General features: G+C 41.1%; 3 protein-coding genes, 1 long non-coding RNA gene and 1 pseudogene across 6 annotated transcripts; 2 read left to right on the forward strand and 3 right to left on the reverse strand.

Moving 5' to 3' along the window:
• Positions 1-7,613: 7,613 nt before the first annotated feature.
• On the reverse strand, positions 7,614-10,182 carry LOC122008837. 2 transcript variants are annotated; one of them, XR_006119406.1, is made up of 4 exons: positions 9,741-10,182; positions 9,421-9,558; positions 9,239-9,319; positions 7,614-7,935 (listed from the first exon to the last, which is right to left on the reverse strand). It is a non-coding gene; the product is annotated as an uncharacterized LOC122008837 (long non-coding RNA). The 2 variants fall into 2 exon arrangements; XR_006119407.1 differs by having other exon boundaries at positions 9,662-10,182.
• A 14,206-nt stretch (positions 10,183-24,388) lies between these two features.
• LOC122010767 lies at positions 24,389-33,384 on the reverse strand (annotated as a pseudogene).
• A 7,001-nt stretch (positions 33,385-40,385) lies between these two features.
• LOC122008838 (protein SMG7-like) lies at positions 40,386-48,191 on the reverse strand. The gene is made up of 8 exons (XM_042564700.1): positions 48,072-48,191; positions 47,493-47,591; positions 46,292-46,891; positions 46,064-46,186; positions 45,227-45,456; positions 43,256-45,148; positions 42,987-43,138; positions 40,386-40,987 (listed from the first exon to the last, which is right to left on the reverse strand). Exons 2-6 carry the CDS (start codon positions 47,562-47,564, stop codon positions 43,273-43,275), a joined length of 2,901 nt encoding a protein of 966 aa, XP_042420634.1. The 5' UTR covers positions 47,565-47,591; positions 48,072-48,191; the 3' UTR covers positions 40,386-40,987; positions 42,987-43,138; positions 43,256-43,272.
• Positions 48,192-48,302: 111 nt separating this feature from the next.
• Positions 48,303-51,939, forward strand: LOC122008839 (carboxylesterase SOBER1-like). 2 transcript variants are annotated; one of them, XM_042564701.1, is made up of 6 exons: positions 48,303-48,612; positions 48,983-49,035; positions 49,871-49,994; positions 50,089-50,210; positions 51,313-51,420; positions 51,552-51,939. In XM_042564701.1, exons 1-6 carry the CDS (start codon positions 48,345-48,347, stop codon positions 51,642-51,644), a joined length of 768 nt encoding a protein of 255 aa, XP_042420635.1. In that variant the 5' UTR covers positions 48,303-48,344; the 3' UTR covers positions 51,645-51,939. The 2 variants fall into 2 exon arrangements, with proteins under 2 accessions (XP_042420635.1, XP_042420636.1); XM_042564702.1 differs by having other exon boundaries at positions 48,304-48,612; positions 51,558-51,939.
• Positions 51,940-53,423: 1,484 nt separating this feature from the next.
• On the forward strand, positions 53,424-54,282 carry LOC122011475. The gene has a single exon (XM_042567869.1). The coding sequence runs from the start codon at positions 53,543-53,545 to the stop codon at positions 54,098-54,100; it is 558 nt and encodes a 185-aa protein (XP_042423803.1). The 5' UTR covers positions 53,424-53,542; the 3' UTR covers positions 54,101-54,282.
• The last annotated feature ends 17,807 nt before the right edge of the window (positions 54,283-72,089 follow it).

The following is a 72,089-nucleotide window of genomic DNA, read 5'->3' on the forward strand; positions in this document are numbered from 1 at the left end:
ATGAGACCAGATCGATCATCCCAAACTTAACATTATCCACCTTAATTAATCATTTTTTTAATACATATCCATTAGTTACTCTCGGGACTAAGGTGCTTCTAGCGGAATAGCGGCAAGTTATCACTCAAATATTTATAATATTTATAAGCAATTCAATGTCCAGGGTCTTAATTACTTAGTTACTTATAAGTCACGCGAAATGTACATACCAGATCTTGAAATTACTTATAAGTCTTATTATTTCTATATGAAAAGTAAAAAAATATTAACATAATTTGATTTTAAATTTCACCAAATTAATTCAATGTCCAGGGTTTTAATTAAAATGTAAGATATATCCATTAGTCGAGTTACTTTGGCTCAATAATTTAGAGGTTTGATATAAGACGGACTTGAAGAAAAAAATCAATAAAATAAAATAAGCAATACTATTAAATATATATATATATATATATATATATATATATATATATATATATATATATATATATATATATATATATATATATATATATATATATATATATATATATATATAATTATATAATATAGTAATACTATGGATAGACTTATCTCATATAATTAAAAAATATTTAATATTATTGTAATATCAATTATCCATTCTTTTCTTCCATAATATAAATCATTCTATTTAAACAAATAATAATTCTGAAATAGGATAATTCTTAAACAAATAGACTGAGTTTGGACCTTATATATAGATAATATTTACTTATATTATAGTCTAATTATAATCTCCCAAGTTTGAGCCCTTTTTTTTGTTGAATTATGTTGGAATATTATCTATCTATTCTCCTACTATTCTAATTGATTGAAGAACAATAGCATTAGAGATCCAAGGTGCCAAAAAATTCTCGTAATGTGATATTTAAGACGAGGAACATGGAGCTAGTGAAGATTTAGAAGCGAAACCTTGAGGGACCTTTGAGTACATGTGAAGTTTTGAAATGTGATACTTCGGACAACATCATTGATTTTTCTCGAGCGAACTCGGTCGGATTGTCGCCCTTTTCTACATCGTGTGTTGGTTGAATACCCTCTAACAGTCCCACTAGCTCCGGGCCTCTCCATCCCCCTCACCTATAGTGACTCCTAGACACAGAAGGATCCATGTCAAACGCTGACGACAACCTCCAACAATTCATGATATATAGGCGCAACACCAAACATAGCAAAGCAGCCTATGCCAAAGGTAACACCTTGACCTAGCTAATGGTCCAGCCAAGCCAGAGGTACGACCCAACTCCTATGGTCTGCGAGTTAGCTCACGATGTTTCCCTCATGGGGTTGTCTACATGGCTTACGCAACAGCCTGCGGGTCCCACAAGATAATTGTCACAGGGATAAATTTTCACCTTAGAAAATTCCTTGCGTCGTAATCAAGTCCCACACTCAACCTACCAACGAATGCACTACCGAGGTACAAGAAATCCTAAGGCAAAGGCACTTCAAAAGCCACAAGAAAGCCACAGCAAGTGACACTCATAAGTACAAGAAAACACCCAACCTTTATTATTCTCACTAATAAAGAAATACAAGTGGAACAATACAGAATCACTTAAAAATCGTTCTTGATCTACCCATACAAATCCCTCACGATTTGCTCATAATTCTTCACGCTCCGCCTTCACAAATTCCCCACGAATTTGCTCACAATGTGCACTCCTTACACTCATGCACTCCTCTCTTGCCAATGCCCCACCTTGCCTATTTATCATGTATAGGTAGTGGTTACATGGTGGTTACACCAACTACTTTTGCCACATGTACAAAACCATTTTGTCCACATGTCTTGGTTGCATTGGCATCATGCCAAGTGGCAGTCTGCACTGCTTTGTCCCATCATTATGCTGCATTGGTCTTATGCCAAGTGTCAACATGCATCGCTTGTGCTTTGCCCCCATGGCTTCACTGCATTGGTCCACACCAAATATCAATCTGCACACCTTGTGCTTGACCACAGTCTAGCTTCTTTGGCACCACTAACAAGTTCATCTGCCTACCTAATCCATGGCTTTGCTTCTTTGGCCCTGCGCCAAAGTTTGTATGCACACCAAGTGCTCGCCCCAGGGCTCTATTTCTTTAGCACCATGGACAAGTCCATCTGTCTATCCCCTTGGCATCATGGACAAGTCTATATGTCTACACCACGGATGAGTCCATCTGTCTGCTCCCTTGCTGCTTGGCATGCCCAGCACATATGCCTTGCTCACTCGATTGCCAAGTCTGCCATATGCATGACTTGGCCTTTGGTAGCACTCCGCGCACTACCGTATCTGCTACTTTGGTGTGCCTCATGCATAAGTCACACCTAGATCATTGCCAAGTCTTTCTTCTGTAAGACTTGGGTTTTGACAGCCCCATGTCGTCGCTCGGTTGTTTGGTATATCTTGCACACATGCCAGACCTGCTGTATAGCCAGGTTCACCTCCTGCAGACTTGGGCTTGGGCAACCCCGTGCTACTGCTTCATTGCTTCGCATGGCTTGCGCCCATGCCACGCCCGCTAGTTTGCCAAGTCCACCTCCTGCAAACTTGGGCTTGGACAGCGCCTTACGCACTGCCAATCCATTGCTTGGCATGGCTTGCGCCCATGTCATGCCTACTGGTTTACCAAGTCTTCCTCCATCAAAACTTGGGCTTAGATAGCCCTGCACTGTCACTCTGCTTGGCATACCTTGCGCACACGCCACACCTCAAACATTTGCCAAGTCTGGCTCTTGCAAGACTTGGGCTTGGACAACCCCCGTACACTGTCTAAAGTCTCCGCTACTTAGCATGTTGTGTGCCCCTCGCACATGCCCAATAGGTTGGATCAAAGGAGCAACAAGTCAATCCTTATGTCCACCCGAGCCACCAAGTTAGGGGTTAATAGTAGTCTATGTGAAGATTCCTTCCCATCGGATATATAAGGTGCTAAATACGGTAATTAAATAATAATTATTATTGGAGAAATAACCTTATTAGATTTTTTAATAATTTTTATAAATTTTTTGGGATTTAAATGAAGTTCGTATGACACATTTGAAGGGGATTGGCGTATTAAACTAGGAGCAAGCCTGTTTGGAATATCTCTTAAGTGAGAGTTGATTGATTTAATTAAACCTGAGTTTATTTGATTAACCTAAGTATATATTCCTTAACCTAATCTAATCTTTCAACATCCTAATGCTATAAGTACCTCGTGATAGTTTTAATGTGATCAACTAAGTTAAGCTAGATCCTATTATCTTTTGATGCCTTGTGTATAAGTGTGTAGGAACTTAGGAGCACAGAAAGTCGAGCAAAAGATGCAACTAGCGAGAAGAACAGTACGGGAGAGAGTCGACAGGCTCGATGCATCCGAGTGAGCCCTATTCCAGATGGCCGAAATAACCTAAGCAATCGGAGCCAGAACAGAGCATAACCAAAGAGTCAACTTTGAGTTGACTAGTGTCCGAGCGCTTGGACCTATTTCGAGCGCCCGGAGTTCGAGCGCCCGGAGCTGGTCTAGGCGCCCGAATCACTTTTGGCGCCCAAGGCACCTCGAGGTGCCCTCGACAGTGGATAACATCTATGCGGGTCCAAGCACCCAGAGAGGGTTCGGGCGTTCAAAGCGGGTCAGGGCGCCCAGACCGAGATAAAGTTTTATCCTAGCTCCATCACGTAGTCTCGTTTGTGAGACGATTAGAGCTACCATGATGGGGCACCCAGAGAGGGTCTGAGTGCACGGACCGTGCCACATCAGCAAATGGTCGTATTCGACTAGTGAACTATAAATAGAGCTCTGGTCTTCTCATTTTCCAAAAACACACTCTATACTTCGAGTTCTATTCAGTTCTTCACTTTCGAGCTTTATTTTTGTGTATGAGGCTTCTCCGCCTCCGACGTTTTATTCGAGAAGGAGATTTCTTACTGAGCCAACTTGCCTTAGAGTGGCAATACTCTAATTGCCAACTAAGAAAATTTGTGTGTCTCATACTTATTTTAATTATATTATTATTTTTCAATTAAGTGTGTAATTATTTTAAAGCTCGATCGGGTTGAGAAAGGTATTTTGTGTTTTTTGTGTAGGGCAATTTACCCCCCTCTTACCAGCCGCAAGGGACCAACAATTAGTATCAGAGTCCAACCGCTTCAAGAGGACTAACCGTCGAACGAAGCACAAAAGGCGATGGCTGGAACAAGCATCCATGCGCTGAAGTTCGAGGGAGACTTCATACATTGGAAGAAGAAAATGAATGTTTATTTCAAAACTGATTTTGATATATTTCTTATCTTAAAAAATGATTTTACAGTACCTACTGACAACAATGACGAGTTGAAGAAAGAAAAACACTAGACAAGAAGGAACAAGCCAAATTTGTGGCAAATGGAAAAATAGATTTCCATCTGTTAAACGCGCTGCCAGCAAAAGAGGTAAACTGAATCGGAGTCTACGAGTCTGTAAAATATCTCTGAAAAAAAATTCTGAAACTTCATGAAGGATCATCCGAAGTCAAGGTCGCAATGAGAGACCTACTTCGGCACCAACTAATGAATATATGACTAAAAGAAGGGAAAGCAGTTCCTCAACTGCACGACAAGCTAAAAGAGCTAGTCACCAAACTCACGAATCTAGGAGAAAAGGTAACTAATCTAGATTTGCTAAGGTATGCGCTTAATGCTTTTCCTAGAACTCTTGACTGGTCAACTCTAATAGATGCATATTATATCTCTAAAGATTTAGAGATAACTAATTTAGAATAGCTATTTTTTGCTTTTGAAATTCATGAATCTAGATACATAAATCTAAAGGAGTCGTCGAAGCACATCATTGCCTTGAAGGTAAAAATGGACGAACCAAAATCCAAAACTTCTCTCGATGATGACGAAACGATATTTATAGTAAGAAAGTTCAAAAAGTTTGTTAGAAATAATAAATTCAATCAAGTGCAGGCTAAAAGAGGAAAAAGAAAAGTGAGGTGCTATCATTGCAATGAAGAAGGGCACGTCAAAAATAACTGTCCAAAACTAAAGAACAAGGACAAGGACAAAAGACAAACCCAAAAAAAAGCACAAAAATCTAAAGGTAACGTGGAACGAAATGTCGTCATCAGATTCGAAAGTCGTAGCCTATGCCAGACTTGCACTAATAGCTAGTCACCAAGAAGACGACGAAACAAAAAAAAATGTGGAACCGCCACATCAACGGCCCCCCTAGAGCCGGACCCACGAATATGGAGAGAGGTAAATGCAGGTACACAGGTGGAAAGTGCATGGCGGAGACGTTAACCCCAGGCAGTGACACCCCGAGGATCGACCCCTGGACCTTTCAGCCACAGAACCATGCACTCCCCATCTGTGCTACGCCTTGGGGACAAGAAGACGACGAAACAAGCTCATATGAAATGAGCATCGAAAGTATCGACAAAAGAGGGGCCACTTCAGAAGGAAATAGCGATACAAGGGGAGAATCAGACAACAAGATTGACAAGACAAGTCAGGTAGAATCTCTATTTTCTAATAAATTATTTAAATTTTTAAAAATACTATCAAAAAATTCTTGTAAATTAGAAATTAAAAATGAAAATTTAAAAAAGGAAACTGAGAGATTAAAAATAACTATAATAACATCTTGTTAATTAGAAAATTTCAACAAGATAAAAAATTAAAATTAAAAATTAAAAATAAAAATAGAAATTTTAAAAAATTATGCATTTTCACATGCTCAACAAATTAAAAGTTATCAAGGATTTAATTAACATTTTAAATATCATAAGGACTAAATTAAAAAATTATCATCAAAATATATTCTGAAAAAAAATTTAATTAATCCAATACGTAGGAATCTATATTGGGTTCTAAAATTATATTTAAATTAAAAATCATTATACATGCCATATTTTTAATTTGAATTCATAATTTTGCTTAAAATTATTAAACATTTTTTTCATATGATTTCTCTTTAAAATTAATTTGATATTAATTTTTCCGAGAAAAATAAATTCATTACTTATCAATTCAAAAAAATTTAAAATTTTTTGACCGGTGACTTATTTGTTATGAATTTTTTAATCAAAATTATATTTTTTAATTTAAAAATATTTTACAGATTTATTTTTTTTTAAAAAAATTATGTATCTATAAAAATTGATTATGTTTTCTATCCATGAAATAATTACGAAATTTTTTAACCGTGAATTTTATATGAATTATTTATCCAAATGATACTTTTAATATCAAAAATTATAGAAAAGTTATTTTTTGGAAATTTATTTCTTCTCCAAAAAATACTTGCTTTAATATATTCCCAAAAAATATTTTAAGACTTTTCGAGTTTAAAAACTATTTTTAAGTAATTTTTTATGAAAATATATCTATGTAGAAAATAATTTATTACTGTTTAAATTATTTTTAAATTTTTGTAAAAAATTTATTATTGTTTTGGATATGTCTATTTAACTGTTATATAAATTTTCAAAATTTTTCAACGCCTAAACTTAATTTTAAAATTCTTTCTCCAAAATGCTTCCTAAATAGAAAAGGTTAAAATTTCAAACATTTAAATTTATATGAATATTAGTAAGTTCTTCAAGATTATTTCAGAATGATTTTAAACTTGTTTTCTAATATTTCTTCAATGTTTAATATAATCAAAAGGAAAGAATTAGAAATTATGTCTAGGGGAGGGTACATCTTAAATTTGTAAATTATGTACATATTATTTTTACTGTTATTTGTTTTTAGTTCAAACTTGATTTGCTCATATCAAAAAAGAAAAAAAAATTTAATACATATGATAATTTTGATGTGATCAATTAATTCAAGTTAGGTTATGTTATCTTTTGATGTCTTGTAGCTAAGTATGCAGGAACTTAGGAGCACAGTAAGTCGAGCAAAAGATACAGCTAATGAAAAAGACAGCAAGGAAAAGAATCGACGGGCTCAATACGTTCGAGGAACGAGATGCTACAAAAGAATATACTGACAGATAAGAAGAAAGTGTGCTGCATTTTCAAGGGACGAAAAGCCGAAATGAAAAATGACTCAAGAAGACCGGAAAATAAATTCAAGTAAACTTATTACAGATAGTCGAGATCATCAAACAAACAGAACCGAAACAAAACCGAAACATAATAGAACCAGAAAGTCAACTTTGAGTTAACTGATGTCCAAGCGCCTAGAGCTAAGTTGAGGTAACACATACCAATTTGATTCATTACAAGTTCAAGAAAATAGAACTATTGATTATTTTTCATTTTTTGTGTGGTAAGTTGAATCAAAAAGAAAATTATAAATGATGTGTTGAAAAGACAAATAATTAAAAAATAATAAAAGTAGTTATTTGTCATGTTGTATATCTACTCTATCAGAATAAGAAAAAAAAAACTACTTAAAAACTTTTCTAATCTAAAAACTCTAATTGCTTTTCTCAATTTTGAAGAAATACATATAAGGTGATGATTGTTCAATCAGATGTTGTAGACAAAACATAAGTTAGAGAAGAATATAAGCCATAGAGATGATGAGGAAATTGTTGGGGAAACACACACCTCCCCTTCAATGGTATCATTGTATACCTAAAATTGCAATAATAACGTGATATATAAAAAAATAAATTATACAACCATATGCAAATAAACACAAAAAGTGCTCAACATCTTAAATAAATGTGAGAAAAATCAATGCATATGAGCTAACAAATATACAATACCATATAATCAACTAACCGGCTAGAAAATGAAATTAGAATGAAGTAGTTTCTGTGACAGCTTCGTTTGCCCATGTATCACTATCATGGTTGAGATTTAACATGAAATACTTCAAAAATCACCATCTTGTAAAGGTGAAATCAAAGAACGGTAGTTCAAGTCCACCTACACGAGCTAAATTCTTCATGAGACTGTAGATTGACTAACAACCACTTGCCACGAAGAGATGCCTCAACCTTTGCCTACACAAACGAATGAGCATAATAACACATGAGCAAAATCACCAAATTTCCAAAAATCAATATTTTCAACATAAGATAGTAAAATTCTTTGAGTTCTATGTCACTATGAAAATACACTAGTGCAAGAAAAAGAATGTATAGCATGTCCCAGAATGTAACAAGACTTTTACAAAAGGGCACAAAACAACACGTTAGAACTTTCCTGATATTTTTCAAAATTTCTGGTCAGATCTTATGACCAGTGAGTATTTTTGGTTTTTTTCAAATGAGACTGAAGTTTAGATATTAGACCTTAGAGAGGCATCAGGACCTTTCTTATGAGGTTATTAAGTAAAGGAAAAAAATAAGACGGTTTGTTAACATAAATTGATACGAGAACAACAAGACTTTGCAACCAATAGACCTTAGTAAAAGCATGAAAGCCAGTATTGGACCTTCTTAAAACTGAACTAGCTACATGTTGCACTTACACCAATAGATCTCAGGTAAACACAATAAAAAGGATTGATTATTACAGGGAGGGGTAGTTATGCAAAACTTTGTGGGAGTTAAGGAAGGTGCAGCATTGTAGTGAAGATTGCATTAACACTTTTCTCACCCTTCCATGTTAGTGCAACATAAAGACTGTGGCTGCTCAGTAACCTCCAAATCCAAACAACAGTGTCACCTCCAGCTGATCAATAGCAACAGCCTTCACCAGATCTTACATTTACTCCCATACCATAAACTCATTTATAAACTTGACAAGACTTTATGCAAGTATAATATTTTGATAAGCAACTAAATTTTTAGTTGTCAAATCAAGTTAGAGTTTTATTCAAGGCCAGGTTTTGACTGAAATCCAACTTAAATCATAATTCAAATTTTCACTTTTTACCTCTGGAAGAACTTAAGCTCAATGACAGTGAAATTCAAATGAACTATGCTTGAAGTCAATACTACAGTTTCAATAAATCACAATGTCCTGATCCAAGTGTCCCTAGGTGGCTATGCCAATGAGCGAAACTTCTAACCATGACAGCTTAACAAGCACCATGCAATCACATTCTAGTAAAGTCTTCAGTAAAGCTATACCAAGCAATGAAGGCAACATAGTAAACCTAAAGATAATCAAGTAGATCTTGAGATAAAACTCTATATAAACAATAAAATTTCCACCTGAAGTTGCTTCTCTTTCCATTACTCTAAATCCAGAATTCTTGATCCTCAAAATGTGGTTATTCATTGTCCATGACACTAAATCTACTTAGGCAACCAACCTAAATTACCAAATTAAATGAATGCGACATAAGGAGAACCAGACCTGAAAAAGCAAGATCTTCATAAAGGGTATCTCTTATGACAGGCAAAGTTGTTCACACTTCATCTTCAAGGGAACCTGGCACTGAACTACTACTGGTAAAAATATTTTACTAGCCAAAGAAACAGAAATTTCAAAAAAAAAAAAAAAAAAGTCATCGGAAACTATATCCAACAAAAACATACTCTAATTTGCACAAGTTTAGTCGAAGACCACCTAGTAATTCCAGTAATCCATCAAGGTAATCAAGATGACTCCACCCCACCACTTTCATTGTTGATATAGAAGATTTGTAGAGGCTCATCAAACTAATAACCTGCAGCCTGTTATCCCAAAAAAAAAAAAAGACTTAGAATCAGTCCTGCTCAAACACAATCCGCGGCAATTGTAGTTCAATGTAATTAAAGGGAAAAGGGATAAAAATACATTCAATTACGAGGAATCATCGCTCTAGGATAACTGACATGCATGAACGATCAAGAGCGAGAAGACGATAAGGTAAAACCTCAAGAAATTGTGCAACGGCATCGGCAGTTTGGCCATCGGCGATCTCGAGGAAGGAGGAGGCAAGATGCTTCGGCAGAGATGTTCAGCAAGGGATTTGACGGTCAGGTTCGGTAGAGTCGGAAAGGGGTTCAGAGAGGGGTTGGGCGGAGAGGGGGTCGGCGGAGATGGGTTGTGCGGAGATATTCGGCTGAGAGGGAGTCGGCGGAGGGATTCGGCAGAGAGAGTAGAGGATTTTGACAAAGGGGTTCGCAGAAGAGATCCAGGAGGGAAGCGATGAGCGACCGCTTGGACTCGACGATAAGCCGATACTCATCAACGGAGAGGAGGCTCACAGTGGCGGCAGCGTTCTGTTCGGCGAAGGGCGACAGTAGAGAGGAAGCTATGCGGAGCGAGAGGGTTTTGGGCAGCGAGAAGGGCAAAGAGGGAGGTGACGCGGATACAATGGATTAAAAAGCTCTACTTTTTTACTTTTAACGGCGCACGTTACGCGCAGTTTCTATTTAATTTTATATTTTTAACAGTGTGCAAAGCTTAGTGTTAATATTTAATTTTCATAATATATTTTACACACTAAGGAAAAATTTATTTACAGTAGATTTTTTTACACACTGTTTTTTATAAAATATAATATTATTCACAGCCTACTTAATTAGATATGATCCGGTGGTAAAGACGAGAGATCCTCGTCAACGGGAGGTCAACAGCACGTGGAGGTGAGAGGGCAACACGGTCAGCTCGGAGATCGACCGACCGGACGGAGCAGGCCTATCGACAGGGCCCTACAGTCCGACCGGCCGAGAATTCTCCGAACCGAATGGAGGACAACCTGACTAGGGGTCGGGTTTCCGATGCTCAAGATGAAGAGGTTTCAATGGTCAAGAGGGCTCATCGTTCGGCTGGCGCGCAAGGCAACACAGGCAGGAGCAGTCTCAGCCGAGCATATGACCAATGCAGGAGTAATATGCTTGCCGAGCAGCCTATCCGCTCGATCCTGGAACAGACAAGACCCGCAAGAGGACAAAGGAGACAGGACAGCATCATCCTCGCGACACCTGCCGCCGACAAGCAGCAGAGTTGGCGGCTGAGCCGTACACAGAATCGTACGGTGAAAGCTTCCACCGTCACATCCGGGATATGCTCGGACGATTGCGGAATGGCGCCAGAGGCACTTTTCTGACACAGGCTTGTTAAGGTATGTTTGGGGAAGCGTGCACGCGTTGGGAAACGTGCCCGTGCTTCCCCGGGGTCCTATATAAAGACCCCAGACGTCGACAAAGGTATGCGCAACTATTTACTGTAGCCACGTTACTCTGCCTCGTTCGTTGCCTGACTTGAGCGTCGGAGGGCCGTCGTCGGGAACCCCTCCCGGCTCGGCTTCTTTGCAGGATCGTCGGAGAACTACATCACCAGTCGGAGACAGCAGAGCGTGCCACGTCCCCAGCGTCCGTCGACTCAGCGCTCAGACAGGATCAAATTGGCGCCATATGTGGGAATCGTACCTGAATCCGAGCTAAGAAGATGGAAGAAGCTGGACGTCAACTTTTGGTAACGCTCTCTACTGAAGAGCTCGAAGCACTCGTCCAAGCGCGAGCAGCGAAGATTGTGGAGCAGCAGCAGAAAGCTCAAGCTGAGCGAGCAGTGCAGCTAGCAACATCAGCTTCGGGTGGCAGAGCGCCACCCGAAGACCGGCAGGAGAAGCTCTCAATATGGGGGCAAAACAAGGTGTCGGCCGGCACACAGATGGGTGCGCCACCCGCCCCAATACCTTTTCATCGGGCTCTGTTCCAGACGCCCTCGGAGGTGGCGCAAGCTAATCAAGACAAAGGATCCTCATAAAACGAGGCACCCATCCGGGACGTCAGAAAAGGAAAGGCGCCCCGATCGGACACGTCGCCCGAGCGGACCAACCAGCAGTTCTCAGATGTCATTCTTCGCGATCCACTGCCAAGGCATTATGTGCCCCCTACGATCGGGGAGTACAACGGGACGACTGACCCAGACGACCACCTGGGTAAATTCGACAGTACCGCTACTCTGCATCAGTACACAGATGGTGTAAAATGCCGAGTGTTCCTCATAACGCTTTCGGGATTGGCACATCGGTGGTTTCGAAGACTGCCGAACGGCTCAATCACCAGTTTCAAGGAATTCCGGACGGCGTTCCTCCATCATTTTGCTAGCAGTAGGCGCCACCAGAAGACAAGCGTTAGCTTGTTTGCCGTCAAGCAAGGCACGAGGGAGCCGCTCTGAGCGTACATTCAGCGCTTCAACCAGGTGGCCATGGACATTCCAACGGTCACCTCGGAAACAATGGTGAACGCGTTCACGCAAGGGCTCGTGGACGGTGATTTCTTTCGATCGCTCATCCGGAAGCCGCCTCGGGACTACGACCACATTCTGCATAAAGCCAACGAATACATCAATGTGGAGGAGGCCCAGGCGGCAAGAAGGAAAGAAGCTCAGAGCGACCAACCAGCTCTTGCTGAGCGGAAGCAACCCATCAGTCACCAGCCACCAAGAGGACCGCGGGTCGAAGCCGCCCGTCCTCATCAGCATACTCGGCCGCACGTCGTCCAACAAGTCGCGGCTGATCGGCCCAAACACAAGGGGAAGGTATGGACCCCAATGTTTTACTCACTCCATCAGTCGGCCACTCACAATACTCGCAACTGTCAGAGCCTCCCCCCCCCCCATCGCTCATCCCGCACCGAGGAGTTACCGCTGCCGATCGCCTTCACCAGATCAGCAACATCGATAATGTAGCCCCAGGCAAAGGACAGAAGGGCGATCCCCCCGAGCAGCATCACCGTCAGCAGCACGGAGCCCACCATCGAGCGTCAAATGAACGACCTTGACCTTCGGCTCAGGAGGAGGAGAACAGGGGAAACACATCTCGGGGAGAGATCAACATCATCGCCGGGGGTCCGACCGGCGGAGATTCGAATAGAGCCAGAAAGGCGTATGCGAGGCAGTTGAGGATCCACGCGGTCGGCTGCAGCCAGGAAAGGGCGAGCGGACCCGAGATCAGCTTCGGGCTCAGGGACCTTCAAGGAGTTGAAGTCCCTCACGATGACGCCCTGATCATCCGAGCGGTAATAGCCAATTACACTATTCACTGCATTTTCATTGATACAGCCAGCTCGGTCAACATAATCTTCAAGAAAGCCTTCGACCAACTACAAATTGACCGAGCCGAACTACTTCCAATGACGACTCCCCTATACGGATTCACGGGGAATGAAGTCTTGCTGGTCGGTCAAGTCCGACTGGCTATCTCGTTGGGCGAGGAGCCGCTCAGGAGGACAAGGACCACCACCTTCATCGTGGTCGATGCTCCTTCTGCATACAACGTGATCCTGGGGCGACCGGCCCTCAACGAGTTCCGAGCGATCGTCTCTACCTTCCGCCAGAAGATCAAATTCCCGGTGGAGGATCAAGTAGGGGAGGTGAGGGGAGACCAGCTGGCCACTCGGAGATGCTACGTGGTGATGGTCCGGGCCGAATCCAAGTCCACTCGGAAAGTGCCGCGTGTCGAGGTACATGCTATTACTGAAAAGCCACCTTCTTTAGTTTATGAAGAAAAAGAGGAGGTGCAGATTGACCCATCCCGACCGGAGGCCACCACCTTCATAGCATCCGATCTGGAGGAGAAGCAGAAGGAAAAGATGATCAAATGCCTCCAGCGGAACTACGACGTCTTCGCCTGGTCGACCCATGAGCTGCCAGGTGTCTCGCCAACTGTAGCGCAACATGAACTTCATGTACGGCCGGACGCTCGTCCGGTGTAGCAAAGGAAGAGGGACTTCAGCGCGGAGCAGAATGTAATAATCCGTGCGGAGATAGAAAAGCTTCTGGAGGCCGGCCACATAAGGGAAGTACAATTCCCGAGTTGGCTTGCAAACGTGGTCCTGGTCTCCAAGCCGGGCAACAAGTGGAGAGTCTGCATCGACTTCCGGGACTTAAACAAGGCGTGCCCGAAGGACTTCTACCCTCTTCCACGGATCGATCAGCTGGTGGACTCCACGGCCGGGTGCGAGCTGATATGCATGTTGGATGCATACCAAGGCTACCATCAGGTGCCGCTTGCCCGAGAAGACCAAGAGAAGGTCAGCTTTGTCACGGCGGACGGCACTTACTGCTACAATGTAATGACGTTCGGATTGAAGAAAGCGGGAGCCACCTACCAGCGCCTGATGAACAAGGTCTTCAGAGAGCAGATCGGACGCAATTTGGAAGTGTACGTGGACGACATACTTATCAAGTCCTTCCGGGCGACCGATCTCTATGCGGACATGGAGGAGACCTTCCAAACATTAAGGAGGTATGGCGTCAAACTTAACCCTCAGAAGTGCCTGTTCGGGGCAAGAGGCGGGCACTTCTTGGGTTACATTGTGACCGAGCAGGGCATAGAGGCGAACCCCAGCAAGATAAAGGTGCTGCAGGACATGTCGCCTCCCAGAAATCTCCGAGAAGTGCAACGTCTCACCGGTCGAATAACGGCGCTGTCAAGGTTCATCTCTAAGACCGCAACCGGAGCTTGCCGTTTTTCAAGATACTCCGTAAAGCCACCAAGTTTCAATGGGATGAGGAGTGCGATCGGGTGTTCGAGGAATTAAAGGCTTACCTGAATTCTTTACTGGTGCTGGCAAAACCAGCCATAGGTGAGCCGCTTCTCATTTATTTATCATCAACTGAGCATGCTGTGGGCTCAGCATTAGTGAGGTCGAGCGGCGAGGAGCAGCCAGTGTATTTTTTAAGTCATATCTTAAAGGATGCTGAGTCTCGCTACACCGGTCTCGAGAAGTTGGCTTTCGCCTTGGTTCTTGCAGCTCGGAGGTTGCGCCCTTACTTTCTGGCGCACACAATTATTGTGATGACGAACAGCCCACTAGCCAGGGTACTCCTGAACCCCGAAGCATCCGGACGGCTTATCAAGTGGACGACAGAGTTAAGCGAGTTTGATATCCAATACCAACCCCGCTCGGTGATCAAAGCACAATCCTTGGCGGATTTCGTAACCGAGGTACAAAAGTCCGAGCCCGAAGCTACATGAAAAATATATGTGGAAGGATCGTCCACTCGGCTCGGGAGCGGAATGGGGATAGTACTACTTTCGCCTCAGGGAGAGCGGATGCATCTATCCATCCGTCTGGGCTATCGGGCAACAAATAATGAGGCAGAATACGAAGCCCTCATAGCCGGATTGGAAGCCGCGCAGCATGTCGGAGCCAGTCGGGTCGTGATCCACTCGAATTCACAGCTTGCCGCTCAGCAACTCATGGGCGCTTTTGAAATAAATAATGCCAGACTCAGATTGTACGCGGAGGCCTTTGAGAAACTCAAGGTCGGCTTCACCGAGGTAGGAGTCCAGAAGATACCCCGAGCAGAGAACCATGCGGCAGATGAGTTAGTTAAACTCGCAAGCTCAATGTCGCCGGTCGTCATCCACCCACCCATCGAGCAAGTATGTTTGGTAGCACACGTGGATCGATGGACGGCCTCACATTCCCGAGCGATTGGAGAGCAACCATCGTGAAGTTTTTGCGCTCGGGTGTCACGCTCTCCGATCGGGACGAAACTCAGCTATTAAGAAGGAGAGCCGGCCGGTTCACGCTCATCGGGGAGTAACTTTACAAAAAGGCGTTCTCCCGACCTCTGCTGAAGTGCGTCAGCTCGGATGACGCCGAGTACATTCTCTATGAGGTACATCAAGGGTCATGCGGAGGCCATCCGGGTGGCCGGTCTTTGGCTAGGAAGATCCTGCTGGCTGGATACTTCTGGCCAACGCTACACGAGGACGTCGCTCGGACCGTCGCAACATGTCTTTCCTGTCAGAAGTACCATAATTTTTCACATAGGCCGACGGAAGAAATAAAAGCGTCCACAGTGTCTTGCCCGTTCGACCAGTGGGGCATGGACATCGTAGGACCCTTTCCTATGGCGACCGGACAAAGGAAATTTCTATTGGTGGCGGTAGATTACTTCTCCAAGTGGGTGGAGGCTGAGCCATTGGCCAAGATAACCAAGCACATGGTCAAAAAATTCATCTGGCAAAACATCATCTGTCGGTTCGGCATTCCGCGTCGGCTCGTGTCGGACAATGGGCGACAGTTCGTCGGAAGTCAGCTCGAGGAATGGTGCAAGGGGTATGGCATCGAGCAACACTTCACGTCTGTGGCGTATCCCCAAAGCAATGGTCAAGCCGAAGTAGTCAACCGGGAGATACTCCGAATTCTTCGGGCTCGGCTAGACCATATGGGTGGAAGCTGGGTGGACGAGCTGCCGAGAGTCTTGTTGGCCATCCACACGACCCCTAAGGAGGGGACGGGAGTCACCCCGTTCCACCTGGTATACGGAGGTGAGGCGGTCGTCCCAGTCGAAGTCGGCGTAGAGTTCGCCCGGATCCAGAACTACGATGAGGATAACGTCGAGCGTAGGTAGCTGGAATTGGACTTGATCAACGAGGAGCGAGCCAAAGCATCCGTCCGGCTAATGGCCTACAGGCAGAGAATGAAGCAGAACTACCGTCGCATGGTTCCTCGAACATTCCAGGTGGGCGACTTGGTGTGGAAGAAAGTCAAGTCGGTCGGGGACGTGGGCAAGTTGGAGGCTCCCTGGGCAGGACCGTTCAAAATCATCGAGAAGCTCCGATCGGGAGCTTATTACTTGGAAGATGAGGATGGACGAAGGCTAGAGAGGCCGTGGAGCGCAAACCACCTCCAGCCCTATCGGGCTGGATGAAAGGTGCGCTGATGTAATATACTTTGAAATATTCTGTTCGGATGTATTACTTGGTTGCAGGAATGAAAGCTATAAGAACAAAGGCATGATTTTGGCTCACCAAGCGAGTAGCAGCGTGATGCCGTGGCGAAGACCCCGAGCTATTCGGCCGGGAGTATATTATCCGAGCCCAATGCTCGATGGCGAAGACCCCGAGCCGTTCGGCCGGGAGTATATTATCCGAGCCCAATGCTCGATGGCGAAGAACCCGAGCCTATCGGCCGGGAGTATATTATCCAAGCCCAATGCTCGATGGCGAAGAACCCGAGCCTATCGGCCGGGAGTATATTATCCAAGCCCAATGCTCGATGGCGAAGACCCCGAGCCGTTCGGCCGGGAGTATAATATCTGAGCCCAATGCTCGATGGAGAAAACCCTGTGCCGTTCGGCCAGGAATATATTATCCGAGTCTAACGCTCGATGGAGAAGACCCCGTGTCGTTCGGCCGGAAATATATTATTCGAGCTATAAGCTCACCATTGAAGACCGTCGAGCTCCGACGTTAAACCCTAGAGTCGGACCGGCGACTATAAACCCCCCGGCTTGAAGACCGTCGAGCGGCGACGTTAAACTCTAGAGTCGGACCGGCGACTATAAACCCCCCGGCTTGAAGACCGTCAAGCGGCGACATTAAACTCTAGAGTCGGACCGGTGACTATAAACCCCCCGGCTTGAAGACCGTCGAGCGGCGACGTTAAATTCTAGAGTCGGACCGGTGACTATAAACCCCCCGGCTTGAAGACCGTCGAGCTCCGACGTTAAACCCTAGAGTCAGACCGGCGACTATATACCCCCCGGATTGAAGACCGTCGAGCTCCGACGTTAAACCTTAGAGTCGGACTGGCGACTATAAACTCCCCGGCTTGAAGACCGTCGAGCTCCGACGTTAAACTCTAGAGTCGGACCAACGACTATAAATCCCCCAGCCGGAAGACTCTCTGGTGTAGACGCGACAAGTCATACGGGCCCCGGCTCTGCGATCAACATTAGCAATCGACAAGCCTTGTCCGTAGGGATAAAATAGTGATAATGTACTTCCGTCCGAATACATCGACGAGAAGGTACTAAAGGGGTCGGCATGTGAGCCGAGCGGCCGCGCGGCCAAGTTACCAAAAGTACTTCGCGACCATTTAACGAAAATTCCAGTATAAGAAGTGAGGGGGGTCTAGGGGGGTCTATACAAGCGGCTTAGTTATAAACACGAGAAACAATTAACGAAAAGAAAGGGAGGAGACATAACGATTGTAGCTCGCGCTCTGATCGGAGGACACAAGTATTGACAAAGTTAAATAAGTTAAATAACAGGACAGGATATATCCATTAAAAGCCTGGCCCTTAGAGCCGGTCGGAAGAGTTACAAAAAACACCAAGAAAACCACAAACTCTCCTCACTCCAGGGGCTCGAAGATGGACTCCTGAACGGATTCCAGCAGGTGGGGATGGAGGTATCCTCTGGGAGATGGCCCTTGGCCTTCAATTATGCAGTGGTCGCCCAGATAGCCTCCTCGAAGGACAGGACGAGCCGATCGCTTAACTTGTTACCGAACTCGTCCGATCGGAGGTAGTTCCGTCTCATCACTTCGAAGCGGTCGGACTCTCCGCCCTGATATTCCTTCAACGCCGCTCGGGATGAGTCGAGAGCTTCCTGAAGATCTTTCAGATCAGCTTGCAATTTAACTTCAGTGGCCGATCTGCTCTCTTTCTCAGCGGCTAGCAAGTTGGTCAATTCCGTGACGCGCTGCTCCAGCGCTTGAACCTCCACCTTCATCGCGTCCAGATCAGCAACGACCCTATTTTTTCTGTTGGTGGCCACAGTGATCTGGTGGTCGTGGGACTTGACTTGGTTTTCAAGTCCGGCCACCCTGGTTTCCAGGCCGGAAGATTTGCGCTGCTCAGCTGCTAGCAGTTTTTCCATTTTGGCCAGCTCGGACTTGAGCGTGGCGTATGGGGGCCCCTCAGCCGGCGCTCTAGAAATTTGGAGCTTCTTCAACTCCTCTTCCAGCTCAGCCAGACGATTGCTGACCGTAATGTTCTCCACCCAATGCTGTGTTCGGATGGATAACGTCAATAACCTGATAAAGTCATCATGATAGCGCGTTAAGAAACATACCCCGGTGGCTTGCTGCATGTGGTTGTCTGCCAGCTGACCGGGAGTCATCAGGGCCACGCGAGCCCTCGCATCTTCCCACGTCTGGGCGAGCGGACCCCGGATGGTGACTTGGTGCTCGGGAGCAGCAGGCTGATCCGCCGCTAAAAGGAACTCCTCAGTGGGGAGACGGAGGACGAACTTGATCATTCGGCGGCCGCTCGGATCTGCTTGGGTAGAAACGGCTAGGCTGGAAGACTCGTTGATCGGTGCAGAAGTAATGTCTGAGTGCTTAAGCCGAAGGCAGACCCGGGGCACGGAGCTAACGGGTGGTGCTCCAGTCGAGGGTGCTGGCTGGTCAAGCTGGGAGGGGGTCCGATCAGAAGAAATGGTCTCGTGCGCGGCAGGCAGCGGGTCGATTGCTTCTGGGAGGGCATCGACTGGCCCAATCACCGGCTCAACGGGCGCAATGGCGGTCCGGTGACGTTTGCGAGTTATCAGTGGGGAATCGCCGGCCGATCGCTCCGCGTGTTCTGATGTGGGCTGCTGACCGACCGAAGAAATAGCATCCCCGGTCGCTCCAGTGGCGGTGCCCTGAGCGGCAGACTCTCAGGCCTCAGTTGGAGCCTCTTCACTTTCGCCCTCGTGCGAGCCGACCGGCGCGATGCCTCGATCGGCCATCTCTTTGGCAGCCACCGCCTCAATCTCAGCGGCCTTCAACTTCAGCCGATCGGCAACCTTGGATCGCCACATGATGTCAGCTGCATAATAGAAGAATAAATCAGTTAGACCAAAAGGAAAAAGGACAAGGAGAGTGCTTACCCAAGCTGCTCGGAAGCTTTGTGTGGATCGGGCTCAAGCCAAAGACATACAACACCCCCCTCATGAAGCAGTTTGTCGATATTGAACCTCTGGCCGGCCAATAGGTTAACCGCATAAAGGTATTCCGGCTGGTTCTTGTACTTGCCGAGGTTAGGCGGGTCTGGCACGGTGGTTTGCCACTTGGTACGAAAGGAAGGCAGCTCGGGAAAACGAAGGTAAAAATAATTTTCCTTCCAGTGCTTGTTCGAGGTCGGCATCTTATCGAAGAAGACGAGGCCGATCCGCGACTGGAAAAGGAAAGTACCCCACTCGGACTGTTTTGGGTAGTAAAAGTAATGGAAAATTCTGGGGTTAAGGGAATACCGTGCAGCTTGAAGAGGATTACTACGCCGCACAGCAGCCTAAAAGAGTTAGGGACAAGTTGGCCGAGCGGGATGCGGAAATAATTGCAAACTTCCCGGATAAAGGAGTGTAGAGGGAAGTGCAGACCGAACACAAATTGGTCGCGGAAGAAGCAAACTGTGCCGGTCGGCGGATTATGGGGCCGATCGGAAGAGGTAGCTAAAACTAGTCTATGGTCAGAAGGCAGTTCGAATTCGTTGAGGAAACGTCCAGCGTCAGTTTCGTCGAACCGGCTAAGCATGGTCATATACCACAGGCCAGGAGAAGAACCAGAAGGTTGCGAAGTGCTAGCCATCGACGAGATGGTAGCGAGGAAAGAAGAAACGATAAAAGGAGAATGAAAGGGTGGACAGAGGATCCAAACTATATTGAATGGGTATGGAGGCCACCAGAGAAGAAAAACAGGAGAAAGCAAGGACAGAAGAAGGCTTACAAGGAACGGACCGTGAAGGAGGCGGCGGAAGTTCGTCGGAGCACCACGGCAAGCGGACACTGGGAGGATGGTCGCGGAAGGAATCGCCAAAAACGCAAAGGCAAGAGTGATAGAAGGAGGCTCAGTGCCGGCGCTTCTTAAACCCCGGTCTCGGTTCACCACAGCCGTCCGATCCAGGTCATCGGAAGAAGCGAAGGCATCAGACCGTCAGATTTAAACCGACGCATGTTCCATCGAAGATTACGCCCCCGTCGTACGATGACGGCGGACTTGCCAGGTGTCGATCAGCGATTGGGCGGCGCCATTACCCGCGCGTGGGCAGCTTAATGGGGATTGGTACGAATCCCGAGGAGACCCGACGACGCCGACCGCCCCCGGAACAGTAGCACAACAAGCGACAGAGGGAGATCAAAACTGCAAGGCATAGCCATCAACTCGCCGATCGGCCTTGGGGGCGTCCTAGAGCCAATCGGAAATACACTTTCGGAAGTGGCGAAGTGAATGTCGCTCGACCAGATTCATAGTCCAGTCAGTCGGATTTGGCGCCTCCTTCGACTAGACTTGAAGGGGAGGCATGTGATCCGGTGGTAAGGATGGGGGATCCTCGTCAGCGGGGGGTCAACGGCACGTGGAGGTGAGAGGGCAACACGGTTAGCCCGGAGATCGGCCGACCGGACGGAGCAGGCCTACCGACAGGGCCCTACAGTCCGACCAGCCTGGAATTCTCCGAACCGAATGGAGGACAACCTGACTATGGGTCGGGTTTCCGATGCTCAAGATGAAGAGGTTTCAATGGTCAAGAGGGCTCATCGTTCGGCTGGCGCGCAAGGCAACACAGGTAGGAGCAGTCTCAGCTGAGCATATGACCAATGCAGGAGTAATATGCTTACCGAGCGGCATATCCGCTCGACCCTGGAATAGACAAGACCCGCAAGAGGACAAAGGAGGCAGGACAGTATCATCCTCGAGACACCTGCCGCCGACAAGCAGCAGAGTTGGCGGCTGAGCCATACACAGAATCGTACGGTGGAAGCTTCCACCGTCACATCCGGGATATGCTCAGACGATTGCGGAATGGCGCCAGAGGCACTTTTCTGACACAGGCTTGTTAAGGTATGTTTGGGGAAGCGTGCACGCGTTGGGAAACATGCCCGCGCTTCCATATAAAGACCCCAGACGTCGACGAAGGTATGCGCAACTATTTACTGTAGCCACGTTACTCTGCCTCGTTCGTTGCCTGACTTGAGCGTCGGAGAGCCGTCGCCTGGAACCCCTCCCGGCTCGGCTTCTTTGCAAGATCGTCGGAGAACTACATCACCAGTCGGAGACAGCGGAGCATGCCACGTCCCCAGCGTCTGTCGACTCAGCGCTCGGACAGGATCAAGATACATTGTAATAACTATTATTAACGACACACCCTAATTGTATGTCTTGATGATGTACTATGGAAAGTCATTTTTATTGTAGTATGTCGACCATTGTCTTCCACTCGTGGTTGCAAGAATCGTCAGTGATCATAATATATACGATTGCCCACGAGAGCATTCGTGTTAGCGAATTTGCATGCGATTTGTAGCTAGACAGATACGCATATACCCTGTCTACCTACAAGGCTATTTTTGGTAGCGAGTTCACACGCAAATAGTAACTGTTTACTTTTTCTATCTATCCACGAGACCATTCGTGATAGCGAGTTCACCTATAGACAGTGACATTGTTTACCCTAACTACTCAAGAGACCATCCGTGGTAGAGCGTTCTCCTACAGTCAATGCTTGTTATATACTTACTATATGTTGGTCATGTATTTTCTTGTGCAGGTTGAGATATACTATATGTACTCCCGATTTATTGATCACACTTGGTTGAGCAAGTTAGTGAAGGATTATTGTTGTTAGTTATGTTTTAGTTAGCAGACGATTGTAGTGGCATATCCTGAGACAATACCTTTGCTCTCATTATGTTATTATCATGTACTATTTTCTTTTACCCGCGGAGGCATTTGGACTCACTATCTGTTATATTTCTCTTCCTTCAAGTAGAAAGTATATGATATATGTATAGAGTTTCTTAGAGGATCCTGCTTGTCAATCTCACGTTGCATCGAGAGTTTTGTTTCTACCATTGCTTTACTCGTATTTTGGTTTTCCGAACATGTTCATGTAATAAGTAACTGGAATGCGGATTTTTATCGTATGTTGGTCTTTTGTTTGATTTGATGGTTGTTGCGTCAAGCCAAGCCGACTCGTAGTCTATGTTGTTTCTACATCTAGAGTGGGTGGAGTAGATCCCTTTATTATCCAGGTTGGACACTTTTGGTTTTTATCCGCTGTGTAGTTGATCCAGCGGTGTGGACTGTATATATTACTCTTGTATTACCTTTATGGCCATGTATCCAGATTTCAATTGTCATTGTTATAGGGTAGATGTTGTCCAATTTTCGTCGGACAATCTTACCCTTGGAGCGCGACATAAAGTCTTTACACGGTAAGTGAAGATATGGTTTTCTCTCCTAAGCAAAGGCTTTTCTATAAGATGATGGGATCAATAGGAGGTGAATATCAATCGTGTCTTTTATTGTTCGTTTTGTCATTCGTTCTTTATAATCATATTACTACACAACAGATTAATAATAAATAAACGTAAAGAAAAATCCAGTCGATTTACTTAGTTCCATACCCTTAGGGTTAGTACGTCTAAGGTCAATGTACAAAGGTACCTGCCCACTATTTTATCTTTTTTTTTCAGAACTTTTCTGGAGACGGAGAAATTGCTTACAACAGTTGTATCACAATCACAAATAAGATAAAAATAACGTGCATATTTAAAGTGATACAAACAATTGTCGATTTGATCCGATATGGATGTCATGAGCGTAGCACACTCCTCTTGGAACTTTCCCAATCGCAAAGCTTTGCAACAAGTTTTCTTCAAACACAGATCATAGGAGAGTTGTAGTAGAATGTTGTTCTTGAGTTCTGATATCGAGGTTCTTTTATAGCAATTTTTTGGTCTATCAATAAGGCCTTTTGGTATATCGATCTTGGATAAAACTTGATCATCACGACCAAGTTTATCACGATCTAAATTTTGTAGTTATTAGATTTATCGGTCTATCGAACCAGACCACGTCACCAACTTGAGTCCAAACTTGAACCCTATCAACCGAACCCAATCGTTCTACCAATACTTTGGTTGATCTACCGATCCTTGGGATCGGTCGACCAAACTAGCTTGGTTCCAGTTCCACTCGAGTCAAGTCCAGTTCACCCCGGACTTGGTCCGATTGCTTTCGATTGTGTTTATCTACTCCTTGTTGTTCTTCAGTTCCCGGTTCCTAATGCAAAACAACATTCAAACACAACAAAATATGTAAACCTAATATGTAATTCCACTTGACCTACTAGGCTTACCTTTTACTTATAGTTCACTCATCCAAGACTTTACCACCTATGAGTCACTCCCTTAGAGCACCTGCATTGGTGCGTTCATGGACTGTTATAACGTTCAATGAACGTTAAAACCAGTGTAGCGCAAGAATTAATTGAGTTGGGCCCACACAAAGGCATGAACGCATTCAATTCATTGAACGCGTTCAATGTCTTTTTTTTTTTTAATACCTATGGCCCACCACAAGCATTTTAGAGTGAGGAAATAACGTTGAGGAAAATAAAAAAAATCCCTATGGCCCACCATAAACTTATTCTACGTTGAGGAAAGCACGTGGTTGTTAAAACGAATGTGAGAGAATGGATGTGTTAATATGATGTATATGTGGCATGTGGGTCCCACACTTTTTGATGAGATGGTGAGTGTTATAACACCCACCAATGTGGATGCTCTTAGAATTAAGTCTACCCGATCTACTATCCTTCTTGCTTAACTTCCTCTAAGACTTTACCACCTAAGTTTTACTCTTTAAGATCTCACCACCTAGGGTTCGCTCCTCCATGATTTCCCTTTGCCAACGCTCCAGTCGTCAAAAGCATAACGTCAGACGGGATAACAATTATCCTACGGGCTACTAAATATGTTGATTCGTGCACGAATACCGGAAGCAATATTCTATAATTTGTTGATTCAACTAGGAATACCAGGAAATAGGAAAATAAATGGCACTCTGGAAAAATATTATTAATCCAAACAAAAAATTCTCTTATATCAACCCAAATAATTATTTATGTAGACTCCAAACTCTAAGACACCAAGAAAGGGAAAAAAAATTTAATATATAGACCTCAATTCTAATATGCAAAAATAATAATAATAATAATAAAATCATAATCCTAAAATCCTTAAACGGACTCAAAATTTTAAAAAAAAATATAAAAAAGATAAAAATTACCAAAAAATACTTAAAATATTAAAAAACTAAAAATTATAAAAAAAGATTAATTTACTCAATCTCTGAATAAGTTGTAGCATGTCTTCAGGAGCCGAGGAATGACAGTAGCCATCCCATATCTCAATACCCCCGCCAGATTCACTCAGTGTAAGGTTGCCACCAAACAGAAGCAAAGCATAATCTGAAATATTTGTCGAATCCTTTTTTGTATATGCTTGTAGATTTCACCTTATCACTGAAAATCATGTAGGGCAGAGGGAACAGATTGATCCTTGCATTACCTGAGGAAGGATGATTGCAGACTTTCCCGACATATTCGCTGTAGAAAGTTGTTCTCTTTCCTCTTCTTTTGCATGGGATGACATTAGGGTCAAGTCCAGCACACAGAACTGACAGAAGAAGACATACCATTTCTATACCATCCCCATACTGGTTGTATGCCTTGGCACCTTTAATTTTGTCCACAAAACCAACGTCAAATAGCCGATCCAAGAACTGCTTTCTCATATCCTCCATTTGCAATTTTACAGGAGAAACGAAACTCTCCGAACATACAACACGCTCTCTACCGCCGCCACGTCTTGCATCCTTCCATCCTACAAATATTTTTAGAAGAGCAACATGATAACTGCATGAATCACCACCACAGCATGTTTTTAAGCAGAATCAGGATCTTCTTTTCTAAGCAGAACAAATGGGTTCCGATGTGCTAGAGCACCGGCAATTGTGAGAGTTGGATCTATGTACTGGAATACGGACCCTATAAATAGTATCTTCCCATTATTTAATTTGGATCCAAGGGTAGAGTGTTCAAAAGTTCAACAACAATTTTAACAGACGAAGGATCAGGAGGTTGAAGAGCCTTGGCCAAAAATGCTGCATTAAATACTCCAAGTTGTAGGCTTTTAATGTTAAGGCATAGTTCTTGCAAAGGGGTTCGAAGGAATTCAGATAACTGGTACTGCGGGGGCATAGCATCATGAACAACTTTTGGGTACAAGCTATAGCACACCCCTGGTTGAACTCGGCCAGCACGTCCTCTTCTCTGATGTGTTGAAACCTGTAATATCCTTGATGGTAAGAAGCATGCCAGCTTATTAAGAGCATCATAACTGGTTTCTTTAAATCCAACCACGTCTCCGGATGCATGGAGATGTTCCTGACGAAGGTCATCACTTCCTCGGTGACGCCCACGGCTTCCGTCCTGTACTTCCCTTCCGATCCTTCATCATCTTCTTCCCCGGACCCGAAAGGAATGAACGGGGATGCGATCTTGGAGATCTTCGTGATGACCTTGGATCTGGAGAGCTTGGAGAAGCCGGAACTCAATCTCCCTCCGATCTCGGAGAGGTCACTCTGAGGTCCTTCGATGGAGGGGAAATCAGCGACCGCTTCGGATTCATCGTGTCCAGGCGGGGTAGGATCAAAGGAGAAGGTGGGAGGAGGAGCAAAGAATGTAGGGTGCTGCGGAACTACCGGGGTAGGGTTTGGGTGAGCTCGAAGAAATTCTCCTTGACGCCACTGTGGACAGAGTCGTCGAGGTCCGCCCTCTCCTCGGGATCGACCTCGTTGGCGTGGCGGTTAGGGATCGTCGCGTGGGCGAGAGACCTCACGAGCCACGAAATTGGTTCGCTCGTTACTATTTTCGTGTCCCAACGCTCGCTTTGTGATGGCTTCTGCTCCTCGCTGTTGCTGCCAACAGAAGGTCCAGAAGACGTGGATCAAGATTTTTCGAATTATTCCATATTCCTCCTCTAAATGACGAAAATCCACTTCATTATGATTCTCTTCATCAAATTATTTGTCCCGCCGCAGTAAAATATCTAGATTATCAGTCATTTAAAGTTCAAATCCCAATATATTTTTTAAAAAAATTTCTTCCAAATGGATGACACAATCAAAGAATATTAGATTTATGGTCTAACCGTCATGTGCATTTTTCTATTTATCCTAGTAACCGATAAAAAAAATTCATGGAACCAGACCAATCATCCTCAGGAATAATCAATAAAGTTAATTGAAATTATTTAATCATTTTTTTATCAAATTATTTGCCCCTGGACTATGATGCCGCAGTAAAATATCCAGATTATCATTCAGACATCTAAAGTTCAAATCTCAACGCATATTTATAAAAAATTTTCCTCCAAATGAATGACACAATCAAAGGATATTGGACTTCTGGGCTGGTCGCCGCGTGCACTTTCCGATTTATCCTGGTAGCTGATGAGAAATTTCCATAGAACCGAGTCAATCATCCTCAAGGATAGTTAATGAAACTAACTGAAATTATTATTTTTTTTCATCAAATTTTTCTTTATCTTGATAATTTTCTAAGTCAAATTTCTCTTCTAAATCATCTTCAAATTCATCCCAATTATTTCGAGCATCATCAAAGCTATCATTCCTGCAAGGTGACTCCTAATCAGCCTTGGAATAAACTTTGAGTGTGACCAAAGAGCAGAAAGTAGCTTTTTATTTTTTTTCAGCTTCTTCCAATCAGTGATCTTGGTTTTGCGCTATCTGTCTTGTAAGCATCGCAACTACTCCCACCGCGTTGATGCTAGATCCTTGAGTTTGATGATAATTAATTTCATTTTCATACGATCGGATACTTCCTCATAATAAAAAAAATCTCTCTACTTCGTTAATCCAATCAACAAAAATCTCTATCTATGACAAACTAGAAAACTCGAAAATATCAACTGGAAATCCAATATCAATTGGAAATTTGAGTTAAATCATTATATTGCACCAACAATCTCCCCTTTTTTAATATAATAATAACCTAATTAAAGTTAAGGAAAATAAAATAAAAGAAGTGAATGCAAGAATGATGTAAGAATTTTAGATTTTGAATTCATATTTATTTCTTGATCATTTTGAATTACAGAGTTAGGTTTGAATTTATCAACTTAATCTTCTACATAATTTGTTCCAACTATAACTCTACTTTTTATCAACTTAATTTTCTACATAATTTGTTCTAACTTAACCCTACTTTCACTCTTTGTCATTCATAAAAAAAAAACATACAAGAAACAAATAAATCATATGAATCAGAGTTGGGGAGAGACAGAATTTTAAAAAGAGATCATCAAAAAAAGTTTGATTTTATGAAATAATAGTATTTTTAAAGTATTTTTTTAAGTAAAATGATTTTAAGTGAAGATTTCAAAAGATTTGAAAGTATTGATTTTTCTTTCAAAAATCATTTAAGTAACAAAAATAATCCCAAAACATAATTTTCCAAAAAAAACATTAAAAAATAGTTAGAAAGTAATTTGCAATCTTTTATTTGATTTTTCATAGAGTTACACAGTAAATTATTTTCAAAATATTATACAAGTGTGCTTTTTTCAACAATTTGAGGTAAATGTGTTTCTTAAATAAATTAAGTAAAGATTTGAAGAAAAAAAATTCTAAGTAAATATTTCTTTAAAACAACTTTAAAGAAAAATTTTAAGTGAAATTTATAAGTAAAAAAAATAAGTTAATAATTAACTTTTCAAAAAGTGTTATTTTTCAAGATAAATTGTAAAATACTTTTCAAAAGTAATTTTTAAAATAATTTTCAAGATGGTTTACCTTCTTTTGTGTTTAAGTAATTTATTTTTTAAGTTTAACTTTCATAGTAACCTTTGAAAGTTAATTTTTTCAAAGTAAATTTCAAAATATTTCTTAAAAGTAATTTTCAAAATATTGTGAAACGAGGCTTCATAAAACTTAATTTTTGAAAGGATTTTTAAGGAGTAATTTGTAAAGTATTTTTATTTTTAGAATATTTTTTAAAATAATTTTTGAAACAATTTTTAAAGTTATAAAGTGACTTTAAAAGTATTTTTCAAAAATATTATGTAAAATAGTTTTAGAAATATTTTCAGAATATTTTTCAAGAGTTTGAAAAAGCTTTTTTAAGATTTTATCCATCCTCCCCTTAAGTTAACACTCTCTCTTATCTGCCACCTATAGTTATCAAAGAGCTTTATCTAATTGTTTAAGGAACTTAGGGTTAAAATACTGATTTTTAGAAAATATGTAACTTTGAAAAACAATAAGTTAAGTTTGATTAATTTAAGATTATTTAAATTAATCATTAATTAATTCTTCTTGGAAGATTATTTAGGATTAAGTTAATCTTCAGACGAAATGAATCAATTAGTTACTAATATTTTATTAAGTTAAAGATAAGTTAAGTTCAAATTTTTATGTTCTAATTAAATGTATTCAATGATTTATGCTTGGATTGATAGTTTACTTAAAATTAAATTAGATTTTTTATTATCGATATTGATTTACTATTATTTAAATTTTAATTGCATCAAGTTAAGTTTAATTATATTTTAATTTAGGTTAATTAAGGATTATGTTATAATTAATTTAAGTATGAATTGATTACTTAATTTTTAGAATAATTTAATTTATTATTTATTTTGGATTATTAATATTTATTAATTAATTGAGATTTAAGTTAATTGATTGATAATTTGATTGATTTGAATTAGGTTAAATTAAATTAAGGTATTAATTAAATTTAGTTTTTAATTAAGGTTATTCTAAATTATCAATTAATGTTAGATTAATGTTTTGAGTTTAATTCAATTAATTTTAATTGTTTACTAATTGATTATTTAATTCAGTTTTAAGTTTAAGTTCACTAAATTTTAATTAATTATTTAATTAATATTTTAGGTTTAAATTAATTAATTTAATTAACTTAAGTAAACTTTAAATTTAAATTAATTTCATTAATATTTTAATTTAAGTATAAGTTTTAATTAAGTTTTTAGGTTTTAGCTAGTTGTTTAAATTTTAACTAAGTTTTTAAGATAATAATTTTTTTATTTAAAATATTTTTTTAAAATAATTTTTAAAATAATTTCTAAAATATTTTTAAAATTTTTTAAAGGATTTTTTAAAATTAATTTCTAAAAGATGTTTAAAAGATTTTAAAATAATTTCTAAGATAATTTTAAAAAAAAATTAAAAAAAAATTAAAAATATTTTTAAAATAATTTTTAAAAATATTTTTAAAAGGCTTATAAAATATTTTAAAAATATTTTTAAAAGGTTTATAAAATATTTTTAAAAGATTTATAAAATATTTTTAAAATAATTTTTAAAAGTTTTTTTAAAAAAAAAAATATTTAATGTACTAGATTAATTACCTTTACATTTAATTCTATTTAAATTTTAAGTTTTAATTTAATTTTTAATGTTTAATTAACTTTATTTTAAAGTTTAAATGGATTAACATTTAGGATTTATTTAATTAATATTCAAAGTAGAATTGAGTTAACATTTAATTAATATTTATAATTAAATTTTGGGTCCTTAATTATCTCACCCAGTTTAATTTATTAACCAAGGTATTCTTATAGTTTTGTGAGATGGATTAGTTTATTTTTTATTTGAAGATAGTTTGACTTTGTATTAGATTTAAGTTTAATCGTCAATCAATTAAATACACATTTCAAAAATCGACTTCCAAGTTGTGGCGAGACACAGGGGTCTTCTTGGGTATTGGAGCTGTTGGTGCAAGGTGCACCTGAATCAAACTTGAGTTTTGATGTTGTCAAAAATTCAAGTTAAGTCTTGTTGTGATCTAACAAGTTGACCAAGTGTGTAGACTGTTTACTCAACAGGGAAAGTCCTAGTTGGAGGCTAGGTAAGAAAGACTTAGCAGATCATGGAAGCTAGGCGGAAAGTCCAAGCGGGTCTAAAGGACTTGACACTTGGCAGAGAAACTTGATAGGTTTGGAGGAACGAAGATCGAGGGAAAGTCCTAGGTGGTCGATCCAATGCTAAGCGGCAAAGTCCAAATAGGTCTGGAGGACCAAGGTTTAGCAGGTAGGTTGAGGTAAACAACTAGAGGAGTGACAGTGAGATCGTGTTCCAGAAGATAACAAACCCTAGGTCATTGATTCAACTGAAGAAACTGGAAAAGTTTCCAAGTTGAGATTAAGATCTACTGTCTAATATTACTCATGCATTATATGTATTACTGTGCTAACCTTTGTGTTACAGGAATATTCTGTTTAACTCTGTGTTGTAGGTTCGGCCTGATCTGTCGATCGAACGTAGGGATCGGTCGACCGAACCAACTTGACTCAGACTAGAGATCAGTTCAGACCAAAGCAGAGCACATTCCGATCGAAGCTTGATCGGTCGACTGAACCAAAGGATTGGTCTACCAAACCCTGATGATGTGACACAGTACAGATCGATCAGAAGCAAAGATGGAAGCTAGCCAGATCGGTCAACTGAAGCAGAGGATCGATCGACAGAACGATCATTACCTTAAAGACGCACTAATGAAGAATCTCGTCGAACAGGAAAAGCTCACCATTCGGTCAATCGAACAATGAGATCGATCGACCAAATCATTAAGTGTCATCAATGCTCGAAGATTGGATCAAATCGGAGCTCAGAAAAGAAGGAATGGAGCGGGTTCAGTCGACCTAACCTGAGAATCAGTTGACCGAATGTTGATTCTTATAAAAAGAGTTTGAGGTCTGAGGCTGGGTAACAAATTGGTTCTGAGTTCATCCCTTGCAAAATTGTTGTTCGACTAGTCCACTACTCATCTCCAAGAAAGTGGATACTCCATCCAAGAAGTACCGACCGAGCTTTATCTTACATCTAATATCGGTATATTTTATTTAGCTTGCTTTATACTTAATTTCAAGTAAGATAGTAGGTTGTTACTATCTTACTCATTTCATTGTACGAATTGCTTCTTTACGGAGGTTTCGGAAAGAAGAGTTTTAGTGGATTATCCAACAGTACGGTCAAGGATCGCGGGCCTTAGAGTAGGAGTCGACCTATGCTCCGAACTAAGTAACCAAAATGCGTTTTTACTTTCCGCTGCACTACTCGTGTTTTAAACGTTCCAAAGGAAAAGTTTTTTTAAAAAGCGATATTCACCCCTCTATCGCACTTTCTCAATCCTTCAGGAGTAACGACCACTTCTAGACAAAGTCTTTTTAAGATATTGAACATTTAATTTTTTCTATTGATAAACCTTGGTCTAACTAGTTTAGGATGTAACGAGATAGCTTCGGTTAGTTTTACTCAGCTAAGTAGACCAAGTAGAGTATATCTTACCCTACTTGACTCTCTAGAGCAAGCTTCCCTAACGCACTATTATCTCATCTCAACCTGATATTATATTGGTCAAAGATCAAATTATCTAGTCCTTAACTACCCGACCGGGTAGACTAGGTTCGTGAGGTGGCAGCTATTCTGGTGCCTTCCCCTTGATTGTTGCTTTTGTATTTTGTTTTGATTTTTGGTTTATGTTTATTTATTTTATAATTATAAAATACTTGATTGTAGTTATTTTTTGGTTTTATTTTGGACTTGTGGCTGAAGTTTGGTTTAGTTAATTTACAGTTTGGGTTTAGATTATTTGATTTATTATTTTCTTATTTTATATAATTTATCTGACTCTTAGGTATATAATATTGATTTGGTTCTACTTATGTGGTTAGGTACGTTTTCAGAACCCAGGCTTTGGTTTAATTTTTTACTTTGGGTGGCTAGAGATATAAAAGTCTTCTTAGTCGAACTGGACTTCTATTCGAGTCCGGACTTATTGTACACAACTCTTTGTGATCCAAGTATCATATCAAGGTACTTGAATCTAACTATAAATTTTTCTAGAAGTTGTTTTAGTTTAACTACTTCCCTTCAATCTAGAATTGTCCTCTTCAAGTTTTGCAACTTGAGCTAAGATTCTAGCTTGAATCAACTCAATAGTTGAAGTTAATTTTAGTTATTTGTTAAGTGTTTTATTGTCTATACTTAGTTCATTTATTTGATTTTTAAAAATAGTTAATTTCTTATGTAAATATATAATTATTTTGAAAAACTTTTTACTTAAAATAGCTTGTACCTCGTTGGAACCTTCGAAAATGAGTATGGACTTGTGGCTCAATTCAAGTTCGAACCCGTCTTCCGATTCGCTTTCCGATTCTGGTCCAGACGCCATCAATGCGAGGTAGTTGGCATGCTTCGATTCGTCACTGTCCGATTCTTCTAATGATGACTCATCCTAAGTCGCCTTGAGGCTTTTTTCTTTTTGAGATTAGGGCAATCATGCTAATTGTAGTGTTCTTTTTTGTTGCACCTAAAACACGTGACATTCATCTTGTTGTTGTTGGAGGTGGACTTGATCTTCTGCAGATCCCTTTTGGTGAACTCCTTTTTCCTAGTGAATATTTTTCTTATCAGGTTCACTAGGTGCTCTTCATCATCTAAGTTTGGGTCATATTCAACTTCTGGCTTTGCTTTAGTTCTAGATTTTTCTTTGGATAATTCTGCAAAAAGAGCAATACCTTTCTCGATGGGTTTGGCGTTAGTCTGTTCATGCAGTTCTAGTTCACAGAAAAGTTCATCTAATTTTAATTTAGATAAATTTCTCAAAATTTTGTAGGCATCCACGGTGGATGTCCACAGTGCATTTTGAGGAAATGCGTTTAGAACATACCTTATTAGATCTCGGTTCTCTGTCCAGTGGTCGATTGTGTGGAGCTCGTTGAGGATGTACTTGATCCTTGCGTGCAACTGACTTGCAGTCTCTTTTTCCTGTATTTTGATATTAAATAACCTATTTAAAAACAAATTTCTTTTAGTTAGCTTTGCGGTGTTGGTCCCTTCATATAGTTCTATGAGCTTGTCCCACAACTCCTTTACGTTCTCGTGTTGTCCGACGTAGTTCAGTTCCTCCTTAGTGAGACTACACTGAATTGTGTTGAGGGCCTTGAAGTCCATTTGGGCTTTCTTCTTCATCTCTGAATTCCAATTTTCTGGGTCACTGGTCGAAGTATGTCTTCAGATATACTTCTATTCATTTTTTTCTAGTACAAGAAGTCGTCTCCGTTGAACAATGGGGGATGAACGGTGCTAGATCCCTCGATTTGGGCTATTGGTTTACTGAAAAAGAAAACTTAAAACGGATACCAAGACTTGGTCTTAGGGTAAGTAGTGTGGGAAAAAGTTACAGTTATAATTAAACGAGGGAAATTGATGAACCCCCTGCTCAATCGATGGTTGCACCAATTCAGAGTTAACTTGGCACTGATACTACTTGTTAGATCATGAGCACATGAGAGGGGGGGAGGGGGTGAATCACGTGTTTTGAAAATAGAGTTATTTTAAAATTTTAAAAATAAAATTGCAGCAAAAAGTTTAAATTGAAAAGAACATAAGGAAAAACTCTGTCAATTTTACTTGGTTCAGAGTCTTCGATGACTCCTACTCCAAGACCCAAGTCCTACGGATCTATCAACGGGTAATCCGCTAAATGCCTCTTCCGGAATGACACGAAGAGGTAATCGAATACAAAGATAGAGACAGTGCAACAACCTATACTCTCCTTTTAAAGTAGTAGTATGAAAATTACAACACTATTAAAAGTTACCAATAATTTTGAGTACTATACTCGTCTATTGCTATCGTTCTACCGGAGATGGTCAGATGACTCAGAGGAGAAACTCAGTAGCAGACTAACGTTTTCGAAGATTCAAAAGGTTTGTATCACTTAGAACTTGAGTTGATTATCGATGAGTGAGAAGGGATACTCCAACCCTCCTTTCATTGGTTGCTAAGGGCGCCTCCAATAGCCTTTAGGGCACCTCCAATTGTATCCCTCATCCCCTTTATCTTCGGAACCGATAAAATCAACTATCTATAAATTTTATCCCTTATAAGGAGCCTCCAAGAGCCAAGCTTATCCTGCTCTCTGCGATGCTTTTATCCTGCATGAGAGCGCCTCTAACACTTCTGAGGGACCTCCTGTTAGGATGTATACTAAAAGCCTAACTTTTTATATGAACATTTATATTTTGAAATAAGAATCACATTGGTCAAATGTCTGCATTTATGTTAAATGCAGTTGTCCATTTAATTTATATTGTAGATAACATGGTATTTGGTGTGACACAGAAGATCATGTTATCAGTTCCTTATAAATTATAAATGGTAGCTCACAACCAAGATGGAATGGGGCAAACCATTGGAGTGGTTGTAGTGTAATTTGGTATTAGTTTATCTTAACTATAAAATTACACTAGTACACTATGTGTGTATTGAGCAAGACCATTTGAGGTTGTTCTTTTTATACTGACTATAAAAAAAAACAGGACCTCTATTATTATGGATGTACGTACTCTTAATCATGATATAATAGCAAGCACGTATACTTAATATTTATTTTTTTCATTTATCAAAGGGTGAGATTTAGTTCGTTAAATCAATGGGCCCGATAAGTTGGGAAATGATATTATTTATATGGTGAGATGTTGATTATAGAATGAAACTGCGTCCTAGTGATCTAAGGTTGATGATATCCCCTTGAGAAGCTCATAAGGATTCTCATGTAAACCCTGCAGGTGAACTTAGTCCGACATGACAATAAGGTTGAGTGGTACTACTCTTGGAGCTAAATATTAATTGAGTTGTCAGTAACTCATTTAATTAGTGGGCATTCGATATCTTAAACACAGGGAGACTAATACACTCATGATAAGAAAGATCCCATATTGTAATATAGGATTGGTGCGGTAGTGCAATAATAACTCTTTAGCGGTATGAGTTATTATTGATGAACTTGAGTTGGGTGTTCGGGGCGAACACGGGAAGCTCAAGCTCATCGAGAGACCAAAACAAATTTCTCCTCTTGGTCCCTGTTGTAGCCTCTTATTTATAAAGCCTTATATCTACCCAAAGCAAGCTAGGGTCAGCCACATCCTTGCTTGGAGCCCAAGCAAGGGGTCGGCCAGGCCAAGCTTGGAGCTCAAACTAGGGTCAGCCAAGCCTTGCTTGGTGCCCAAGCAAGGGGTCGGCCATATCATAAGAGAAAAGGAAGTTTTATTAAAAATAAAATTTTGATTAAGTCTTTCCTTTTATGATGTCATCCACATGGTTTTAAAAGAGAGTTTTAAATTTTTTAAAATCTTTCCTTTTATAGCTTTTCTAGGATTAAAAAGAGAGATTTGAAATCTTTCTTTATTTGTAGTTATCTATAATGTGAAAGAAAGATTTTAATTTTTTTGATAAAATTTTCCTTTTTTTGTAACCATGTTTTAAAAAAGAAGTTTTATTTTAAAATCTTTTCTTTTATAGATATCCATAAAAGGATTTAAAAGAGAGAGATTTTAATTTATAAAACATTCCTTTTATAGCTATCCACAAAAAGGATTTTAGAAGAGAGATTTTAATTTTGTTTAAAATCTTTCCTTACTTGGAGCACAAGCTTATGGCCGGCCATGCCATGATAGAAAAGGAAGTTTTATTTTTTTTGTTATAAAGCTTTCCTTTTTTGCAATCACCAAGGAATATAAAAGAAGAGGAGGTGGTGTCTTATGGTTTAACACACATCTCTTATTCCTCTTCTCTATTCCTTGTGGCCGGCTCTCCCTCTTCTCCCTTTCCTCTTCTTTGTGGCCAGCGACATCAAGCCTTGGAGAGACATTGGTGGTCAGTTGCTTGGAGAAGAAGAAGAAAGAAGTGAAGGAGGTATTGCATCCTAGTATCCTTTGGTGGAAGGTGGGTGAAACTTGGAAGCAAAGGAAGAAGCTTGGGTGGATTTCGTCTTGGTAGATCGTCGTCCACACGACGTCCAAGAGAAGGAGAGGAATACAACAGAAGATCAAGAAGTCTATAAGCTACAAAAGGTATAACTAGTTATTTGTTTCCGCATCATGACTAGCTCATCCTTTTGTATAGATCTTGAAAAATCAAACACAAGAGGTTATCGGTTTTAGGTTATCGTTTTGTTATCGATTTTATTTTTCGATTTCATGTTTCGATATTGTGCTTCTATCGAGGTCTCTGTAGTTAAACATATTTTACTGTAAGAAGTTAAATATCCGATTTCTTTGAAAGACTTTGTCTAAGAAGTGGTGGATGATCCCATATCCAAGAAGGCCTAGTGCCTCGCCATGTTTAACCTGGAAGCCGATTTTTGAAATAGATATTTAATTAACTTCTGTAATATGGTTTAACTTATGAAGAACACATCAGTTAAACTTGGAGTAAAAATGTTAAGTATCATTTTCAATCCAAGTTTAATTTCTGAAGGACAATTTTGATTAATAATGTTAAGCATCATTTGCAATCCAAATTTAACTTCAGTAGAGCACATGGGTAGCTAGGATAGTTCTATGCTTGTACAAATTTTTGTACAGGGGAACTAGAACGGTATTCCGAGTAGCAACCAACACCTCCAACCCTCAATCCAGTGCACCTCCAATAGCCGGGAGGCGCCTTAGCGCCTTTTGCTCTGAAATGCCTTTAATCGCCAGGAGGCGCCTCAAGCACTGTTCATCCAAGGCCTTTTGTACTTTTTCACCCCTGCAACATGTGTTAGCGCGGAAACAAAGTATACCTTGCAAAATGGGATTAACACAATATTAAATAAGAGTATAAATTAGTTTCTCTCTTTCTAAGACCAGAAACTAGTCATAGTCTCAATTTAAGTATCTCAAATGGACCTAAACTGGACCAGCGTCTAAAATCCAAACTTGGACTCGTCCTCACCAGAACTCCCTCCTCCAGTGACTTATCTTCAGTTACCAACTTATAGTCTATTGATTAGTCTCTCCACTCACCAGGCCTTCTCACCAGTTGTTAGGTCCGCAGACTCAGTTGGATTTTGGCCAGCTGTTAGGCCCCGCAGACCTAGCCGAACTTCCCGTCATATATCAGATCGGCCTTTTGACCTATCTGGGCTTCACACCAACTATCGGATTCTCAGACTTATTTGGGTTTCAGCTTGGTGTCAGATCCCCGTCAATCCCTGTACGCTCGATAAATGTATTAGATCACAAAAACACTTAACTTGTTTGTCATTCATCAAAACCAGTGTTAGACCGTTAGTACAAATTACACCAACACATTGTCCACTACAAAGTTGGAGTACATGGCATCAACTGAAGTAGTGAATGAAACTTTATGGCTTACAGGGTTGGTCAGAGGACTAGGAGTTCAACAAGGTGGACTTAAGTTATTATTTGACAGTCAAAATATTATCTATTTGGCCAAGAATCAGGTGTATCATGCAAGAGCCAAGCATATTGATGTGAGGTTTCACAATATCAGAAAGTTGATTGCTTCTGGCAAAATTCAACCTGAGAAGGTTCACACTGCAGACAATATTGTAGACATGTTGACAAATCCAATAACCGCAGAGAAGTTCAGGCATTGCTTGAACTTGATCCATGTCTCTAGATGCTATAGGAAGGAAACTTAAACCCTGAGTTCTATGTATAGTTTTGTTCAGACGCTCATATTCTCCAAATGGGTAGATATTCGCCAAGATAGCGATTGTTGACAGTGACTCATATTTGAGCGGAGGACAACATGAAGATGGTCACAAAGAAAGGAGACAAGGGGCACAACCTGACACAATCGTGCCCCTTGGACACGGCATGGCCGTGTAAAGTTCTATGCACTATGCAACATTGTCATGCCCCCGGACATAGCCTAACCAGGTCCTATTCTATAAGTGTCACAAGGCGCGACACGACCATGCTCCTTGGGCATGGCCTAGTCGTGTGACGTTTTGGAATTTTTCATGGTGTGTCACGGTCGCGTCTAGAGTCGTGTCTAGTTCTGGAAGTGTGACACGGTCGTGCCCCCAGGCACGGCCCGTCCGTGTGGTGTTTGGGAGGCGACGAGAAAACTTGGATTTTGGGTTTTTTTGGTATTTTCAATCCGAGAGATCAAGTAAGGGTTTAGACATTATAAATATAGGATCCTTGTAATCTTATAATCTTATGTAAAAGAGTTGAGAGAATTCTAATAAAAATTTCGATCGTTTTGTAAAGTAGGCATGCCGCCGAATCCAGTAATCCTCCTTTGTCTCTTCTTCTTCTTTCATTCTAGTTCTTGATTTTCTTCTTGCGTTTCCTCTTGCGTGGGATTTCTTTATTACCTTGTTGTGAACGATCCTATTCCTGTCTCTCCTTTTTCTTCTGCAATTAGAGGCCGAGAGGGAGAAAGTTGCCCGGTGTGCAACATAACTTTAGCTTCAAATTTACTCTCAAACAGGACTTAAATGATCAGAGTTCGAAACTTTTGGAGGTTGAGCTTTTATTCTCTCCATCGTTCTGCATTCGCAAAGAGCCAAAACAGAAACAATCTCGTTATGCAAAATTATTCAGATTGAAATCAAGCAATGGAAGTGAAGTGAATTACATACCGAGAGACCGCTCTTCCTTACTCTGTGGAACTGCTTTGTGATCTCATCCATGAGCTTGGCTCTCTCCTCCGCGCACTTTGATGCTCTGCTTCATTGCCTACGTCTCCTCCTCCAGCTTCTCTAACTTGGCGTGCAACTCCGGGAGCAATTCGAACTTGTATCTCCTCCTTCCGCCGGCGTTGCTTCTGTCGACGTCGGACGCAGTTGCAGCGCCGGAATTTGCGCCCGTCTCCATTTTGTTGTTGCAGAGGTTGGCAAAAGGAGGAGACGACGAAAACTCTGTGGAGTGAAAGGTGTCAGATTTGACTGCTGGTGACAAACGCGAGACGGAATGCAAACATTCTTAGCCGTAAAAGCCGTTTGAAAGGAAGTGAGACACGGACAAATGGGCAGAGCTCTTCTTAATTTTTATAATTCAGATGTCAACGGGTTTTTTCTTGATTTACTTACCCCGATCAATTCAAAGTTACCTGAATTTATTTTTTAAAAAAGTTAACTTCTAAAATATTGGTCGAAATTAGTTATATGATAAGAACGGAATAGAAGAAATAAATAGAACGGAATAGAAGAAATAAGGTAACGTTTGATTTTTTCTTAGGAATCAGAATGAGTATTATAATATTGTGCAATGAGAATGAGTATGAACTTGGATATCATTCTTAAAAATAATGTTTGATTAGTTGAATATTTTCAATTGGAATAAATTTAAATGTTATTTTTTATCCTTAGAGAAAAATAAGAGAAAAAAATTAGATGGGAGAGAAAGTTGAATGTGAGAAAAACATATGATAAGAGAGAATAATGAGAGAGAAAGTATGATAGAAAAAAATGAAGAGAGAAAAAGTGTAATGAGAGAAAATGAGGAGATGGAGTGTGATAGGAGAGATTGAGAAAAGAAAAAAAAATGATGAGAGAGAAAAAATAATGAGAGAAAATGATAAATTGAGGAAAGAGAAAATATAATGAGAGAGAATGTGTGATGGAAAAAAATGAAGAGAGAGAAAATATAATGAGAGAAAATGTGGATAAAGAGTATGATAAGAAAGATTGAGGAGAGAAAAAGAAAATAGAGAGAAAATGATAGAGAATATGTGATGAGAGAAAATGAGGAGAGAGAAAATACGATGAGAAGGAGAGAGAAAGAGTAAAATGAAAGAAAAATTGAACAAATATACTAAAGATATTTTCGTCCAAAACTTAATTCTCATTCATATTCCATCAAAACCCAAGGGAGAATGTGAGTTTCATCCATGCCCAAATTTTTTGTTTCGTTTCAAAATCTTAATTCTATTACCATCAACCAAACACAAGATTTGAAAATAAATCCATTCCCTCATTCACAAACTCCTAAATCAAACGTCACCTAAATATTTTGACGGCACCACAACAAAAATGAAGTAAATCAAGATGACTGAATAGTCTCTCTAGATCTGAGAAATTTTATTCCTAAAAAATTATTTTCTCAGAAATTGGATCTCTATCTCTCATATGACAATCTATCAAATATGAAGCACTATGCCCAAACAACATGGAAAGAGTAAATTCTATGATATATAATGGAATTTCAACAAATAATTGGTCACCAGCAATCAATACCAAGCTCGATGAGATAAAGATACTGCAAATAAAAATTTTACAAATAATAAGTTTCGAGGTGTCAACTAAGACCATCCATGTAATTGTTCCAAGAACATTTGGGAGGATAAATTTAAGTTGATGCTGGAAGTTCCAGGCTTCCAGTCCAGTCTGGTTTATAAAGCACACCACACGATTCAAACCACAGCATTTATTACATAAATTCAGAATAAACTATCATCGATTCAAGAAGAAAGTAGCTCACGTGTCCTGAATCAAGTATCATTATCATTCAGCCATCGGTCGGAGATCATTGGGTTCAGCAACAAATTCCTTCATAAGATCGATAAATTTTGACATCAATGATGTGGGGATCCTTTCAAACAGCTAAAGATCACTTGCTGATGGGTTGAATAACAAGACAGAAGCATAAGATGAAAGATACTAAAGCTTGTGGCTGATTACCACCAACCACCACCGAGGAAAGTCCATGAAGATAAAACATTTGTTCAAAAAGTGTATCAACATCAACATGCTTGAAATTTCCCCACAATCGAGCCTGATCATTCATCCTCGAGCCTGAGCACCAATGCCATTCTGCGAATAAAAGAGTCAGTGCATTCAAAAGCTTCATTTTTCTCAAGTAATGTGATGAAAACACAGAAAGCACCTTTGGCCAGCTATCAAATATTGTTTTCCTTTAATAGTTTAATTTGAAGGAAGTTAATGGCACTTTTCGTTAAGACTAATTTCCTTAGTCAGTATGGTATGAATGTACTATTGACGTTCTTTATAAATGCCTTACTTCTATAGCATCGGTTGGTCCTTCATATACGGTGCCTCAGTTTTTTGCGGCCTCTATGTTTTCAGTAATGATCAAGCAGTAGCATAGACCTATGCACTGGTAATCCTGTCATACTGCTGACTACGAAAATTTATAGTCTAAAATTGCATCCATCTATTTCACATTAAATCTAGCCTAATTTAACTTGAACAGTTTGTTTTTCTTCTTTGGGTAGCCAGATAATGCATTGGTGTCCATTATAAGCCATGTTCTTCCACCAATTTGACATTGACCAGATAAATCTTATCCGTCTATTTAACCCTATACAACTATCTCACTAGTAATAATCAAATAATAAAATCGATTAACTAGTTTTTTTAGCCTTTCTTCACCCCTTTTACATCCCTCTGTAATAATAGATACACCTCTTTTAACTATAGAAGCTATCATCCAGTGTTTTTAACTGTCGTCAATTCAAAATGCATTCGCTCCCATATCTTAAATATTTACCAGATTACCCTTTTCCCAATTAAAATAGCCACTCTTCAAGTGTAAACTATTTTACAAAGAAGCATGCCCAGTATAACACTTAATTCAAAGGTCAAATTGACTTCGATATGATTCTGTTGATCCAATCACGCACTGCAATAGTCAAGCATCCCAAAAAAGTCAGACAACATTAACTATAAATGAAATTGTTGATCACCAATGCCAGCATACAGCTTCTCATCTCCGTCATCACTTGATCAAGCGGCAGGTGCATCAGAGGAAACCTTCTTGTGGTTTTTATTCTTCTTTCCCTCCTCTCCTTTTGTCTCTTTTTGCTACTTGCCTTCTTCCTACCATGAATGGGAACTGAAAGGAACTCTTCATTCAGGTCGCCTCTCACTTTTTCACTGGTTAGGAGCAGAAGGCAAGCATCAAAAGAGGTCCATCCATCCCATTGCTCAGCACTAGGCCCTCTCTACTGGTTGGATGGCTCGGCCTTCATTTTGAAATCTGGTGTTTTCTGAAGCTATGTGAAGCATGAACACAGACATGGAGAGGTGGAACGGAGCTTTAGACAGGGTCTCGCAGAACAGCTGGTCTAAGTGAAATGAATAAGCTTGGAGATTTCCGTCTTGATTTCCCTCTTTCATCTTGGGCAAAACAGGATGATGGACAGCAGGTGACAGATGTGATCGAGGAGGTTGGAAGGATTCAGGCTGAGGAAGAGTTGATCTCTGAGCTGGTGCATGAGGTTTTATCAGTGAATATTGGAGTTAATGTGCTTGAATCTGAAAAGGGTAGTGCTGATAAAGCAGGGGTTTTCTGGTAGTCTGTCTTTTCCAATACAGATGTGAATGGGGATTCAGATAGCAAGCTGAAATTTGTAGCTCCTAGTGTGCTTGATAGTAAGGTTCAGATGGAATCTTCAACTCATGGAAGAGAGTGAGAGATACTGGATATCCTCACTGGTAAGCTACTTGGTGCAAGACCAGCCTATCAGATTGTTAAGGAGACGTGATGACCTTATGGAGGGTGAAAGAAAACTTAGAGGTGTTTATGTTGCCTACTGGTTTTCTCATCTTCCGAGATTTGGGGATGAGTAAAAAATCAAGAAGGTGTTGGATAGTGTGCACCATGGTATATCCAGGACAGATTACTCTTCCTCAGGCAATGGGATAGAGACATTAAATTGGAAAAGGTAAACAAATATATTTCAATGTGACATTGCAGGTCTGCCATGGTTACTTCTTGGTGATTTGAATATTTTCATTTGATAAATTAATTATAAACAAAATGAAAATGAAAAGAAGAACCACTGCCTACCAGATTTAGGTCCACGCGGTGCAATGCTCCCATGATCCATGCTCAATATAAAGGTAACAACAACCTTTACAAATGCAAAGGTAGGACCGAAGTCAATTGGCACCAGGCTGCAGAACTTCTTGCAAACTCATCGTAAATGACTTCATCATTCACTATAATATATAGAAAAATAAATTAGATAAACGCATGAAAGTTCTGAAACAAAGATTGTAATTTAGTTCCTAATTTGAATTATTAACTCATAGTTGTTACAAAATCTCAGAAAGTACCAGTTAGATCAAAGAGATTATGCTTGACGTTGTTCAGGCACCAGAGTGTTTTGTGGGGTCGATTGCTCAAGTTTATGCCTAGTACGGGCTTTCAGTTGCTCAAAATCCTGAAGATCATGCCCATCAGTTGCCTGTGCCTGTATACTAGAAACTTGTTTCCCAGGAAATGGAAAACTAGAAGCATTGGCAAAGGCAGTAGTAGTACTCATATTAGCATATGGATACCCGTGCGGATGTTGATTGAGTGAGTTCACCATCCCTATGCTCTTAGAAGATGAAGATTGATGACCATCTAGCCATCCGTAATCGTCAAGCTCGGGCTGCTGTTCCTTTACATAAGAGTTAGGAATTGCTTCCTCCTGCTGCTTTGAAGGAATATGGCCAAATCCAGGAGGTGGCCCCAAGTGCCTAACTGGACGACTTACAGGAGTTTTTCTGAGTGATGGTAAGGGTAGAGAAGGTCTCAAAACACTTCCGTCAGATGCTGCTCCTGAATGCACCAAAGTATCAAGTGGGGTCGAAAACAAAACCTCTGATGTTTTATATTGACCAGAGTGTGCGCTGTTAGCATTTGGAATGGCAGAAGAACAAACTCCAGGTAAAAATGAATTTCGCTGAAAGTTATTTGATCCTTCTTGCAACATTTGGTTATTCATATATAAATGTCCACTTATATTCATATTTCTTAGTCCATCAGAGAGGAATTCATCTTGCTTTGGAAACCACCTGGAAGTAGAGTTAATATGCTGCAAAGGAAGCTGCGTGATAGTATTGGCATATGGATGCAGATTCAAACTCGCATTTGAAACAGCTGAAATTGGAACATCATCAAAAGGAACAGAAAGAGGATGAGAATGTGCCATCCAATCACCTGCAGATGATGCTTGTAGAGGATTGAATATGTCAAAAGTAGTCAATTTTGAAGCATTTACATCTTCATATTTGTCAGAAATTGTAGGCCTGAAAACAATTTCTTCTTCCTCTTCTTCTCCTTCAACACAAGGTCTTGTCTTAGTCTGTGAAAACCCTGAACTAGATGTATTTGGCACTCTCCCAATATCAAGTATTCTCTCAATTGGATCAAATGAACTTGAAAGGGTAGAATCCATAAGGCCTCCAATCATTGGTGGCGCTTTGCTCATTATGAATTTCTTCAGGCTTGGATCAATATATATTCTCTGCTGATTAACTGAAACAACACCTGCAAGAGCTCTACCAGCGGCTATAATCCTCTGGACACGAGATAATTTATCCTTGCCCCCATCACTTCCATAGGTATGTTTCCTTGAAAAATCCAAGATGGTATGTGCTGGTTTCATGGGTGAGAATCCTCTCAACTCAAAATCCTCCCAGAGGGCAACCCTATTATCAGTTTCACTTTCATACCTATTCATACTGAAAAAGCAAGCTTCGTCACTGTCACCATCAACAGATACAAGACCAGTCTGAATAAGCTTGTTCAATAATGCAACACATTGGCTCCAGAAGAACAATCTTGTAACAGCAAATTTTTCCCCAATATCAGAAGCAGCTGCTTCATCTGGATGACATGCCAACCACTCAATGAAAACCAGGATAGATGGCAAAAGAAAGCTTGATGCACCATCATGAAGATCTATGCATCGCTTAAAAATGTGACCAGCAAACTCAAAAATAAATATAAATGCATTCTGCAACAACACAGTTCGCTGTAAGACCTCAGCATACGATTGGTTCTCAGACTCTCTTTTCACATTATGTATAGTGAATATCAGAATGGCAATAAGCCTCAGACAGGCTGATGCATTTTCAATAGCATCAAGACCAAAATTAAGATTCTCTTCAGGACCCAAGGACAAAAGCACATTCAGATCATTAATTAATGAAGAAAATACTTCTTCAAAAATTTCCAAGCTGTTAAGTTTCAGAGCCAAATTATTTAACAACATCAAGAAGTTCAAAAGAAAAGGAATAGTAAGAAAAGTAAAATACCTTGTTCGCGTGAAAAGGATACCATTAAGGCGAACAAAGCGAGTAGAAAAGGCATTAAGTACTTCTGACTTAGTCATCTCTCTCTCTTTATGGATACTTTCTACTTTGTTATCTTCCTCCAGAAGCTTTTCATTCCCACCTCCTCTAGCTTGCCCAGCTGACAGCATATGAATTCTTCCCGTTGAGGTTGTTTTTGAATTGCAAGACAGCTGTGAGAAACTTTGTCGGTTCTAGACAATTGTTAAACAGAAAACAAAAGATTAAAACAAAAGGGACAAATATAAGGGAAAAAAGCATAATTAATAAACTGATAGGACACATTCAGACATGATATGCTTATTATCAAAAAAAAAAAAAACTGATCTATGTAATAAAGAAAGAAAAAAAAAACCCATATCATTTTCAAAGGATTCTTTAGAAATCTAACTTAGCATTGTGGGACAAAAAGATGGGATTTCTACCTCCATTACTTCCTCCTTATGTCCTTTGGCATGTCACCTTTTAACATAGTGGCTCAGCCCCAGCATTGGTAGAGGTAAAAAGATGAATGCTGATACAGTGATACCATACTAAAGCCCCATAGAGAATCAATTCAAACTAAAATGCCAATAGACTTAGATAAGGGCCCTCTTAATATTTAAGCATGGTTTAGAAATATCACTTAGCAATTCAGTACTAAATGAAGGCATCTTTATCTATCATCCCTTTCTCTTTACCTCCAAGAACAAATATGATCTTGACAGTTGATACTTGATATGGATACTCAAAAGAATTAAAATCATAAGACGACAAAGGAGAACATAGGTAGTATAATGGTTATAAGAAGTAAAAGGCTACCTTCTCAAAAGCAACAATCAAGTTATCTTTTGCTGTTGAAAATGGAATATCGACAGCCAGACTTCTGAAGTAGCGGTAGATTGCCAACAGTTCATCACCCGAGTAGGAAGCAAGTATTGCCAGCTGGTACAAATTTATATGAAGCATAAAACCAATGAATTACTCTGTGCAAGGATACGCCAAGGGTGGTGATAATTGTGAATTAACAATATTAACAATGATCCTAACCTGGTGATGTGGATTACCATGTGAAGGACACATAGAAGTTGCCTGCATATAGTAACTAGTAGCAGCTGCAAAATCACGTCTAACAGAGTCTCCCTCCCCATAAAGTCCTTTGTAACGAGCAAGATCTCCCAAATATATCAAACAATGGTAACAAGACATAAGTCCTTTCTTCATCTCAGCCAATTTCTTCTCATCTTTTGTCAAAATATTTTCACTGTCAGTTCCCTCATTAAAGTAGCTCAAAGGTAGGCCATATTTTGCCCTGATTTTCAATATCAGATCATGGTAAAATCCAGTTGCTTCCATCAGAAAGCTTTTAAAGACAGAACGGATTTTCTTCACTTTATCAAGACGAACCAGGGCCTTTGCACCAGATGTATTAGATCCAGCAGATGATGCAGCATTAATATGGTGCCTGAACTCTTCAATTCTTTTATAATGCAGTTGCCAAAGGACATACTCGATATCATGTTTTTCTGAAAAATCATGATCTTCAAGAATTATAGTCTCATAGTTCTCTCGCATTTGAAACCAAGAATTGGGGTCTGAAGGAACTTTTGACTGAGCTGACCTTCGCAAACCATTCTCTAGATCAATATTCTGCATGGGAAGTTTCTAAAAGATATTAATACATATTTAAAGGGCATTAATTTGATACATGCACAATTCAGCAAGGAATGGCATGGCCATATAAGAAAATTCTGAAGACAACTTGTGTTGTAATTTTGTAAGAATGAGAGACATAATATGTACCCTTTTATATAATTCGATGTTCAACTTCAGAAGTCAAATAACCTAACATATATGGCCACATACAGAGATGAGAAGGTGCATGAATATGAGACAAGGCTTATGCTTGTTAATGTGAAAATCCAATTTTGCAATGAGGGAAGGGGAGGGGGTGCGAGTATGTGAGGAATCTTATCAATTGTACATGATGAGAGGAAACTCCAATAGAGTATTACTTGGTCAACTGAAGAGCAAAAATGAGTTATTCAGCAATGTAGAAAATGCTGTAAACTCAATAAAATCAAAGATTAATATCTACTGTACATATCAGATCAGCGTACCATTGGCTTGTATGCTTCATTCTCAAAAACTATTAAGATTAATAATTGTAGCAGCAGGTGCAAGTGCAATTGCAAAACTATAACCCCGGAACAAAACAAGATACAACAAAAAACAAACGTACAATTTATACCTTTTTAAGAAGCCGTTGTACAAGCTCCCGAGACGAGGGAGACGATGACCTGTCCATTGGAACAATCATCATCCATCAAATATGCACACTATGTTCTTCCTGCGGCACAAAATTTAGAACACATGCAATTTTAGGCCAAGGATTCATCAAAAAAGAATTATCTACACCAGTCAATAAAAAGTCCTAATTTTCGCATTAAAATTACACAAAAAAGCTTTCGGCATTCATTCCCAATCAAGAATCGGGGACTAGAGACGTGCTCCATTCTGAAAATCCCAAATCTACATTCGATCCCCCAATACAGCCGACCGAACCCTAACCCTACATCTGCAGACACGACTCCGAGAAACCCATCAAGACCGAAACTTTGCGCAAAACCAAAACCCCGATAGGGATTCGAAGCAAGTAAGATCCCATCCGCAAATTCCAGGCACGGAAGCTTCCGAACTGGGACGAATTCGACGGATTCCTCGAGAGAGCCGGCGTACGACGTAGTAATCAGCCCAACGGATGGATTATCGAATTGAGGGACGCGAAGGGTACCCGACCATAGAAATTGAGGGAGAGAAGAAATCGTACCTGACCGCGGCCATGAAGGCGAGGGAAGAGAAGGGATAGGGAGAGAGCGAAGGGGGGAAAGGCGGAGCTGCATCGAGGCGGAGTTGCCATCAAACGAGAGGGAGACGAGGATGAGACGAGGACCGCCGATATATTATTTATTTATTTATCATTCAGTTTTTTTCTAACTTAAATTACTTTCTAATTGGCCCGGCCCAATTACGATCCATACATTCTATTTCAATACGTCATCTGCCGCAGGTCTTTTTCTATGCGGACTTCGTCGGACGACTCATGAGCCTCCGATCGGTTCCCCTCTTCCTCCGCCCACTCGCCGTCGCCGCCGTCATTGTCACCGTCGTCTCCCTTCTCTCCTCCCTCCTCAGCCGCCAGATCCCTCCGCCGCCGCAGCTCTCCGCTCGTAGCTTCTTGGTATGGCTCCACGGATTGGGCGACTCCGGCCCTGCCAACGAGCCCATCCGCACTTTCTTCTCTTCCCCCGAGTTCAATCGCACTGAGTGGTCATTTCCCTCTGCTCCTCTCGCTCCCGTTACCTGCAACAGTATGTCACATCCCTTCTCGATTAGATCTGTTTCTTTCGTGTTGTTTTAGAGCAGATTCGGTGTGCGTTTGATCGTTTCACCGTTCAGTTCTTCCTCATTAGTATGTGAATCGCTTGGATAACTTTCATTAACCTAGGATTCTCTAGTCTAAGGTTTGTGCCGTTGGATGTAGTCTCCTGTTCGTCTACATAGATGGAAACACGTAAAAGATTTTTTTTTTTTTGTCTGACTTGGGGAATCTCTACATGAATTAGCACTCATCTGAGATGTATTGCTGATGAACTCTAAGATTAATCTAAGTTTCGAACATACAACAATTAGATTGAATGAAAATTGTGCTTACTCTTTTCTGCTTTTTTGCGTTTGCAGATGGAGCAGTCATGCATTCCTGGTTCGACATTTATGAGATACCCGTGACTGCTGTAAGTGAATATTGAATTTGCATCAGGATTAAAGTTTACAAGAAATATTAACTGAGGATTGAAATTACATTTTCATAGGTCCATTAACCATGATTAAAGAACTGCACCTTTCAGGTTAAACAAATTCCTTTAAATTTAATGGTCGTTCAATATTTTTGAGGCATAACTTCGTTATATTAATAATTAATCATCATTGTTGAAGTAAGTGGGGGAAAAAACTAGCAGGCTGAAATTCAAGAGTCCTCAAGGTGTGAGAGATTGATTTCTTCCTTAATCTTGATGATTTGTCGCAATTCTTTTGATTTGGTTTTCTCTTTCAGTTAATGAGATAAATCCACTTGACACATTTGAGGTTCTTTGTATACATAATTGTTTCTTTATGTAAGGAATCATGGGCTGAGATATTTATTGCAATGAATGTTTTAATCACAGTGCAAGAGACCTAATATAAGAAGTAATGTAGGATTCCTCAGTTTCATTTATGATATTGCATTTTGCCAAGTTGTATTAAAATATAAAGTTTGACTTAGCATAGGTGGACAGTTTATAGGTTAAATTTGCTAGATCAACAAGATTCTTCAGTCTGTTGATGGTGCCACTATATTTTGATGGAATTCTAGAGATTAATTTTACCTCCTCGATAGGTATAAGTAAATAATCAGGATTTAATTACTTAATAATTAAATCATCGACCAGCAGATTTCTTCACCTATGTTTAAAGCATTTATTAACCAATATACATCTTTGGTATGCAGTACCTTCGACATGGTCCTTTGAATAAATTGACTAATTAGTTTCTTTGAAAAATTAAAATAATCTGTTGTGTGTTAATTAGGTATCTCCCAATGATGAAAATAGTGTCCTTGAAGCAGTCAAGACAGTGCATGCAATTATAGACAAGGAGGTTGCTGCTGGCACACCCACTAAAAACATATTTATCTGTGGATTTAGTCAAGGAGGTAATGGTGTTGCTAATTTTTTTGATGGGTTTACTATTATGATTTATGCTGAGAGACCAAGGAACTGCTAAGTATGCTTGCAACTATCCTCCAGGTGCTTTGACATTAGCAACTGTATTGCTTTATCCAAAGACTTTGGGAGGTGGTGCAGTATTCAGTGGATGGGTACCTTTTAACTCATCAATAATAGCATCCATTTCCCCTGGTGCCAAAAAGGTTTGTGGACATTGACTTCCTCCTTTGCAATGTTTTTCTTTTAATGTGAACTTGATTCATACATGATTATTGCTTCTTATGGTTGATTTACTTAGCTAGACAAATCATAATTGTCTTGATATTGACAAAATCTACTTGACATACTAGAGTCATTTCATCTAGATTTTTTCATGAAGGCTATATGCATCCCAAATATTATGGTGTAATATTAAGTCTAAATTGAATGAACAAGCTAATTCTCATCTCTCTTGAGTCGACCTCTTTCAACAAAGTGGTATCTGGTTAAGATGGTCTCACAAAGCAATTTGGCCTTCCAATACCCATGCCCTACCTAAGAGTATAACAATTTATCAACTCGAATGAACGCAATTTTCATATGACATAGAGTTTGGAAAATCATTGAAAAAGGATATGTGGAATTCAAAATGTAGGAGCATTTAAAATAATGCCAAAAGGATATTTTGAAGAGAGAGAGAGAGAGAGAGACCATTATGTTCCCACTATTAGCTACCTAGGTTGGGATGATGAAAAGGTGTTCCTCTCTAGTTGTCTTCTTTCTCTTTTCCTTTGTGCAAGAGATCCAACAACTTTCTCATATTTTTCGCTCCATGGTTGGTCACCTTTTGCTGTGTAAATTACTAGTGCAAACCCTGCTCTTTAATAATGCAAGACTTGCTTCTTTCAGTTAATCTATTTTCTTGACAGTATATAAACATTGGTGTCCTTGAAATAAGTTGTCTGGAAACAGCTTCATGCCATGTCACAAGTTTGCATCAGATGCTTGTCCTAGGAAATGATATCAAAGTTCAAGTTACAAATTCTATAGTATGTTGGTCTCCAGAAGTAGTAAATGATCGAAGTCAGCAAATGAACAATCTACTAGCAGAATAGATGGCTGATTGCTCACTTCCTGTCAGGAGTGTGTGCTGTAAATAAAATTTATTGATATTTTGAAGCTCAAACAAGATCACCCTGTTGTTGTTTTCGTTAATAGTTTAACTTCTAATTCTTGGTAGCTACGATTTCTTTATGCAACATGAGATCAATTATCTTCGAAAGCATCCCTAGTTGCCTACTGAAACAAACTCTTGCAATTTTGCAGACACCTATGTTATGGTTCCATGGAATGGTCGATGAAGTTGTGCTGTTTGACGCCGGTAAAGCTGCACCTTCTTTTTTGGAACAGGCTGGTATCCAATGTGAATTCAAGGTAATTTGTCAATTCTCTACTTAGCTTTTGACCCTTTCTCTTTGTTCTCTCCATTTTTTACTTGGTTGCCATATTTTGAGGTTTTCTTTTCCTACACTGGAGTTCTCTTAGTTGATCAATTCTTTTTTCAACCACAGGCCTATCCTAGTCTTGGTCATTCTATCACCAAAGAAGAGTTACAATACCTCGAGCCATGGATCAGGACTCAGCTGAAGAGTCAATGAAATCTCCAACCTGCCTTCATGACATTGTCACACCAAGCTGTAAAGGAATGACCTCTGTTTGTAGCTCACATTTAATAAGGATTTATGCTCAAAGCATGACTAGGGAAACCGCAAATATTGATGGTATAGCATCTGCCTCTATCTTTCTGGGATAGTAACTGTAATGTTGATGAAATGATTTGGAGATATGTTTTTGTTGTGCACATATTGTAAAAAAAATTAAATTAAATAAAGACAAACTAATCTGATGATGGAAATGAACACTATAGTCTTAAATGAAGCAGATTCAATGAAATGCTTTGTTGTCCTTTGAAGATGTGTTTACTTGGATAGAAAGTTAGAGACAAAGACTTGTGTCACTTCCTTTCTTCTCTTTCATTCAAACAAATCTTTAGCCTTAATACCCATTTCCAGTCCTATATGTTCTGAAGCTTCTTACTGATTTCATATACTTTTTATCTCGACTCCTGTATATGCTATAACTAAATCTTAGTGAAATTCCAAATTGCAATGATGGTTTTCTTTTTGTCTTAGCCCTAAAATATTCTAACATGGATGAAAGATTATCTTCCATTTGGGGATACAGATTTAAACTCCAACCTAGTAGAAAGTCCTACAAATCTAATTTGCTTATTAATAGACAAAGCAAATGATTAAAAGTTAGAAGAGACTGAACTAAGACCACAGACTCAACTAAGACCACCTCTTGTTTCATTATGTTGAGTACCACACTCATATAATAAAGTTGGCAATACACTATAATCAGGTTGGTCATACAGTAACTAATTGTTCAAACTTTTCTCTGGTGTGATCGTCATTTGATGCAAACAATACTATTGCGACTCTTTTAAATTCATAATAAAGCAGTTTAATTTTTTAAAAAAATAATAGTAATAAAGGTATTGGGATTGAAAAGAGCATTTGAGCTAATCAAATATTTGAATTAATGATAATATGATGATTATCCTATGAGTAGGATCGCACCTAAAGTCTAATGGCTTATAAGTCATGTCCTTGTTGCCTCACCTTCATCTCATAGCATGAGGTCACACACTAAGTCCAAATCACCCTCACTCAAGGTCAAGCTTCAAGTCACAACACACCTACTCTTCACCAACCAGCCAAGGATAGACATGGTTAGATGATCCACAATCAAAGAAGCTACATATATACGTGTGTCTATTTTATCTTTTAGCACCTATAATTAAAAGTTAGTTTAGACTTGGTCATTATTCTCTCTTTGAAAATGTCATCACCTGATCCATAGACTCCCCGAAACTATACCTGCTTGACTAAACTTTAAAATTATCTACTTTATTATCTGAATCTAAACTAATAAACCATTAAATATAAATTTTTCATTTTGGCTCAATTTTAATAAGCATTATGAATTCATCATTATTAGTCTGAGCACTTTTACTAATACCAAAGTTGATAAATCAACAACATTTATTGATAGTAAAATGTAAAATCATCATCGTAATGCCCCTCCAAGATAACCCTTCACACTGTCTAATAAAAAAATTAAATCATAGAAAACTTTGCCTAACAATAGCCACACATGCATGGAGGAGTTACAACAACAGAACAGTGGTAGGTAGGCGAAATGACAATAGTGGAGTATATGAGTATTTTAATGATGTTTATGAAAGTTTGAGGGGTAAAATGATAAATTTGAAATTTTCACGGGCAAATTGAAAAGAAAATTCATGTGTGGGGTAAAAATTAAAATGAAATTATCTTCCATTTTTCAATGTTACCGGCAGCATAAAGAGATAATGGTGCTCTCTTTCTCTCTGTCCATCGCCAGATACCTCGTTCTGGTTTCAAAGGCGCCACCCTTTTCCCTTCTTCTCCCATTAAAAGGTCCTCTTTTTTTGCTGTTCCGCCGGCGTGCGATGAAGAAGCTCGGCGACGGAAAGGGGCGGAAGGTTCACCCATCCCCGGCGCCGCAAGATCAGCTGGCGGCGCTCCCCGCGGCCGTGCTGGCGCTGGCGGCTGCGCTGAACTCGGAGGATCAGGAAGTCCTGGCCTACTTGCTCTCCGGCGGCGGGAGGCCGTGGAGGGAGCGGCAGCGGGTGCACCCCCCGGAGCTGGGCTGCGCCTGCTTCGGGTGCTACAAGAGCTTCTGGGCGCGGTGGGACGCGTCGCCGAACCGGCACGTCATCCACCGCATCATCGACGCCGTCGAGGAGGGCCTGGAGAAGAGGGACCAGCGCAGCGTCGACGGAGGCGAGGGGCGCCGCCGGAGGCAGAGAAGGCGGAAAGGCGGCGCCTTGGCGACGGCGGAGGGCCCGGAATTAGGAGGGCTCTCGGGTGGTGATGACGGTGAACAATACCATGAAGAAGAAGAGGAGGAGGAGGAAGAAGAAGACGAAGGTAATGGTGAGAGCAAGAGCTCAGTGAGGAGGTTGATGAGATTTATTGGGGAAAGTGTTTGGGGAGCTTGGAATTGAATGGAAGCACGGATGATGGAGATAAACAAGGCTACTGAATTCTCTACCTATTTTGTCACCTGTTTGCTTGATCGATCTCACTTTCTTTGTTGACAGAGAAAGAAGAGAATAACTCTTCTCTAGTTTCGGTTTTTGTAAACAAAAACAGATTTTCAGAAGGAAAAAAAGTCATTATTAGTTCAGTATGCTCTCCCATGTTTCCAGACTTACAACTCTGTTTGATGACTTGTGACGGGAAACAGGAACAATACAGGTAAAAGTTAACTAGACAAACACAGCAGAGTGTGTTCTTTCCAAATAACTTTTACACAATTGGCACTCGAACAAAATCAGTGTAGGATGACAGGAAAATCATATGACATGCAGGAAACATATCTGTAACTCGAAATAAAAGAACAAAAAATTATAGGTAGCATATCTCTTGATTACAGTCACATTCATTCCACAAGTTGTCCAAAATGAAAATCATCTAATAAGTTCAATCCAAAATGACATTAGTCTAACAAGTTTTGTCCAAAATAATATCATAACTATCTAAAAGTATATATATCAAAATATAAGTAATAATAACCTAATTAAAATATCTAATTAATTATCCTAAATGCATTTGGCAATGCCAAGTTGTCAACCTTCCCACATTCATAATTTCTTGCCCTGAGAAATCAAAAAGTTTCATTAACTCATCCATAATTTCTTATTATTATCACAGTAGCATATATGTTATTTCAAACATAATGATTGTGAATCCAACATTCAATCCTTATTTGATTTTATTTTCTGAGATGGGAAATAGCTACCCAAGTTTTATAAGAGACAATTAACACTAGTAAAAAGTCATGAAAGATGTTAAATTTGCCCTGCCAAAAGTCTCTAACACCTGCGACGATAATCTTGTGTAGATTCCCTAAAACCTTAAACCCCTAAAATAAAAATATCAGACAAAGCAACAAAGCCCTTTCTTGTGTAGATTCTCTACCACCTTAAGAAGTCATCGTATCATTCCACACAACAGGACTAAAAGTCCAAAAATTTAAAGCAGGAATTTACTTCTTCGCTGGTGGCAAGCTTTGAAATGAATGGATCCAAAGATGTGAGAATCAGTCAGTGTTTTCAAGAAACAATCCCAATCCGCTACGGTTTTAGTTATATCTCGGGCGGATTAAAATTTTAGGGGAAGAGTAAAATTCAGAGGATAATTTTGAGATTTTTTTTTTAAATTCCGGTATGTTACATTTCCACGATATTTATGATCAGGATTATGTATTCCTACTTTTTTACGAGATGGGCATACGTTATTATTTGAAAATCACACTTATGTACTAGTCATTATTCCAAAGGATAGTAGCCGTCCGTGATTTATCTCCTCCGTGTTTGTCCTGGGACGGATTGACGGGGGCGCTGGGATGAGCGTATTCGTCTTTTTACCACAATTATTTGAAAATCACGCATTACTTAATAAAAATAACATAAACTTAAATAGATAATCAAAATTATCAATAATAATCATCCACCAAACATGTCTAATTGTGCTGATCTATTCCCCTAATTTTATAGATATTTGATTAATAATCAAAAACTAACTATAATTATCAAAAGAATTTTTTTTATTTTAATTAATCTTCAATTGCATAAATAATTCAATTTATGCGGGTGGATAGAATTTAATTTCTAATCTTATATATTTGTTTTTAAGAAATTGATGGAATTTAATTTTATATTTTTAGTATTTGAATTGGCATTTTAATTAAACTTTTTTCTAATGTGATATTATTAGTATTATTTTAATTATTACTTATTTTCTAGTCGTTTAGGGTACTCTTGTTAGGGTTTTTCTTGCCGCTATCGAGCAATAATTTAGTTCGGGTTTCTAGCACCGCTCTCGTCCAAGTTTCTATTGTGTCGAACGCAGACTGCACAATAGCCAAGCGGACCCAATGTCTAGGTGGCTGAGAGGTTGAGCGATGGAGACAACCGAACGGGCAAGCAGCCAGGTGAGCGGTCGGACGAGTGAGCATGCAACTAAGTGACCAAGTCGCAGATCTAGACGAGTGTCTGACCGGGTAGTGAGGCCGAGTAGAAAGAGCCGTCAAATGAGCAAGGCGATTGAGTCACAGATCAGATCGAGTGACCGACCGAGTAGAATAGCCTCACAGTAAAAGGCAAGGCGACATGAGCAACAAAGCGGTGCCTTGAAATCAACTAATATACCTTGAAACTCCTAATATGAAATTAAAATTTCAATCACAATGAAATCAACTAATAGCCTCTTCCATCTCTTTTCCATTCACATATATCCAACATATTTTTCACAAGTCATAAATACTTACAACATCGAATTCTTCTATGGTGTTTAACATGTTAATAGATATATAGGTTTTTGCAGATTAAAAGATTTGATGCCTACCAACAGCGAGACTATTATATCAAATATCATTGAGGCAATAAAGAATGGTACTTCAGAACATGTGACACATTCATTTAGGTCGAAGTTTAGAATGGATAGGTTTGTGACATCTTTTTGAGTGTTTTATAGATTTACTATAAAACTTTTATTTACAGAAGTTGATAATTTATTTGATGTTTGTACAGTTTAAGGCTATTAATTCAAGGTTCTCTCTCTCGCAATTCATGTCTGAAATGAAGAAGATAGAGGTAATTAATATGAATTGTAAATATATCTCATGTTGTGTTTAGTTAATTGGCAAATAATATTAGCCCTTTTGAAAATTAATATGCTATAAATAATTATCAATTTTTTATTTGTTTGATTCTTAATGATTATATTTAGTCAATTGTAAAAAGATCTTTATTCATTAGACTGTGTTGTGTATTAAAAAGTCGTAACTTATATGATTCTAGTTAATACTGAAACATATTGAAGTATATATAAATATATATATATGACACTTTTTATTGTCAACATTCTGTGAAGGAATCATATACTTAATATGTTTATATATGTGATGTCGTGAATCGTAAGTGCACGATTTATCGTTAAATAATAAAATATTAATTCACAAGGACTATTGATTAAGTACTAATTGAATTCACAAAGTTAGTTATCTAGAAAGTCAAAAATGTGTGTGAGCTTCATAGATTGAGAAAGAAAGAAAGAGAGTTGAGAGAGCAGGAGGGAAAGATTTAAGAGAGGACCTAGAGAAGAGGAGGTTTAGAAAAAACTAGTGGTCGAGAGAAAAGATCGGATTGAGGAACGATTTTAGGACTTCAATTTCTCTATGATGTTAATTGACACCCTAAGCATTGTTCACTTTCCTACCTCTATTCGTGCTTGCTTGTAGGGATTCCTATCCAAACTATCGATATGAACCCAAGAGGATTATACCAGAGTGTCTACCACAAATTCAACGCTATTAAGCAAAGTGGAAATGCTAGAAAGTTCATTTAAAGGTTACTCCTATCACATGAGACCCCAAGTCATACAATCTATATTACCCACTCTACTTCTTAACATCAAATTAGTGCAAACGCATTAACCTCTAGTTAGTTAATCCTTTATAGAGAATCAACCTTCTTTCAAGATGATGACTCTAAAAAATCCCCTTAAAGGGTTATCTCTGTTACATGAAGCCCCACGGTCATACAATCTAGAACATCTCCTCTACATGATGACCAGTCCTCCACATTCTATTTTGTTCAACACACAGAAACAATCAAGCAAGAACAAAAAGTAACATGTCATAGAATAGAAAAAGAAACAAATACATAGTTCATGCATTAACAAATACATCGTAACTACTTCCTACTCCTAAAATCTAAAGAATTACTCCATGGAGAAGAAAATACAACCTAAAGACATCAAAGGAAATATACTATGACTCAAAATATGAAATCGAGAGAGAAAAATACTTATCAAGATATTTCCGGTGTCAATGGAAGTGTTTCCGAGTTCTGACGAAGGAAGGATCATCTTGATGCATAAAGATGGTTGCTCGAGGATTTTTCCTAGAAGAGGAAAACCCTCTCCAAGGAAGGGGGAGGAGTCCCCTTGTTCCAGATGGCCCAAGTAAAGGTTTCCTTGACCATTTTATATCATCTCCTAACATTCTAGATCTGTCAGATTTATAGGTCTCTGTCAAAATAGATTTTTTGTCTCTTAGACTTGATTTTCTCACTTTCCACTCTGAACCAAACTTGTAGGTATTGAAATTATATACATTTTGATAGGTCGCATGTCCCGTGGTTCAAACCGAGCTAAAAATTAGGGTCGTTCAAAATTTGGTCTACAATTTAGGCTAGAGGTGATATGGCCGAGTCGTGTTGGTCTCGGGAAAATCAGTAGAATTGACACGTTTATGCCTAAAAGGCACAATCGAAACATTTTGGAGGTTGTCCGTAAGAACACGCTCATCTCAAGGGATATAGCTAGATCGTGTTCTTTGATTAAAACTTTAATTTAATGGCCTTTTGAATGACTTTTGCTTCTTATATAATCTGTGTTTGGCTCAATAATGAGACTCGATGATGAGGCATAATTGTTTCTGGGTTGAATCTTTTCTCTCTCCATTTATTGTCTTTCTTCAGCTGTAGAAACACGCCTGTATCATAGGACACAGCCAGAGTACGCTCCTTGCTCTAACTCCACGTTCCAAGGATTTTATGCTCTATTTTTGTAACGACCCGCCTTCTAGGTACTGGGCTGTAAGGTCGAATCGCTACAGTTATACTGTGCTATACTATGCGGAAAACTGGGCTAATTAAAAATTTACTAATTATCTGATTAATGTTAATTCGGACACTGACATTCCGGGGTACCTTAGAGTTGTACACTTGCTAGGGGAGATAACCTATGCCTCCCGAATGACCTGCTAGCTGTAATCAGGCATTTCAATCGATCCACGGATCGATTGGGCTGTCGGATCGATCACGGGATCGATCCAGCTTGATACTGGCACGGTAGAGGTCTCTGGATCGGTCGGCGGACCGATCCAAAAGCTTTCTCTTCTTCTTTCGCTTCTGTACGCACCTGGATCGGTCTGCAGACCGATCCAGGTGTGGCCTGATCGGTCGCTACGACCGATCCAGGTATGTCTGGATCGGTCGGCTGACCGATCCAGGCACCTGGAAATCTCCTGGTGGCTACTGTCTCGTGCTGGATCGGTCGGCTAACCGATCCAGGAGGATACAGTAGCATACTGTACCTGGCTGGATCGGTCGGCTGACCGATCCAGTGACACGGCCAGGCCCTGATCGGTCTGGAGACCGATCAGGGTCTGATTTCACCTGGGGAATCTGATTTTAGCACTTTGGCGTGCCAAAACCCCACACAACATCTAACTAATGCATCATAAACTATTCTAACAACATGTGACAACATTTTAACGACATAAACTAGAAATCTAACTTAACATAGGGCATAGTTTAGGAATTCATGGCAACACACAACTAAAAGTGCTTAGAACATGAAACCAAAACCAATAAATAAAATGCTGAAGTAAATGCTAAAAGTCTAATGCTCAATTTGCTACGTCCCCTAAGGACCTTTGATTCCAGTTCCATACACACCCACCATCTTTGCATTGCCCTCCAGCTTCCTCTGCTAGTCCATTTTCCTTTTACCTGTATCTGCAGTATAAGGAAAATAGTATCTGTAAGCCAAAAAGCTTAGTAAGAAACCATCTACCTCACAAAATCATGCATTCGATGCAGTATGCTTTTAAATCATGCTATTTGAAAATATGCACTGAACTTACTAAGACATGGTATACTGAAATCATAAGACATAACATATAAGCATGACATCAGCACTGCATCATGGCAAAGCAACCAAATGAACACTGAATTGAATATAGGCTAAACTAACTGAAACTGAATCTGTAACTGGAAACAAACTCAACTAGCATAACTGATTTTGAGTTTTGAAATCTAATACATAATAAGTGAAAATACTAAACATGCTGTTGGGCCCGGCAACTGTACTTGCTGTGCGCGCATCCCTACTAGATCCGGGGTTGCAAGTCCCGAATTTAGCAGGGTTGTCTAGGCTATCTGAACCTAGGGACGACTGTGGGAGTCCAACCCAATGGATATCTAATCCAGTACAGTGCCACTGAAAATAAAATACTGATATCTATAGCTAACTGATATAACATGCTGTTTCTAGGTTATCTGAACCTAGAGCTAGGTTGTCTGAACCTAGAGGCGACTGTGGGAGCCCACCCATTGGACCGTAGTCCCATACAGCTAAAATAAACTGATTTACTGTTTTAAACGCTTCTAATGCATTTAACTGTAGTATTAAAATGCCTAGGTTGCATTTTTACGGATCTAGTTATTTTATCGAACACTTAGTGTGCCCCAACTCTCCTCTTTATTAGGGAGACCACCTTTAGGCACCCGACAACGTCTACAACCCCAACTGAAGAGGGTAGGCGTGTCCGGCCCATCTAAAGGTGCTCAACTAAATCCCTAAATCTGAGAGGAGGGTTAAAACACCCTACATGTCAACAAAATCTGCATATTACTAATCTAATGCATAGAAAATCCCAAACGAAGCTATTATACTGCAGGTGAGGGGTTTCTTACCTCTTGATCGTAATTTCTTACGATTCTATTCGCTAGAGTTCCGGTGGAGGTGATCCTCTCGACGATCCGATCACGTCTTCGCGTTCCTCTCGCGGAGAAGAACCTCTTTCGTGTTGGAGTCGTCGCCGAAAGGTGAACCGATGGACCTTGGGCTTGGTGTGCCGTGCATGAGGAAGAGGAGAAGAAGAGGGGCGCCGGCGTGAGGGTTTGAGAGGGGAAGGTGCCGAACCAAAATCAAAATAACCCAACTCCAACTTAAGTTTATTATTTATATTAAGTGGTTTAATGAACCCAACTCTAATATAAATATATTTGGTTCTCCTTTCTTTCAGCACGGCCCTGCTGGGTTCACCGGTTACTAAACTTATCCGTAAACCATAGGTCTCGGGTTCGATTCCCGCCTAAGATATTTTACGGTTCTAATTATTTTTGCTACTTCCGCTACTCGGAAAATTCCGGAAAAATATCTAAAAATTCCAGAAAAATCATACTATATTTCTAAAACAGTTTTGAGAATTTTCGGGCTTTACAATCCCCCATACCTTATAAAAAGTTCGTCCCCGGACTTAAAACAATTCTGTCTCATGCTGGCCTCTGTCTCCCAAGTCGCCTCTGCTGCTGTGTGATTTTGCCAGCTGACTTTGACTAATGGTACTTCCTTGTTCTGTAATTTCTTTACTGCTCGGTCTATTATCTGAATAGGCCGACTGTCATAGCTGAGATCATCACGGACCTGTACCAACTGGGGCTCAATCACCTGGGTGGCGTCTGGAATATGCTTCTTCAGCATGGAGACATGAAATACGTTGTGGACGGCTGACATCTCCTGAGGTAGCTCTAGCTCATATGCTACCTTGCCCACTCTCTTCGTGATAAGGTATGGTCCCACATATCTGGGAGCTAGCTTGCCTTTCTTCCCAAAACGCATGACTCCCTTCATGGGAGCTACTCTGAGGAAAACAGTATCCCCAACTGAAAACTCTAGGGGTCTGCGTCGTGTAGCGGCTCTGTGCTGTCTCTATCCTCTGGCGAATCTGCTGTATGGCTGCTGTGGTATCTGCCACTAGATCTGTCTGAAGCTCTAGTTCCTTCTGTTCACCACTCTCATACCAACAGATTGGTGATCTGCACCTCCGCCCATAGAGTGCCTCATAAGGTGCCATGCCGATAGTGGCCTGATAACTGTTGTTGTATGCAAATTCTGCTAAGCTCAGATATTTGCACCAACTTCCCTTGAAGTCTAGGGCACACGCTCGGAGCATATCTTCGAGTACCTGATTTACTCGCTCCGTCTGACCATCTGTCTGAGGATGGAAGGCTGTGCTGAATTTCAATTTGGTGCCCAATGCTGACTGTACACACTCCCAGAAGTGTGATGTGAATCTGCTGTCTCTGTCTGAAATGATGGTTCGTGGGACTCCATGTAGTCTGACGATCTCCTGGAGATACAACTGAGCTAGCTTCTCCATGGAGTAGGATATCTTGATAGCTAAAAAGTGGGCTGATTTAGTCAACCTGTCGACTATTACCCAGATGGCATCAAAACCATTCGTGGTTCTGGGTAGCCCCACTATGAAGTCCATCGAGATATCCTCCCACTTCCATTCTGGAATCTGTATAGGCTGCAGAACTCCTCCTGGTCGCTGATGTTCTGCCTTGACCCTCTGACAGGTGAGGCAGATGCTAACATATCTGGCGATGTCTCGCTTCATCCCGGGCCACCAAAAACGTTTCTTCAGGTCTTGATACATTTTGGTGGAGCCTGGATGCATCGCATAGGGAGTCCTGTGAGCCTCATCTAAAATCTGTCTCCGTAGCTCCTCCTGATCTGGAACACAGAGTCTATCACCAAAATACAACACCCCGCTATCGGACACTCTGAATTCTCTACTTTCTGATTCTGTTAGCCCTTGCTTGATTTTCTGAATTTCAAGGTCCTGGTCCTGAGCTGTCTGAATATCACCAAGCAAGGTAGACTCTAAGGTCATAGTAGAGAGCTGTCCGACGATGAGTTCGAGACCAAAATCCGCGATCTCCTTCTGTAGGGGTGGTGACATGGCTGCTAGAGATAATAAGGTAGCGCTGGATTTTCTACTAAGTGCATCTGCTACCCTATTGGCTTTCCCTGGGTGGTAGAGGATGTCTATGTCATAATCTTTGACTAGATCTAGCCACCTGCGCTGTCGCATATTCAGATCCTTCTGAGTGAAGAAGTACTTCAGACTCTGATGATCTGTATACACTCTGCACTGAGCTCCATACAAGTAATGTCTCCAAATTTTGAGAGCGAACACTACTGCTGCAAGCTCAAGATCATGAGTAGGGTAGTTCTTCTCATAATCCTTGAGTTGTCTGGAGGCATAGGCGATTACCTTGTCATCTTGCATCAGCACTGCTCCTAATCCCAATTTATATATATCGAAGCTGTCTGTATTTTCTGGCAGTGTCAGAATAGGTGCACTAGTCAATCTCCTCTTGAGTTCGCTGAAGCTGTTCTCACAGTCCTCTGTCCACTGAAATTTCTTGTTCTTCCTGGTGAGAGCTGTCAGTGGGGAGGCTATCCTGGAGAAGTCCTCTACAAACTTTCTGTAATATCCTGCTAATCCCAGAAAGCTCCTGATCTCGCTGGCGTTCCTAGGTCTCCTCCAGTTACTTACTGCTTCTATCTTGCTGGGATCTACCATAATACCATCCTTTGAGATTACGTGACCCAGGAAGGACACCTGATTTAGCCAAAACTCACATTTCGTGAACTTGGCGTATAGCTGGTTCTGCTGAAGGGTCTGCAATACTAGTCTCAGGTGCTCTGAGTGTTCTTCCTGAGTTCCTGAGTAGATAAGAATGTCATCGATAAACACAATAACAAACTTATCTAAATACTCCCTGAATACCCTGTTCATGAGATCCATGAATGTAGCTGGAGCATTTGTCACGCCAAAAGGCATAACTACGAACTCGTAATGTCCGTATCTGGTCCTGAATGCCGTCTTCGATATATCACCCTCCTTGACTCTGACTTGGTGATATCCTGATCTGAGGTCAATTTTTGAGAACACTGCTGCTCCCTTTAGTTGGTCGAACAAGTCATCTATTCTGGGAAGAGGATACCTGTTCTTGATCGTGACCTGATTCAGTGCTCTGTAGTCTATACATAGCCGCATGCTTCCATCCTTCTTCTTCACGAATAGCACAGGCGCTCCCCATGGTGAGTGACTAGGGCGTATGAAGCCCTTGTCAAGTAGCTCCTGTAGCTGCTCATGAAGTTCCTTCAGTTCGGCTGGAGCCATGCGGTAGGGCGCTTTGGAAATAGGGTTGGTGCCGGGGAAGAGCTCTATCTCAAATTCAATCTCCCTGACTGGTGCCTTCCGGGAAGATGGCTGGGTAGTCACATACAACTCGGACCTCTGCTAGCTGTTGGTCCTCGTCATGGCTGGTATTGACTACATGTGCTAGGTACCCCGTACATCCCGAATCCATCAACTTCTGTGCCTTCATAGCTGAGAGAAATTTTCTGGCTTTTCTCTTTGGTTCTCCGATGTACTCGAACTGTGCTTCTGCTTCGGGTTGGAATACGACTTTCTGTTTACGGCACTCTATGGAAGCACCGTATTTGATCAGAAAGTCCATCCCAAGGATGACGTCGTAGTCAGTCATTTCCAGCAGGATCAGATCACAGAAGAGTTCCTGTCTGCTATAATGACTGGCACTGCTCTGAGCCAGTGCGTGGATGCCATGACCTCTCCTGAAGGTAGTGCCGTCAGAAACTGACCACTGAGTACCTCTGGGGGTATTTCTAATTTCTCGGAGAACACCCTGGCTATATATGAATGGGTTGCCCCAGTATCAAATAGAACAGTAGCACTATGCTGAAAAATGCTAATCTGACCTGTGACGACTGTCGAGGCATTTGCTACGTCCTCTCTGGTGAGTGAGTAGATCCTCGCGTTCGCCATAGCTGGAGGGGCTTCTAATCGGCCCTGGCTGATAAGTGGACCTTCTAGAGCGGCCTGCATCTGATGTAACTGAGCTGGCTGGCCTGCAGAAGACCGGTCTTGTTCGGGCACTGCTTGGCCATGTGCCCTTCTTGTCCACATTCAAAGCATCCTCGTGTGCCCTTGCGACAGACCCCTGGGTGGAATTTCCCACAAGTGGCACACTTTGGATAACTGGGTCGTTTGCTAGATGGTCCTCCTTTTGAGTCACTCCCTAATTTGCGCTTGCTGTTGGAGTCCCCTTTCCAGTTAGAGCTGTGGCCTTGCTGTTTTTGAGTGTGAGAGTTTCCTTGGCCTTTGGACTCTGAGGAGACTTGCTTCTGCTGCTTCATGCTGTTCTGGTAATGCTCTGTGGTCAAGGCACTGCTCACTAACTCCTCTGTGGTTTGTGGCCTATGTATGCCACCAGCCACGTTCACTGCTATCTCTGGCCTCAGCATCTTGAGCATCAACCTGATCCGTTTCTTTTCCGTGCTGACTAGCTCTGGACATAGACGAGCCAACCTGTTGAATTTCTTCACGGCTTCCTCAACTGAGAGGTTGCCCTGCCGAAACTCAGTGAACTCGTCATAGTGGCGGTTTGTAACCTGCATATGAAAGAACTCCTCAAAGAATTCTTTCTCAAAGTCGGCCCATGTCATCTGGTTCACTGGGCGCTTCGTTCTGATTCTTTCCCACCACATGCGTGCGTCTCCTGTCAGGCAGAAGGAGGCACACTTCACCTTCTCGTGTTCTGGCCAGTCCAGAAGCTCCATCGTGCTCTCGAGTGTTTTGAATCAGGCTTGTGCATCCCATGGTTCACTAGCGCCTGAGAAGTTCTCTGGCTTGACTCGCTGCCACTGGATCAGATAGGCTTCCTTTCTTGGCTCAGCTGCTGGGACTGCTGGTGCTGATACTGGTGGTGGTGTTGGCGCTGTAGGCTGAGCTGGTGGAACCTCTAAGACTTCTGGAGTCGTCAGGTTCGGTTCCGGGGTGACTGTGGGGGTACTCTGCTGATTAGCCTTTAAGGTGGCTATTTCCTGTTGCTGCTGTAACTGAGCCACTAACGCTGTAAGGTCTGGAGGAGGCACTGAACTGCCTGCCTCTTGCTAGGGCTCAGTAGCTAGTGCCCTTCTCGCTGGTCGTCCTCGTGCCATTTCTAAAGACATAGAGAACATAGGTATAACTAACACTATCACAGTTATCTAACTAATGATATCATGTTTAAACTATCACATACTAACAAGCAGTAGGTATATAAACATGAACTGTAATAATAAACAAGAAGCATAAATAAAGTAGAGGTGTTCTTACTTGGAAGCTGCAGGTACAATGCTGATGTGTGTGTAGGAAGTATGGAACACTGCTCTGATACCACTCTGTAACGACCCGCCTTCTAGGTACTGGGCTGTAAGGTCGAATCGCTACAGTTATACTGTGCTATACTGTGCGGAAAACTGGGCTAATTAAAAATTTACTAATTATCTGATTAATGTTAATTCGGACACTGACATTCCGGGGTACCTTGGAGTTGTACACTTGCTAGGGGAGATAACCTATGCCTCCCGAATGACCTGCTAGCTGTAATCAGGCATTTCAATCGATCCACGGATCGATTGGGCTGTCGGATCGATCACGGGATCGATCCAGCTTGATACTGGCACGGTAGAGGTCTCTGGATCGGTCGGCAGACCGATCCAAAAGCTTTCTCTTCTTCTTTCGCTTCTGTACGCACCTGGATCGGTCTGCAGACCGATCCAGGTGTGGCCTGATCGGTCGCTACGACCGATCCAGGTATGTCTGGATCGGTCGGCTAACCGATCCAGGAGGATACAGTAGCATACTGTACCTGGCTGGATCGGTCGGCTGACCAATCCAGTGACACGGCCAGGCCCTGATCGGTCTGGAGACCGATCAGGGTCTGATTTCACCCGGGGAATCTGATTTTAGCACTTTGGCGTGCCAAAACCCCACACAACATCTAACTAATGCATCATAAACTATTCTAACAACATGTAACAACATTTTAACGACATAAACTAGAAATCTAACTTAACATAGTGCATAGTTTAGGAATTCATGGCAACACACAACTAAAAGTGCTTAGAACATGAAACCAAAACCAATAAATAAAATGCTGAAGTAAATGCTAAAAGTCTAATGCTCAATTTGCTACGTCCCCTAAGGACCTTTGATTCCAGTTCCATACACACCCACCATCTTTGCATTGCCCTCCAGCTTCCTCTGCTAGTCCATTTTCCTTTTACCTGTATCTGCAGTATAAGGAAAATAGTATCTGTAAGCCAAAAAGCTTAGTAAGAAACCATCTACCTCACAAAATCATGCATTCGATGCAGTATGCTTTTAAATCATGCTATTTGAAAATATGCACTGAACTTACTAAGACATGGTATACTGAAATCATAAGACATAACATATAAGCATGGCATCAGCACTGCATCATGGCAAAGCAACCAAATGAACACTGAATTGAATATAGGCTAAACTAACTGAAACTGAATCTGTAACTGGAAACAAACTCAACTAGCATAACTGATTTTGAGTTTTGAAATCTAATACATAATAAGTGAAAATACTAAACATGCTGTTGGGCCCGGTAACTGTACTTGCTGTGCGCGCATCCCTACTAGATCCGGGGTTGCAAGTCCCGAATTTAGCAGGGTTGTCTAGGCTCTCTGAACCTAGGGACGACTGTGGGAGTCCAACCCAATGGATATCTAATCCAGTACAGTGCCACTGAAAATAAAATACTGATATCTATAGCTAACTGATATAACATGCTGTTTCTAGGTTATCTGAACCTAGAGCTAGGTTGTCTGAACCTAGAGGCGACTGTGGGAGCCCACCCATTGGACCGTAGTCCCATACAGCTAAAATAAACTGATTTACTGTTTTAAACGCTTCTAATGCATTTAACTGTAGTATTAAAATGCCTAGGTTGCATTTTTACGGATCTAGTTATTTTATCGAACACTTAGTGTGCCCCAACTCTCCTCTTTATTAGGGAGACCACCTTTAGGCACCCGACAACGTCTACAACCCCAACTGAAGAGGGTAGGCGTGTCCGGCCCATCTAAAGGTGCTCAACTAAATCCCTAAATCTGAGAGGAGGGTTAAAACACCCTACATGTCAACAAAATCTACATATTACTAATCTAATGCATAGAAAATCCCAAACGAAGCTATTATACTGCAGGTGAGGGGTTTCTTACCTCTTGATCGTAATTTCTTACGATTCTATTCGCTAGAGTTCCGGTGGAGGTGATCCTCTCGACGATCCGATCACGTCTTCGCGTTCCTCTCGCGGAGAAGAACCTCTTTCGTGTTGGAGTCGTCGCCGGAAGGTGAACCGATGGACCTTGGGCTTGGTGTGCCGTGCATGAGGAAGAGGAGAAGAAGAGGGGCGCTGGCGTGAGGGTTTGAGAGGGGAAGGTGCCGAACCAAAATCAAAATAACCCAACTCCAACTTAAGTTTATTATTTATATTAAGTGGTTTAATGAACCCAACTCTAATATAAATATATTTGGTTCTCCTTTCTTTCAGCACGGCCCTGCTGGGTTCACCGGTTACTAAACTTATCCGTAAACCATAGGTCTCGGGTTCGATTCCCGCCTAAGGTATTTTACGGTTCTAATTATTTTTGCTACTTCCGCTACTCGGAAAATTTCGGAAAAATATCTAAAAATTCCAGAAAAATCATACTATATTTCTAAAACAGTTTTGAGAATTTTCGGGCTTTACAATCCCCCATACCTTATAAAAAGTTCGTCCCCGGACTTAAAACAATTCTGGGTACTTCTGTCTCATGCTGGCCTCTGTCTCCCAAGTCGTCTCTGCTGCGGTGTGATTTTGCCAGCTGACTTTGACTAATGGTACTTCCTTGTTCCGTAATTTCTTTACTGCTCGGTCTATTATCTGAATAGGCCGACTGTCATAGCTGAGATCATCACGGACCTGTACCAACTGGGGCTCAATCACCTGGGTGGCGTCTGGGATATGCTTCTTCAGCATGGAGACATGAAATACGTTGTGGACGGCTGACATCTCCTGAGGTAGCTCTAGCTCATATGCTACCTTGCCCACTCTCTTCGTGATAGGGTATGGTCCCACATATCTGGGAGCTAGCTTGCCCTTCTTCCCAAAACGCATGACTCCCTTCATGGGAGCTACTCTGAGGAAAACTGTATCCCCAACTGAAAACTCTAGGGGTCTGCGTCGTGTATCAGCATAGCTTTTCTGGCGGCTCTGTGCTGTCTCTATCCTCCGCGAATCTGCTGTATGGTCATGTGGTATCTCGCCACTAGATCGTCTCAAGCTCTAGCTCCGCTCACCACTCTCATACCAACAGATTGGTGATCTGCACCTCCGCCCATAGAGTGCCTCATAAGGTGCCATGCCGATAGTGGCCTGATAACTGTTGTTGTATGCAAATTCTGCTAAGCTCAGATATTTGCACCAACTTCCCTTGAAGTCTAGGGCACACGCTCGGAGCATATCTTCGAGTACCTGATTTACTCGCTCCGTCTGACCATCTGTCTGAGGATGGAAGGCTGTGCTGAATTTCAATTTGGTGCCCAATGCTGACTGTACACACTCCCAGAAGTGTGATGTGAATCTGCTGTCTCTGTCTGAAATGATGGTTCGTGGGACTCCATGTAGTCTGACGATCTCCTGAAGATACAACTGAGCTAGCTTCTCCATGGAGTAGGATATCTTGATAGCTAAAAAGTGGGCTGATTTAGTCAACCTGTCGACTATTACCCAGATGGCATCAAAACCATTCGTGGTTCTGGGTAGCCCCACTATGAAGTCCATCGAGATATCCTCCCACTTCCATTCTGGAATCTGTATAGGCTGCAGAACTCCTCCTGGTCGCTGATGTTCTGCCTTGACCCTCTGACAGGTGAGGCAGGTGCTAACATATCTGGCGATGTCTCGCTTCATCCCGGGCCACCAAAAACGTTTCTTCAGGTCTTGATACATTTTGGTGGAGCCTGGATGCATCGCATAGGGAGTCCTGTGAGCCTCATCTAAAATCTGTCTCCGTAGCTCCTCCTGATCTGGAACACAGAGTCTATCACCAAAATACAACACCCCGCTATCGGACACTCTGAATTCTCTACTTTCTGATTCTGCTAGCCCTTGCTTGATTTCTCAGGGTCCCGAGCTGACTGAATATCACCAAGCAAGGTAGACTCTAAGGTCATAGTAGAGAGCTGTCCGACGATGAGTTCGAGACCAAAATCCGCGATCTCCTTCTGTAGGGGTGGTGACATGGCTGCTAGAGATAATAAGGTAGCGCTGGATTTTCTGCTAAGTGCATCTGCTACCCTATTGGCTTTCCCTGGGTGGTAGAGGATGTCTATGTCATAATCTTTGACCAGCTCTAGCCACCTGCGCTGTCGCATATTCAGATCCTTCTGAGTGAAGAAGTACTTCAGACTCTGATGATCTGTATACACTCTGCACTGAGCTCCATACAAGTAATGTCTCCAAATTTTGAGAGCGAACACTACTGCTGCAAGCTCAAGATCATGAGTAGGGTAGTTCTTCTCATAATCCTTGAGTTGTCTGGAGGCATAGGCGATTACCTTGCCATCTTGCATCAGCACTGCTCCTAATCCCAATTTAGAGGCGTCACTATATATATCGAAGCTGTCTGTATTTTCTGGCAGTGTCAGAATAGGTGCACTAGTCAATCTCCTCTTGAGTTCGCTGAAGCTGTTCTCACAGTCCTCTGTCCACTGAAATTTCTTGTTCTTCCTGGTGAGAGCTGTCAGTGGGGAGGCTATCCTGGAGAAGTCCTCTACAAACTTTCTGTAATATCCTGCTAATCCCAGAAAGCTCCTGATCTCGCTGGCGTTCCTAGGTCTCCTCCAGTTACTTACTGCTTCTATCTTGCTGGGATCTACCATAATACCATCCTTTGAGATTACGTGACCCAGGAAGGACACCTGATTTAGCCAAAACTCACATTTCGTGAACTTGGCGTATAGCTGGTTCTGCTGAAGGGTCTGCAATAGTAGTTTCAGGTGCTCTGAGTGTTCTTCCTGAGTTCCTGAGTAGATAAGAATGTCATCGATAAACACAATAACAAACTTATCTAAATACTCCCTGAATACCCTGTTCATGAGATCCATGAATGTAGCTGGAGCATTTGTCACGCCAAAAGGCATGACTACGAACTCGTAATGTCCGTATCTGGTCCTGAATGCCGTCTTCGGTATATCACCCTCCTTGACTCTGACTTGGTGATATCCTGATCTGAGGTCAATTTTTGAGAACACTGCTGCTCCCTTTAACTGGTCGAACAGGTCATCTATTCTGGGAAGAGGATACCTGTTCTTGATCGTGACCTGATTCAGTGCTCTGTAGTCTATACATAGCCGCATGCTTCCATCCTTCTTCTTCACGAATAGCACAGGCGCTCCCCATGGTGAGTGACTAGGGCGTATGAAGCCCTTGTCAAGTAGCTCATGAAGTTCCTTCAGTTCTGCTGGAGCCATGCGGTAGGGCGCTTTGGATATAGGATTGGTGCCGGGAAAGAGCTCTATCTCAAATTCAATCTCCCTGACTGGTGCTAGGCCTGGTAACTCTTCAGGGAAGACTACTGGGTAGTCACATACAACTCGGACCTCTGCTAGCTGTTGGTCCTCGTCATGGCTGGTATTGACTACATGTGCTAGGTACCCCGTACATCCCGAATCCATCAACTTCTGTGCCTTCATAGCTGAGAGAAATTTTCTGGCTTTTCTCTTTGGTTCTCCGATGTACTCGAACTGTGCTTCTGCTTCGGGTTGGAATACGACTTTCTGTTTACGGCACTCTATGGAAGCACCGTATTTGATCAGAAAGTCCATCCCAAGGATGACGTCGTAGTCAGTCATTTCCAGCAGGATCAGATCACAGAAGAGTTCCCTGTCTGCTATAATGACTGGCACTGCTCTGAGCCAGTGCGTGGATGCCATGACCTCTCCTGAAGGTAGTGCCGTCAGAAACTGACCACTGAGTACCTCTGGGGGTATTTCTAATTTCTCGGAGAACACCCTGGCTATATATGAATGGGTTGCCCCAGTATCAAATAGAACAGTAGCACTATACTGAAAAATGCTAATCTGACCTGTGACGACTGTCGAGGCATTTGCTACGTCCTCTCTGGTGAGTGAGTAGATCCTCGCGTTCGCCATAGCTGGAGGGGCTTCTAATCGGCTCTGGCTGATAAGTGGACCTTCTAGAGCGGCCTGCATCTGATATAACTGCCTGCATACTGAATCTGCTGTGGCTGAGGAAGACCGGTCTTGTTCGGGCACTGCTTGGCCATGTGCCCTTCTTGTCCACATTCAAAGCATCCTCGTGTGCCCTTGCGACAAACCCCGGGGTGGAATTTCCCACAAGTGGCACACTTTGGATAACTGGGTCGCTTGCTAGATGGTCCTCCTTTTGAGTCACTCCC

Source organism: Zingiber officinale, chromosome 8A (assembly GCF_018446385.1).
Source record: "Zingiber officinale cultivar Zhangliang chromosome 8A, Zo_v1.1, whole genome shotgun sequence".
Taxonomy (NCBI): Eukaryota; Viridiplantae; Streptophyta; class Magnoliopsida; order Zingiberales; family Zingiberaceae; genus Zingiber; species Zingiber officinale.

Bases quoted from the DNA above. Each gene is read 5' to 3' on its own strand.
- LOC122008839 (XM_042564701.1), top strand. From the start codon at position 48,345: ATGAGCCTCCGATCGGTTCCCCTCTTCCTCCGCCCACTCGCCGTCGCC. The intron at 49,995-50,088 runs GTAATGGTGTTG...ACTATCCTCCAG, and splicing joins CTGTGGATTTAGTCAAGGAG to GTGCTTTGACATTAGCAACT. The intron at 51,421-51,551 runs GTAATTTGTCAA...TTCTTTTTTCAA, and splicing joins GTATCCAATGTGAATTCAAG to CCACAGGCCTATCCTAGTCT.
- LOC122008838 (XM_042564700.1), bottom strand. From the start codon at position 47,564: ATGATGATTGTTCCAATGGACAGGTCATCGTCTCCCTCGTCTCGGGAG. The intron at 46,187-46,291 runs GTTAGGATCATT...AATTTGTACCAG, and splicing joins ATGGTAATCCACATCACCAG to CTGGCAATACTTGCTTCCTA. The intron at 45,149-45,226 runs GTATTTTACTTT...GAAACTTAACAG, and splicing joins ATCCTTTTCACGCGAACAAG to CTTGGAAATTTTTGAAGAAG.
- LOC122011475 (XM_042567869.1), top strand. From the start codon at position 53,543: ATGAAGAAGCTCGGCGACGGAAAGGGGCGGAAGGTTCACCCATCCCCG.